The 72,089-nt window shown below is 42.1% G+C and overlaps 1 protein-coding gene and 2 long non-coding RNA genes across 4 annotated transcripts; 2 read left to right on the top strand and 1 right to left on the bottom strand.

Moving 5' to 3' along the window:
- Nucleotides 1–18,118: 18,118 nt before the first annotated feature.
- Nucleotides 18,119–20,069, bottom strand: 1700029M03Rik (RIKEN cDNA 1700029M03 gene). 2 transcript variants are annotated; one of them, NR_166148.1, is made up of 2 exons: nucleotides 19,918–20,069; nucleotides 18,119–18,456 (listed from the first exon to the last, which is right to left on the bottom strand). It is a non-coding gene; the product is annotated as an RIKEN cDNA 1700029M03 gene (long non-coding RNA). The 2 variants fall into 2 exon arrangements; NR_166149.1 differs by lacking the exon at nucleotides 18,119–18,456 and adding an exon at nucleotides 19,556–19,794.
- A 491-nt stretch (nucleotides 20,070–20,560) lies between these two features.
- Gm39692 lies at nucleotides 20,561–30,689 on the top strand. Its single transcript, XR_865701.2, has 3 exons — nucleotides 20,561–20,966; nucleotides 26,030–26,503; nucleotides 29,044–30,689. It is a non-coding gene; the product is annotated as a predicted gene, 39692 (long non-coding RNA).
- Nucleotides 30,690–45,433: 14,744 nt separating this feature from the next.
- Xcl1 (chemokine (C motif) ligand 1) lies at nucleotides 45,434–49,312 on the top strand. The gene is made up of 3 exons (NM_008510.2): nucleotides 45,434–45,526; nucleotides 47,947–48,061; nucleotides 49,003–49,312. Exons 1-3 carry the CDS (start codon nucleotides 45,466–45,468, stop codon nucleotides 49,169–49,171), a joined length of 345 nt encoding a protein of 114 aa, NP_032536.1. The 5' UTR covers nucleotides 45,434–45,465; the 3' UTR covers nucleotides 49,172–49,312.
- Nucleotides 49,313–72,089: the final 22,777 nt, after the last annotated feature.

Here is a 72,089-nt window from a genome sequence, read left to right as displayed (position 1 = left end):
AGCCTGGAGTGCTTGGGGCAAGCCCACAATCCTAAAAACGGACAATGGGCCAGCGTATACTTCTGCTAAATTTCAACAATTTTGTCATCAAATGGATGTCACTCACCTGACTGGCCTTCCTTATAATCCTCAAGGACAAGGCATTGTGGAACGTGCCCACCAAACACTCAAGTCTTATTTTATAAAACAAAAAGGGGGAGTTGAGACTCTGCCCTCAGTGCCAAGAGTAGTTGTCTCCATGGCACTCTTCACACTTAATTTTTTGAATCTCAACGAGCAAGGGCGTTCTGCAGCTGAGCGACATAGCACAGACCCTGATAGACCAAAAGAAATGGTCAAATGGAAGGATGTTTTAACTGGTCTGTGGAAAGGCCCGGATCCTATATTAATAAGATCCAGGGAAGCTGTCTGTGTTTTTCCACAGAGTGAAGACAACCCATTTTGGCTGCTGGAACGACTCACCCGCAAGATATTCATCAAGGGTGGTGTGGAAGATGCTGACCTCCTGAGGACTGTTCCTGATCCTGACAATGCTGAACTTGTCTCAGGTTCCTAGTATAATGGGCGAAAAGAGATGGGCCATTCTCTCAACTTTCCCTAAACCAATGTCATTTCACCATGATGCTATAGTTTTTCCAAAATTCTTTACTACTAATAAAACAGTGGATTTGCCATATCTACCCTATGATCCCACCCAAGCACCATTAGGAGAAAATCGCTCTTTACTAGAACAGGGTTCTTTATGTTTTCAAAGTAATGGACCAGGAAAATGTATCAACCTCTGAGCCTTGGGAATGTTTAATAAGCACCGAGGAGGCTTGGGGAGCACAACCCAAGATACTTCCAACACAGATATAACCATTACGAATCGGACCTTCTGGCAGGAGGCAATTTGGGTTAATGGTACATTTCTACCACCTAACTTTTCAAACAAAGAATGTCCCCACCAACCAAGAATAGCCCTCCATTGTAGTTTGGAAGATGAAGGGCTGATCCTGCCCTGGTCTGATTGTCAATCCTCCATCACTCGTTGGGCAGATCAGAGTAAAACCTTTTCCTTTTCTCCCAACATGATGGTTGACCTAGAGAAGGAATTTGTTATGAAAAAGGGACTTTTCATACAGGACATTAGAATGCATCCCTTTCACAAGTGGATGCTTTGTGGAGTCAATGGCAGTTGTACAGAACTCAATCCTTTGATCTTTATCTAGGGAGGAGCAGTTGGAAAGGCTTCTTTTACTGGCATCTCAAGAACTGCTCAGTATTGGGGAATGCATGCTGCCTCCCTGGACTCTTATGGATATACTAATACCAGTGTAGAAATCACTGGGTTCAATAAAACTTTGGTAAACCAGATTAATTATCCACCTACCCCAGTCTGTGTTTACCCCTCTTTCTTGTTTATCCTTTCAAATGGTTCATTTGAAGGCTGTTCTAATGATTCTTGTTGGATTTCTCAATGTTGGGATGTAACAAAGGACACCCGCGCCATGGTGGCCCGGATCCCACGTTGGATTCCTGTTCTGGTGGAAACACCCTCCACCTTATCCCTGTTTAGACAAAAAAGAGATTTTGGCATTACTGCTGCCGTGATCATAGCGATTTCAGCCAGTGCTGCTGTGGCTACAGCTGCAGGGTACGCTATGGCTAATACGGTCCAAGCAGGCACAAAATTAAATCAGCTTTCAGTCGATCTGGCTGATGCCATCAATGTTCAAACTTCTGCTAGTGCTCAGTTGAAGGGAGGGCTGATGATTTTGAATCAGCGCCTCGATCTGGTTGAGGAACAAATAAGTGTTCTATACCAGTTGGCCCAGTTGGGCTGTGAAAGAAAATTGGGTGCTCTGTGCATTACCAGTGTCCAATATGAAAATTTTACTCATGCAGCTAATCTGTCTAGACAGCTCTCCTTGTATCTTGCAGTAAATTGGTCCGAGGGGTTCGATGAGACTCTTGAGGCCCTGAGGGCAGCAGTTTTAAGGATCAACTTGACAAGAGTGGAACTGTCATTGACAGAGGGCCTTTCCTCCTGGATTTCATCTGCATTTTCTTATTTTAAGGAATGGGTGGTGGTAGTTTTATTTGCTGCTGCCATCTGCTGTGGACTTGTGTTCATGCTTTGGTTTGTAAGCTCAGAACCCAACAAAACCGTGACAAGGTCATTATTACTCAGGCACTTGCAGCCATTGAACAAGGGGCTTCCCCTGAAATTTGGCTATCCATGCTTAAGACTTAAATGGCATTTGAGTTCTCTGTTATTGCGTCCCACGGATTTGTGGATCCATTGCACTGGGATGAGAGATACTCAACGCTCATTGATCAGCACTTGCACTTTGCTGAGTTTTACTAATTCGTTTTTTGGCTGGCCTCTTTTATAGAGTTCGCCCTAGGTCATTTGGCAGTTACTGTCACACAGTACTGCAGTATCCAGAGACGGGCAACTTTCCTCATGTACAGACCAACCTAAGACACGGGACCCTGTGGCGATAGGGTTACCCTATGACAGGAAAGGCTGTGACATTGGAGGAATGACCTAAGACAGGAGCCACAGCAGATGGACATGACTGCAGAGGCCTAGACCAGCCTCAAATTTTAATAGAATAAAAAGGGGGAGATGTGGAGAGCCATGCAGTGAGCAATCGCCATTATAAGATGGCGCTGGCTTCCACTGCGCCTAACTAGTAAACAAGCCTTATGCGCAAGTGTAAGAGTAAATCCACACCCAGTCACTGCCCATTTCCGGGCGTAGTAATGGGGTGATGGGCGAGCAACTAATCAGGTGCTGTCATGCCACATCAGATGCTGAAACGTCACGCTGGGGGCTATATAAGCAGCACCATTTTCCGGGTTCGGGGTCTTCCTTATGTTGAAGCAATAAAAGCTTTGCCATAGAAGGATCCGGTTGTCCGAGTGAATTCTTGCCAGTGAGATACTAGCTCGGGCAAGATATAGACACAGCCGGAGATGCTTCCTTTAGACCACTGGAAGTCCAGTCAAGTTGACAATGAAGATTAACCATTGCACGCACCATTACAAATGTTCATGATCCTAACTGACTCAGATGGCACTGTCATTGGCTTTGAGGATTGTGGAGTCAAAGAATCTGAGCAAGTATGGGTTTCTTGTCAGTCTAGCCAAAATGACAGTCTCCATGATGGCTACCACAGTTCTTGCTTCTTCCCTAAACTGTCAAGAGGAAAAATGGTTCTAGACAGCTTTTCTAAAGTTTTGGATATGTGATGTGCCTTTTTAGTGTGCTTATAGGATACATGTGGCTCAAATGTGTGCTATGACTGCCTAATAATTTGAAGTGTTTTTTTTAAACACACAGAGAAGTCTTACACAATAGCCTAGGTTGTTCTGGAACATATTGTATAGCCCAGTGCAGTCTCAAACTGTGACAAACCTCCTGCCTTGTGGCACAACTGCTGGGATTATTAGTGTGAGTCACCTTGCCTTTTAGAGTTGAGTCACTTAAAAACAATTCTATGTAGGAACCCTTTTTAAGATTTCTGTGCTTTTAAAAAGGGTTTATGTTTTGTAATAATCTTCAGTAATGAGCTTCTGCTATTTGTAAACAGTTTATTTTCTAGATCATTCCTCAGACTCATTTGCCTTCCACTGGCCAGTGTGGTTAGGAAAAACTAAGTCTTTTCTTACTTCAGGTATGTACATGCACACACAATCACACATGTGTGTGCACATAATCCTTGTGGATCTAGCAGATTTTACTGAAGGACCAAAGGCCAGTAGAGATAAGAATAAGTGTAGCATTTACTTCAAGAAGTAAAAACAGCTTGAAACTCACTAAAATGTGTCTTTACATTATCGACTTTCGGACAGTCTGTCTTGTTTCTTGCTCTCTTTGCTTCCTGCTTACTTAATTTTTGATTCTTTTGTTGTCACTATTCATGCATTCGAGGTTTCATCTTCTTGGTTCTTAATTCCCTAAAGAAGGTTCTACTTCAAATCAGGCATTGGTTACAGATACTCAGATAATGTATACCCATGAGCCTTCAACTACAGAACCTGAATGGCATTGAACAAGGCAGTGAGACAGTCATCAGTGAGGTTTCTATTTCTCTGGTCACTCATAGCTGGAGTGGGTGACTTCTGGAGGATGTCTGGATTCCCACTGCATTGTTAGGTAACTTCTGAACTGCTTCCCTCCACTTGTATTCCCAATGGTGGAGCTCAGGAGTCCCCACCCCTTGCTATTTCTTTCTCACTTTTACTTAGGTGATATCCATACTTACCACCGATGCTCTCATCTCCCCTTTCTTGGCCTCTCGACTATCAGGGAGGGTTGAGGAAGGTATGTGATCCCCTGTCTCAGACAGGCCAGTCAATCGCCAACCAATATTTCCCTGTGTCTATTTTTTTTTCAGAGTAGTACTCCTGTGTGTGGTGTATTTTTCTGTAAGAATTTCTTATATCTTCACCTCATCAGTGAGAGTAGTTAAGAACCCACAACATTAAGCCGGGCGTGGTGGCGCACGCCTTTAATCCCAGCACTCGGGAGGCAGAGGCAGGCGGATTTCTGAGTTCGAGGCCAGCCTGGTCTACAAAGTGAGCTCCAGGACAGCCAGGGCTACACAGAGAAACCCTGTCTTGAAAAACAAACAAACAAAAAAGAACCCACAACATCTCTGTAAGCATGTATTGGCTGCTGTAAGTTATATCCCTCCCCAATAGCAAAGTTTTAATGACACATTTTATGCTCCTTTATGACCACGTGGGTTGAGAGAGTATATGTTAAATGTTCATTTTTGCTATGTGAAACTGTACAGGGTTTCTAGATTTTCATCCCCAATATCATTAGTCTTCACACTATTGGTTATTATATTAGTTACATTATTAGTTTTTAGCTTCTGCAGAGTCCAGTTCAGAACAAAGTGGAATCTTAGCTTAACCCACATCCTCCCCCAAAGAGTGTACAAGGCTCCTGAGTCACTGCAAGGGAAAGTCCACTTCTCAGACGTCGTTATGGTTACAAAAGGTGTAAATGCCACAAATCCTTTCAGAAAGCGCTGGAATCTCCGTGGTCTGTGAGTTCTCTGCAGAGCCATAAAAGAATAGGGATCCACAGCATTGCCAAGCCTGCTTGACTTCAGCAGCCCGCTGAGTCCTTGACCTCAGGCCTGCCTTGGAGTCTGCTGACGAGGAAGGAAATTTCTAAAATTGGCAATGAAATAGGAGTGGTTTGGGGAGAATTACCGTAGATTCACATATCTCACTCAGGGAAGCCACTCCAAAGCCCCATCTCTTATCAGAAGACTATGTGGGTTGGGAATAAAACTAAGGACAATGGTGGTGGTGCTGATTAGGAGTGGGGGTGGGGATGGGAGTGGGGAGACAGGGGTCAAAACTCACTGTCAAGGAGGTGCATGAGAGTATGAGATCTGGTGGTTGAAGAAAGAGAAGGAAGGAAACATGGGCAGGGGAAACGGGTGGGGGCATTGGTGGTGAGATGATCTCTGGGAGTGAGGTAACATAATGTCTGTACAGTGTGTTGAAGAGTGATGGGCAGAGGAAAAAGCTGGGCTGTGGGAATTGATGTGTGGCTGGAAAGGAGTGTCTCATAGTTAAGTTCTGAGGGAGGGGACAATGTCACAGAACAGCCACACGTGGAGATTTGGACCTGGGCCACAAACCAAAGTGACAAACTGAATGTACTACGATTTTCCTCTATATTTTATATTCCTTCATATTAAACAAAGTATTTTGGACACTATCCCAAGCTGTGATTTTTCCTTCTTATTACTTATACTTATTACTACAGTTAGCCCATTCTACATTTGTCTAACTGGTCTCACTCATCTATACTATTGTGTTCCACAAAGACAGGGATGATATCTGTTCCATTCTGTCATATCTCATGACCTGACATGGCTTAGTAGGTATTCGTTGAATGAATGTACATATAAAGTAAATATCTCCCAAGTTTAGCATGATGGCACAAGCTTTTAATCTCAGCACTCAGGAGGCAGAAGCAGGCAGATCTCTGGTCTATTGAGCTAGATCCAGGACAGCCAAGGTATACACAGTGATACCCTGCCTTGAAAAAAAAAAGTAAATGTTCCCTGATACTGACTATGGACACGGGCTGGGAGAGTTGAGGGGATGTGGCAAGGTGGTCACAGACCCTCCCTTCAAAATGAACTAGAGTGATAGTAGAACGATGTACAGAAAAGTAAGACACAATGAAGAATGTGCCCATTGAGCAACCAAGATGATCATGGAGAGATGGTGATGGTAGGCCTGGTTTGCAGCTGTCAGTGACAAGGACGATTAATAAAGCAGTTTATCACTTTAACAGGAGATTGTGTGGGGCATGCAGGTGAAGGCTATGGTTGCTTTTAATTGTGGAGTGGAAACCAAAATCAGAGATGGTCTGAGATCTTCTTCTCTCTGGAATATAGATTTGGTTGTTTTTGTTTATTTGCTTGTTTGGTTTGTTTGTTTGTTTTTAAAATAAAACCCTTTTAGAACAGATCTTGAAGAATGAGAATTCTTTCCTTTTCTTACAGACTGAGATGATATCTAGAGCCAGACACGGATGGAGGAAATAAAGAATGTTTACGGAGGAGAGGATGATGTGAATGAAGTCATAGCTGCTGAACATCCTGAGACTGGGCTCACAATTTGGAGTATTCCAGGGCCAGGGAGGATGTGGGACATCTTATTCAAGTTCTTTGCTTCATAAAAAAGGATGCTGGGGTTCTTGGGGATATAGCTACTTTGTTGGCATCCATGGAGCTGGTTAATGTTAGAGATTAGTTAGACCATGCTAATTGTCTCTGAGAACATTGAGGATGCCCATAGCCCCATGGCAAAACACTCCAGGAAGTGGTTTCTGTGAATATCAGCCATCAGGGCAACTGCCTTTGAAGGGTAGGACAATTATCTAAACTCACACTGTGTCTGATGAGCTGAGCTGGGACTTAATCCTGGGATTTTGATGACTCAAAGCTCTAGCTCTTTGTGCTTACTGTGAAGATCGTCCCAGGTCTTTCACAGAGTTTTTTGAAAGCTGTTGCTAGGAAACACAGGGTCAGGATCCCAGTACAGAAGCAGTTGAGGAGCTAGAGGGTTTCATTCTACGATTCAGAATCACAAAGCAGGGAAATGATTTTCTGTCACACTACGAACTTAACATCAGGATTTCTGTTGATCTGAGCAAAGCATTGTTAGTTTGTTTATTTATTTTAATTAAAATATTTTAAAACCTTTACAGGGGAATGCTTAAATATCACTCTGAGTGGAGACAACTCATTTAATTGTGTTTTCTTGTTTTGTTTTGGTCAGCTTTAATTGTAAACTCAGTTTGAGTTTTGAGCACACTGTGATCTTCTGAACATAGGAGCAACAATAGTATCAGCTAACACACACCCTGTGCTGTATCCATCCAGGTCTAGCCTGTGCACACATCGCTGTGTGTGTTCTTTCCAACCTTGTACAGACTATGTCCTGCTTTCATTTCCACCTTAAAGGAAGGGAACTGGAAGTAAAAAGAGCTGAGCATACTCACCAACAATTAGAAAACCAGTGAGTGATGGATCCCATGTGTGATCAAGGGTAGTCATAATCAGCTATCAGTGTAGAGCTCAGGGTAGGTCATTGGAAATATTAATGGGTCTTTAGCGTTTCCACTAAGTGGGAAAGATCTTAGTTGGCTCATATTTTAATTATTTCTCTTCTTTTATCCCAGAGATGGTAAACTGTGACCTTATTTTTAGTTCTGAGATTCTTGCTTGCTCTAGTTTAGAAACTTAGACAAGCATGGGAAATCCTGTCACTGTCTTAGACACCTGCAAAGCTTCCTGCTGCTCAGTCAGACTCAGCCTGTCTCCCAGTTGCCATCTTCCGTTAAAAGTTGCCTCCTGTCAGACTTTACATGAGTAGAGTCATTGGCTTGTGGCTTCTGTTTCCAGTGAACTGTTGGAGGGCTCCCGCACAGCTTGCTGGTGCCATTTGATAGATTTGTATTCTACCAGGGTATATACAAACACACCCATACCCCGGCACCTTCTAGTCATTTCCTCTGTCTGAGGTGTGGCCGATCAAAGTTCCAGAAGGTGAAGATAGAGAAAGGCAAATTGTCCTGAAAGCTAAATGTCAAGGAAGGAGCAAAGGCAATAGTGACAACACCGTTCAAGCCCTGGGATAAGGGCCCCCAACAGCAATCAATCTTTAGCTGCTGAAGGATTAAAGTTCTGGGATAAAAGCTCTGTCTTAGTTAAGGTTTTACTGCTGTAAACAGACACCATGACCAAGTCAACTCTCACAAGGACAACATTTAATTGGGGCTGGCTTACAGGTACATAGAAGTTCAGTCCATTACCATCAAGATGGAAGCATGGCAGTGTTCAGGAAGGCACAGTGCAGAAGGAGCGAAGAGTTCAACTTCTTCATCTGAAGGCCACTAGAAGACAGATGTCCAGGCCGCTAGGATGAGGGTCTTAAAGCCCACACCCACAGTCACACACCTATGCCAACAAGGCCACACCTCCTAATAGTGCTACTCCCTAAGCCAAACTTATTCAAACTATTCCAGGCTCCCAGCACCACCAATCACTGTCCAGCTGCTGAAGGATTTTCAGTGTCATATTAAATACCTGTGACTTCTGAATGCCAGCAGCAGTTTCCTCTGTCCTCTCTTGCTGATAATACAATGCCACAGGCTGGCTAACTTATAAATAAGAAAGGGTTACTGTGGTTTATCCAGTGATGGTTCTCTTTGCTGGCAGGGCCCCCATGTGTAATAGCCCATCGCATGGAAAGAGATCAGAACGGAGCGTGATAGACTAGCCAAAGTCTTATACATAGAGAGGAGCGGATGTTGTCAGGTTCACTCCTTAATGTAAGGGAGCACTGTGTGTGGACCTGAGTGCCAAGGGACCCCAACCTCAGCCTGGTTGTTCCTTTGCTCTGAAGTCCTTCTTTCATCTCACATTTAACTCAATCTTGCCTGTTTGCCTCCTCATCTTACCAAACAAGTGACTCTCCAGCTTCTGCCTGTTTCTCTCCTTATGTGAGGCACCCAGGAAGCCAGGGGAGAGCAGGGCAGCTAGGTCTTTCTCTTGAGCTTTCCAGATGTAATAAAGACAGAGAAGGATGCTCGGAAGCCCATTGAGTAGGGAACTCTTCCTTTGCAGTGCTGCATCTAACTACTTCTTGTCAGACCAAGGGCATGACTCTACACTGTTTCTTCTCTTTTTGGCAGATAAATCCCCCTATGTCCACAGAGTTTGTTCTTCCAGGAGTCACTACACGGGCCAGTGAAATGCCTTCTACTTTTGTCATAATGGCCTGACTAGAGGGACTGTGTATTAGTAACATTTTTATGGCTGGGATATAGACCCTCACATAACTAACGTAAGAGGGATATTACCTATTTGGCTTAGAGTTTAAAGGGTGTCAGTCCATCTTGGAAGGAAGGGCATGGCAAAGCAGAACATTTTAGAACATGATGGACCAGAAAGCAGAGAAGGGAATACAGGAAGATGCCAAGGCAGACAGTCTATGAAAGCATCTCAGTGAAACACTTCCTCTAATTAGACCCACTGCTTGCCATTTACCACATCTCAATAATGAATAGTGCTTTCATATTGTGAATTGAATGAGAGAACTTAATCCATTGATTAGGTAAGAAGCTGCATGGTCTATCACTGCAAACTATTACACCGACACACACAGACACACACACAGAGCAGACAGACAGACAGACAGACACACACACACAGAGAGAGAGAGAGAGAGAGAGAGAGAGAGAGAGAGGGAGAGAGAGATCCCCCATCAATCCCCTGCAAGTTTCTTAATTATGTCTGGTTGATAAAATCAGCCACTCAGGATGGTTTCTTCACCCTTCAGTTGTTTGACCTCTGTTGCTGTTTTGAGGTAGTGTGAGTACTTGCCTTATAAGAGTTGAGTCTGTTGGAGTGGAAAAAACAATTTAGCCTGGGTTTGCCTGAGTCTGTATTGCAGGAGTCAGGATGATTTCCACTTGGCTGAATTCTTGACTTGGCTTTCTGGGGTCACCAAGAAAATAAAAAAAACGATCAAAGGAGAAGGTTCCCCCTGTTCCACTGATGCTTCTCTCCACCAGACCTCGCTTTATGGAGCAAAGCCTCCTGTTACCCAAGCAAGCTTCTCCAAGGACCCACACTCTCCATTGTAGTTACAAAGTGAACGTTGGGGTTAGGGATTTAGCTCAGTGGTAGAGTGCTTGCCTAGCAAGCGCAAGGCCGTGGGTTCGGTCCTCAGCTCTGGAGGAAAAAAAAAGACAAAATACGTTAGGGCTAAAATGTCAAGCTCAAGGACATCAGGGCTTGCCACTGAGCCTGAGAGAGGCAGGTCATCAGGGTAGCTTTGCTCTCTCTTATGTCCTTCCTTCCTTCTTTCACATCTTTGAAAGCTGACCTCCAGTGTTCATTGGTATTCATTTTCAGGTTTAAAGATACCATCAACTTTCTTGTCTTTACTTTCTATTTCTTTTAAACAGGCTCTCACTGTGCAGCTTAGCAGGACTGGCAATCCTCTTTACAGATGTGTGCCACGTGACTTTGTCTATCGCATCTTCTCTAGCATCTCTGTAGTAGGTGATACTGTAAGGCTTCATGCACTCCATTTTGGCTGTCCACGGACCTGTCTTCCTCTTCCTACAATGCCCTCACATTGATTCCGCAAAGGCCACAGCTATTCTTGTGCTGGCCTGTGGGGTCATCCAGGATCCAGTCTGCTTTCTTCTCTGATGTCATCACCTAGCACACCATTCTTTGCCCACCTAGCCATGGTGGCCTGCTTGTCCCCTAACGCACACCGAATATGTTTCTGGTTTTTCTCGTACCTGTATATGCTATGCCCTGTCCCCTCCCCGGGATTTTTTTTTTCTCTTGTGTTTTCCTATGGTGTCACTTTATAATATCTCTGTTCAAATGTCACTTTTAAGATATTTTGATAGCCTTCTCTAAGTCCAACACGGCCACCACTACTATCCCTTGTAAGCTTCTCTGTTCCCGGATTCTCTTTTTCTTTATTTCTTAACACCACCCACCTCTGTGTTTCCTGTTTTACCCGCTTTAAGGCTTTATCTTCAACACCTAAATAGTTAGGACATCGTATAGGACATATTAGTCATTTGTTGAATGAAAGGATTATGAATTAATTACTAGCCTCATCAATTATATCAATGACATCTTTTTAAAAGAAAAATGTTGAATGTCAATCATGAACCACAAGAGATAAAAGAAAGAAAAACAATAAAGGCTTTCCCTGATAAAGAAAGATGACCAAAAAAAAAAAATCAATATGTCCCTACATGGAGGGACATTTATTTATATCACACTATGTGAGTCACCTACAGCAGAAGAAAAAATTGCCAGCTTACAGACTGAGGCGTTCCTCCCAGGGACCTGTACTCAGGAATAGCCTGGACCTGGATTTATGCTGCAGAAAATAACTTCAAGGTGAGTTGGTGTGAAGCAAAATTTTGATTTATTATGTAAAGGACAGTTAGTGCACACTCAAAGGGCAGATGTAGCTTCTCAAGAGAGGTAGACTAGTTAAAACATTATATATATATGGAGTGGTGTCACCTACTACAGAAATGTTTGAGAAGGTAGTTTAAACAAACTCATATGACACACATCTGTAAAGAGGATTGCCACAAATCTGAGGCCTGCCTAAACTGCATAATGAGAGCCTGTCTAAAAGAATTAAAAGTATATATGAATGTATATATATGTGTGTATATATACATATATATATATATATATATATATATATATATATATATGATTTTGTAGCTTTTGAAGTTAGGTTGCTGAAAGGATGTAATGTATATCTGAGTTTCAGTCATTGTATAGATAGGAAAGGAAAGCTGATAAAATTACAACACAGGCAAAAACTGGACAAAGGAATTCTTTCCATGCATAGGTCTCCCAAGGTCAAGACATGCTTTGACTCTGAACATGATTTATGAGAGTTTTGTCTGGGAGGTTTTCAGACAGTTGAGAGACCTGAGCTAGTTCCAGGGAAGTTATGAATTTCATACCTTTTGAATGTCCCCTTATTTTTTCCTATCATTCTGTCCTACCTCGCTGTGGAGACTATTATAGTCATAATATAGAGAATTTATAGTCATAAAGGTGATTTTTTGAAGGGCACTCAATAGTATAGGAAAGTGCTTACATTACAAAGCTAAATGATGAAGAGTCAGTCAGCTGCACTGCAGGATTTCAAGTCATCTGATTGATGATTCATGGCCAACAAAGCTCTTGCAAAGTTCCTGTAGAGAGATGATCCTGACTTCTAATCAACTCTGTCGAGGGTGATATAACACCTTGCTTGTCTTTATATGATAACAAGGGGGCAGTTAACGTAGTATTTGGTACAGTGGACTTTTAGGTACAGTGGGCTATGAGCTATATATAAGACTATTAAAAAAAAAACCAACTTATTGGCTCTTTGCAAATTTCATATCATGTCTTGTACCACCCTCTACCCTTGCAACTTTCCCCTTCCCACCCCGCTTCCCCCAAAAGAGAGAAAAATAAGTCATTGTGGAAGCTGTAGTGTGTCACAGTGTGTCCCTTTGGTCCCCACTTCTTTGCTTGCAAATCTTCATTGCAATGACGCGTTGGTTTGGCACATGACCTCTGGGTTCTGTTACTCTATAAACACTGGAATCTGAATGGGACACCTCTTGGGTATCCTGTTGTTGCTCATTATCATGGAGAGCCTGTAGTTTTGGATCCTATAGGACCCAGTCCCTTTGTGTACTCCAGCAGTTCAGTGATGGAGTAAAGGTTGGAGTGGGTCAATTCGAAGCCTTGGATCTGGCCTGAGAAGTATCTGGGTCTGGTTAGCCTGCTGGCTTTCCTGCTCTCCCACTCCCATGTCCTCTGGCTTACGCTCACTGGCACCGCTCAGACCCCTTGCAACCGGAACCAGCTCTACCCTACTACCCTGTCTCAAGTGTTGCAGCCAGTGAGGGACAGGACTAGTTCTCCACTCTCATGATCCCAGGGCCAGCTCTCTTGCCTGACATAGCTGGCAAAGATGAGGGAGGGAGGAGGGTATCTCTCCCTCAGCAGACAAGAGCCAGGGCCAGCTTTCCTGCAAGCCCCACGTGCAGGGATAGCTCTGCTGTGCTACTCAGGCAAGGAGCAGAGGTCGCTCTCCAGAGTGCGGCAGAAGCTGAGGGGCAGGCATAGAACTCTTCTTAATCCAATTTTGTGAGGCGTATGAACACCAATAAATTGCTTCTTTGCCTTATAAAACCATGGTGGTTACTTAAGATTCCCCTCTCATCTTTCTTCTTTCAGTGACTAGAAATAATATTCTAGGTGTGGACACTATTGGAGAGCGCCCTGGGATCCTGCATGGCATGCTATGTTGTCTTTCTCCACTGCTCAGCGATGTCATTGGTTGGAGGTTCACCTGGTGCTTCTAGGCACTTCTGATACCCTGCTCCCCCAATGTCACATTATCTAAGGTTCTCAGAAGCTAAGAGCTACCTTCATGGGCTAGTTTATATTTGTCCTTCTCTTCTCTGGGCTTCTAACTCACTAGCTTCAGCTCCTTGGGACTAAACCCCCAACCAAAGAAAAGATTTGGTGAGACTCATGGCTCTAGCTGCATATGTAGCAGAGGATGGCCTAGTTGGCCATCAAGGGGAGGAGAGGCCCTAGGTCCTGTGAGGGTTCTATGCCTCAGTGTAGGGGACTGCCATGGCCAGGAAGCAGACTGTGTGAGTTGGGGAACAGCGGGAGGGGAGAAGCGATAGGGTGTTTTTGGAGGGGAAACTCTGAAAAGGGGATAACATTTGTTATTTTGTCTTTTTTTTTTTTTTTTTCCAGAGCTGAGGACCGAACGCAGGGCCTTGCGCTTGCTAGGCAAGCGCTCTGCCACTGAGCTAAATCCTCAACCCCAGGGGATAACATTTGAAATGTAAATAAAGAAAATATCTAATTAAAAAAAAAAAAAACAGATGCTGGGCGTGGTGGCACACGCCTTTAATCCCAGCACTCGGGAGGCAGAGGCAGGCAGATTTCTGAGTTCAAGGCCAACCTGGTCTACAAAGTGAGTTCCAGGACAGCCAGGGCTATACAGAGAAACCCTGTCTCAAAAAACACAAAAACAAACAAAAACAAAAACAAAACAGAAAAAAAAAGGTGTTTTAAGCTATTTCTGGTCATGCAACCAAAGATAAATGTGGCCCTTTCCCCAATGACTCTTGGTCTTACAGAGTTTGAAAAAAAAAATCACTCCAAGCACAACAATTGCAAGGGGGTACTAGAGGAAAGAAAACAGTAATTTCTGGAACAAGAGACTGTCCCTTCTCTATCATCCAACTCCTTACTTGTTAGGCTTATTATCTCAACCCGTGTAATATCTGAGCTCATCTGTAAAACAACTCCCAACCTCCAGGCTGCAACAGGAACACACCTGCAAGGTGTAATTTCCTGTGGCTGCACAGTCTCCTTCTCTGCTTCTCGGTTAAAGCAGATCAGGTGACCATACCAGACGTCCAAAGAATGACACAAATGAAACTCTTGTGGGAAAGGCAGGAGACAGACCTGATCTTGCATGGTGACCCTTCCCTTGTGTCTCTCACTGCCTCCTGAACTCTCCCTTTCTGATGCTACTGTGCTGGCCTGGCATCAGATGCCTGTCACAGCTCCCCCTAGTCTTTTGTCACCTCGGAGGCCTGCGTAGGAAGTCAGGAGGTGCTGCAGTGAAGGGCTGTGTGGTTTCCAAGCAGGCAGCTGTGGGTGTGACCAAGTGAATGGGTACTCATGTGTCAGCTCGGCGGAATGGGGGGAAAAAGCAGTGACCTACCACTCGTGCTGTGGTGGGTTTTCCTCGCAGGCTGCCTAACCTCTTCTCATTTTATACCGTCCCAGACTTCTAAATGTCACCATGCTCTCTCCCGCCTCCCCCTCGTTCCCTTCCATTGACCTTTTAGGGCATCTTATGGGCAGGGCTTTTATTTAATGGTGTAAGATGAATGTTGCAGGATATGAACTCCCTTCATACTGGGGGTGTATACTTGAGCTCGAAACCATGTTGAATATTCGCTTAAAGGAAACCCATTCTTTATGAAGTTTTCTACCTCTTGATTTTCTGTATATAACCATGTGGGCAGTCTCCCTCATTTCTCCCGCCTTTCATGATGATATAAAGGGCGAGTCACCCAGCTGATCATTAATGGCTGAGTTCATCACCTATCAAAGACCTCTCCCATTGTATATTCAGACTCTACCTCCACCTTAATCATAAGCGTGGATGTAATGAACTGAAGAAAAATATTTCATTGGCCAAATTTTCTTTTAGAGGGGTTCCTGCATTTGTTTGGAAGAAATGCTTTGATGAATTGCCTGGATTGGAGGCTAAGACTTTAGGACATATTCAAGCAAAAAAAAAAAAAAAGTGTTCTCCCTTACTTCTAGGCCCCAAAATAAAGAATCGAATGGGAGAAGAAAGCTTATGGGAGACTGATGGAAGGCTGTGGACTAGGGGTGTAAGGTTACGGATCTTGTCATTTTAAGGGATGTGAGGAGAATTGAACCTAGGACCTTCGGCTTGTTAGACAAGTACTCTGCCACTATATTCCCCGACCTCTTTTTGTTTTCTTTTTTCCTTTTTCCTTTTAACTCTTCAGTGCAGATGCAAGGTCTACGCAGGTTGGCCTTGAACTCATTATGTGGCACAGTCAGGCCTTGAACTTGTCATCTCTCTGCTTCAGTATCCTGAGGGGTAATAGCTGGGGTTATAGGTCTGTTCCACTAGGCCAGCCTCTGATCTCTTAGAATGTTGATGGGAAATTTTTTCCTGAAGTCTGCGGAGCTGAGTGTATTGTGAGCACTGGCATGGAGTTGACACAGAATCTGTGTAAGTACAGGCAGGGACTAGAGGCAGGAGACACTACAAGAAAAAGCCTCTTAGCTCTATAGAAAGAATTTTGAAATGACAAAGCTGTGAAATTGGGTGTTAGATGGCCAAGAGGCTACTGTAGTGACTTTGAGGCCACAGCAGGAGAGTGATTTAATTTCTGGGAGAAGTTTGACATTTTCTCTGTGATAACACAAGCCTTAGGGTTTTACTGCTGTGAAGAGACACCATGATAAAGGCGTCTCTTATAAAGGATAGCATTTAATTGGGGCTGGCTTATAGGTTCAGAAGTTCAGTTCATTATCATTAAGTCAGGGAACACTGCAGTGTCCAGGCAGGCATGGCGCCGGAGGAGGAAGCTGGGAGAAGACTGCCTTCTGGACTGCTAGGAGAAGGACCTTAAAGCCCACCCCTACAGTGACATACATCCTCCAACAAGGCCACACCTCCTAAGAGTGCCACTCCCTGGGCCAAGCATATTCAAACCACTACAACATAGAACTTTACTTCATAATGCAGGGTTATGGTCTCTTTTTATCACCATTATATAGATAGGGTCCCTTGAAGGTCTATATATTAAGGGCATGATGCCAAGAGTAGCAATATTTGGAGGTAATATGGACCTTTAAGAGGCAGGAGTCTATGGAGAAGTCTTTAGGTCCCAGGAGGTGTAGTCTTTAAGGGGATAGTGGAACTCTAGCCTCTTAGTCTCCTCTGCTTCCTGGCCTGAGATAATGAGCAGTTTGCTCCAGCATCTCTTTGCCATGGCTAGTGGGGACTTAGACTAGAGGTCCAAAGTCATGAGGTCCCATTATCTTAGACTGGAACTTTTCCTAATTTCTAAGTAAAAATTTCTACTTCACAAGTAGCCTCTCCCATGCATTTTGTTACAGGGATGGAAAATTGACTACTAGATTCCTTTTATACTGAATGGATCAAACACAGCAGTATTATTTTTAAATTCTGAGTAGAGAGCACACTTAGTTTATTCTCCATGCTTTTCTTTAAGTTAAAAATGTTGCTTTTTTTTTTAAAAAAAAGGAAAAGATATGTAAAGAAATAATATAATTTCCCCATTTTCCTCCTCCCCATCCCCAACTAGAGACATGGTACTAAATAACCACTGACCAGAATGCACATCACCCAGGCTCTTTTTCTTACAAATTGTCACCAAAGTCCACAACCAGAGGAGTGGCGGATGTAGTGGGACAGTTCTGACAGGTGCCCCTGCCAGGCTGAGAACCATGTGGCTTTGTGGAAACTGCAGGAAGACCTTCAGAATGAATGCTTAGAAAAGTTCAGCCCTTTCAAGTGCCTCGTGTGATGGGGATGAGACTCAGAGTAGGGTGAGATCTGACAAAACCATCAGTGTCTAGAAACGAAAAATGCAGGCTGAGAACCAGGGCTGTGGGGTGACTCTCCTCGATTCAACCCAGCCTCACCATGTCATTTATGCTCATAATATGTAGCCTTGGGGGTGTGTGTCTGAATCAAATCAATTTCCATCAATAATTTTCTATTTGATAGCTCATTTGTCCCAAGCAGTGGTCCATTCTGCAACCATAAAAATGAAAAGAGAAACCAGCCATCTCTCTGGAGGAGTTTATGGTCTTTTAAAGGTGAACTTACTGTACTGGAGAACATTCCCTCTGGGGGTCAATTAGCCAGATCATTGTTTGCATCATGGACCACAGAGATTACAGTTTTAGGATTGGGGCAGAGGGTGCTGTATTATCCTTTAGGTTGTCAGCAGCAGGTATGTACTGCAAGCATGACGTCCTTCACTTCCTAGCATGGTCTTTGTCTAGCTGAGGTAGCTTAGAGAGCGTATGCTGCCTGAGTCAGCTTTTAAGCAGTTTCCTCAGAAAGTTTGGCTTTAGCTTGAAACAAACTCTTAGTTTTTGATTTCCCAGGGCTGTTGTGTGTCGTAGGTCAGCTCAAATGCTTGATACCTGCATCCAGGTGAGGAGAGAAATCGAAGCTGGCACTCGGTCAGAGAGTTTCTATTTCCACTCTCTGTTTACAGGACCTTGGGAGGGCACCCTTCTCCAGTTTGTCCGGAGGGGACACCACTTTACATTTTACATGAGGATGACAGAAGCTGGCAGATGGCGTTGCTGACCGAAATGCTCTCCCAAGTCAGTGCAACCCACAGGGCTTATGTTTACTGCACAGGACCTCTTGGAAAACCAAGGACCATATGTTTAGCCCAAGAGAGAAATGACTCAGAAAATATGTTTATGAAGCTTTGAAATGTTAGGACAAGGGAGGATTTTAGAAAGCACAATGTTTAGCCGTCTAATTTCACATGCCTAAAACAGGACCTTGCCACTTTAGAACTTCATGGAACATTTGAGATTATGTTGTTGGTCTTCCTTATCTTGTAGGTGAGGACGGCAGCATCTGGAGAGGTGACATCAGAGTCTGACGAGGTGAAGTCAGCATTGTAGCAGGCGTAGCTTGCCAGGAGGTTAGACTTCTAACCCTCTGTCCTTTCTGTGTTGCTGTATTGATCGCCTCACAGATGGCTAGTAATGGAGTGCATCCATACTCAGACAACTGACAGAATTGAAGTGGTATAAAATGTGTCAGGAATTACATCAACTGCATGAGGTCCCGTGTTTTCAATCTTACAGGATTTCAGAGAACGCTGCAACACGCAGCTCTTCTGCACGTATCTAATGAGCCATGCTTGACTATCTCTCTTAGTGTTGTCAGTTTGACACGGATGGAAGCACACCGCTAGCCTGATAGGATCCACGATTTTTTGTGGAGGGTGATCAGTGAGGTGGTGAGGATGCCCTGGTTGGAGGCCCGGATTTGCCCCAGGGTGACTAATTCAGGCAAGTCGCTTCATCCTGGTTCCATCCAGGTCTCTTCATAAACAAAATGGACACAGTCATGCCCACTGTATCCTCCATTACAAGGTTTTGGGGGGCAGCACATGAGTGGAGGGTTGTGGCACCAAAGGGCTCTGCAGTAAGCATATTCCCAGGCAGGTGGCTAGGGAACTGTCGGGGTGGGAGGGCAGAGAGCAGAGCGGAGGCGTGAGGGAGACTGACCAAAGGTTCGGGTGCCCTCCTAGAGATTCCTGGCACCGAGAAGCTGGGAGAAATGCAGAGGGATGGGGATGGAGGCTCCTGTCAGCTGCAGAGGCAGTGTGTGTGTCTTGAGCTTCCTATCAGCTCTCAGGACTGTAAGAATGGGACTCCCAAGCACCATGTGAGCTTAAATCTAGAGTCTCTCTCTTAGGCTCACTATTAAAAGAAATAAATATAAAATGGGAAAGCAACAGGGGCTAGATTACTCTCTCTCACACACACATACACATACATAAATACACACATACATCATATATATCATGTATGTCACACACACACACACACACACATATGTGGAGAGAGAGAGAGAGAGAGAGAGAGAGAGAGAGAGAGAGAGAGAGAGAGAGAGAGAGAAACTAGAGTAAAATCCTTAGTGTGTCCACATGTGCAAGAGCAAGCCTCTCCATGAGAGAACAAGGGAAACTGGGCTTTGTGATTTAGTCTTCTCTGGTCCTTCAGCATCTGAGCGGGGTCTTAGAGGAGATGGATGCTTAGGATGGAGAATGGATGTACGTGTTTGACTGTTTGTGTCTCACAAATCAATACCTTCTCTGTGCTGCCTTAATGTACACGCTTTCTTTAATGACAAGAGCTAAAACAATCCAGTGTTCACCTCTCCCCTTCATACTGCTTCAACAGATATTGCTGGTAGAGGAAAGGGGCGGAGCATTTCCTTTCAAAGGTCTTTGGAGATTTTCATAGAATTTATATTCATTTGGAGGAAAGTATATTCCTTACAATGTTTGTCATCCATTTTATAAATGCCTTTTGTATCCTTTGGGAGAGTTAACTATCCCTGTAATAGAAAGCAATCTGGATATATTATGGAATGGACACAAAATTGTCATGAATTTTAAGGTAAGTTGTGAGATTTCAAAGAACTGCATACTGACATTGCTCACTTTCATCAAGATCTCACCTTTGGAGGAACTCTTCTTGCCGTTGAGGTTTGTGGAGTATTGCTTTTCCATATTTCCCTGAGAGACGGCTCTCTCTTATCTGAGTAGTCAATTCTGTAAGTGTTGAAGTCAAATGAGTTGGGTTCAAACCTCAGTCAGTCATTTATTAACTGTGTAATCTTGGGCAGGTGCCTTACCCCTGTCACATCCTCGGTTGTGATGTGTGGAGGAATTGTGAGGTAATAAACACCAGCTGCTATCAGACTGCCTCACACAGGGTGAGCACTTGTTATGAGCAATCTGAAGCTATGTTTGCTATAGTGTAGCATGTGAAAATGTGTACACATGTACTGGTATCTGTAAGTGAAAGGCAGAGAGGAAATTTTTCTTTATCAGACAGCACCCTACTCTTGTGAGGCAACTGTAGTTCCAAATTATTCATTTTACTCTCTGTTCAAAATGAACAGTTTTTTTCTTTTTTAATCACAGACAGGAGAGTAGATAGACTCATCAAGAAAAGGAATTGAAGGGCACAATGAGACAAGAGGATGAAGGAGAAACTATTCAGTACTCACTGGGATGGAAATAAAGAGCTCTGCAGTGAGAATCTCAAAAGCTTTGTGACCTAACAATGAGACCTGCGGAGAAGGCAGGGCCCCTGACTTGGGAGACAAACTCAGTAACAGAAACTTGGCAGAGTTTTGACTTCTTTCGACTTGGGACAAAGGCAGAAGAAGTAGTAAAAAATAATTGAAGAGTGGTTTATTATGTCTGTGTTGCAAAGGGGCAGGAAACCACAACTTTGAAGACGTGGAGGAAATGGTTAAGGCAACACTGTGAGCAAGCAACGGTGCTAACGCTGGGGAAAGTGAGGGCAGATGAGGGCAGCTAGGACTGTAGAGTCGCCTAGAAATTAACATCCCTCCCGTTAGGAGAAGCATGCTGCGTGTGTGACTTTGAGAAGTCAGTTACACTGACATTGGAACTTTGCATGAATGTTCGGGACCAAGCCAGATACCAAACGGTAGCAGCAGAAGATGGGTAGAGAAGACTCAGTGTGGGCCCAGAGGTGAACTTCCTTTCAGTTTTGAAATCAACAATGATTTCTCTGATTGTTAAAATATGAGTGGAAGATTCTCATTACTGCGTTTTTGTGAGGCACCCCAAATGGAGTCATTCTTTAACTAAAGAGGCAGTAACTATTATGAATGCTCCCAAGATATTATCTATTATTTATTTCCATTGTTTATACAAAGAAAAAGATCGACTGTGAACCAGATTGTATGAATAGTTATGTAGAAATAATGTGATCGGAAGCATTAAGGATCAGGAACACAGAACAGTTTTCTCAGGGATGTGCATCCATGAGTTCAGATCATTGGAAAGATAATCAGTGGGTGTGGTTGATGTTAAGCTTCTTATTGGACCAGACCCAAAAATCAAAACACAGCTCTCCCTCTTGACCCCACTTTCGCCTTCAACTGCAGCCCTTTATCTCTTAAGTCTCTGCCATGGCACTTACAAGATGAGTGTGGTCTAGCATTTTCCCTCTAAAGGGTTGTCTATGCTGTCACTAAGTCTCCCGGGCCTCTCTGGACCCCCTTCACTAAGTTTTCTGCTCCCCGTAATCTAGTGTGACCTCTCCCTTGTGTCATTTATGATCTCCACCTTGCTTAAGTCAGCTGTCACTTTCACATCCCTGTTTTCTGACATCCACCATCATTTGACATAGTTACTCGCCCCAGTCCTGCATTCTCCTATCTCAGTCTCCAGGACACCACACCAGGCTGGTTTCCCCCTCACTCCTGATTACATCTCCTTTCCCTCACCATGTCCTCTTCATCTTCTAACCCAAGGACTTAGAGAATCCTGAGCTCTCTCTTTGGGATTCTCTCTCTCTCTCTCTCTTTTTTTTTTATCAATTCTCATTGCTTGTGTGTTTTGCCCAATATAATGGCTTTATATGCTGTGCATATTCTGAAGACTATGAAATGATCGTTTCTAACCCAGACATTTCCCCTGGTCTCCTGATCTATAGAGAGCTACTTGAAATTCCCATTTGGGTGTCTACTAATCATCTCAAACTTAACATGTCCTAAACTGTGTTCCTAACACCTCTGCAGAGAGAAACTCCAACATGTCCCTGTCTACCTCAGCTAGCAGCAATACTGTTCCGGGGGCTTCAAACATAGCTTGGGCAGCGTCCTTTGTTCTCCTCATCTATGTCACCGTGCCCCCCAGTTTCCCCACAAACTGTCTAAGTTTCATGTTTAAAAGAGAACTCTTGACCCTTTCTCACAAACCCCTGGTACCACTCTGGTTCAGTCCACAGTCAGCTCCCCCATGGATCACTGCAGTGCCTCCTCTGTGGTCTCCTGGGTTTAGATTGGTTTCCCTGCAACTCATGAGCTGTATAGCAGCCAGAGTGACCTGTTGAAACCTAGGTCAGATCTTCCCATTTTTCCCATGATCTGATTTCTTCCTCAGTCTCTAAGGCCCAGAAAAGTTTTGCTCTGTGCCACCTCTCTGGATTTATCTTCTACCACTCTCTGATTTCGCAGACAAGCCATTTCGGCTTTCAGTGTGCAGGGTGCCTCCTGCTCAGTGTGTGGGGTGCCTCCTGCTCAGTGTGTGGGGTGCCTCCTGCTAGCGGCTCCTAGTGCTTGCTCTTTCCTTCATCTTCCTGGATTGCCCTCCCCCTGCCTGTCTATTTGGACAGTGCTGCTATCTCTTCAGTTGTTTGTCCCTGAAAAGCCGGATTCTCCATGAGGCTTCTTCTCTTTATACATGCCTGTGCATCTGTGTGTGGCTGAGTGCATATCTATGTACATTTCTGAAGTACCCACAGAAGCCAGAAGATGGAGTCAGATCTCCCATAAGTGGAATTAGTTGTGAGCTGCCATGTGGGTTCTGGGAATTGTTTCTGAAAAAAAAAAAAAAAAAAAAAACAGAACAAAAAACCAAAAAACCAAAACCAGTCAGTGCTCTTAACCGCCACGCCATCTCTGCAGCTGATGCTTACTTTCCAAGATAGCCAATCTAAATTCTCACTTATTCCTGCCCCAATATTGTGTTCTTTCATATTCTTCATATTTTCTCCCTAATATGTAACTACTTTGTGGCATCCAGCATATTCTATATACAGGCTTGTTTCCTTGTTGCCTGTTCTGTTTCCTTCCCACCACAATGCTTGCTCACATAGGAAAGGGTTTATTTGTTTTATTTAAGTATGTAGCCATTTTGTTCCTGCTGTAGGTCTCAATTAATATTTGTAGTAATAATCAGTGGAACAAAGTTATAGATAACCAGGTACCATGTCTCAGAACTTCCTTCCACCCTGCCATTTCCAAAGATAGACATTTATAAGCATTCTACTATCTTTTTAAGTTGAATAAATATTGCCATTAATAGCTGTTGGGAAAAGTATTGGCTCAGGACCCCAAGACCAAGTTCTTGGCACAAATGAGATTTATTTGCCCCAGAGAGACAGAGGGCAGTGAATAAGAGACAAAGACAGGAGATAGAGGATGAGGGAGAAGGGGAAGAGAACAAGGTTAAGAAAGCAGGAGTATTTATCCTAGAGGGGCAAAGGACTACATCTGGATAGAGAAGCAACAGACATGGCCCATAGGAAAATGGTGGTTTATAAAGGTAAAGAGGGAAATCCCATATTAGAATGTGGTGTTTAATTTTTAACTGGGCATGTTAATTCGGTGAACCAAAGGGGACTTTTGATTGCTGGACTTGATTACTTTGAAAGCTGGACCTTGGTAGTCAACCTCAGGAAGAGGAAGTGGCCAAATAAGGAAATAGACCTTGATGTCTAGCTTTAGAGATATTATCTAATGCTGTTTAGCAAGTCAGAGGAAACTGGGGAGGAGGACAAGGCCTGCCAGAGCCATACTCAGTATACTCAAGCTTCCAGAGTCCCTTCAATAGCCATAGAACCATTGTAATCTTTAGCCTATAGCACTCTCAATTGTCATAAATAGCAGCAATAATCATAGTTGTCTATTTTAACCATTTACTAAGTGCCCATTTAAATACCCACGGGATTATTACTATCGACCTTGTGATAAATTGTTCTAACTCAAACCTTGTGACTCTGCTAGTCACAAAAATCTCTCTGGACTCTGGTCTCTTCTGATAAAGGAGAGAGCATCATACACACACACCTCTGAGTTGTTGGAACCTGTATGAACATTCAATATGTGTAACTTTTGATTCTATGACAATGATAAAATTCACTAGGAAGACTAGCTATTGTATTATTTGCCAGTTTTGAATATTTGCTGTCCATTCATCACTGCTTGGGGGATATGATAAGAGTAGCATTTCCAAAGGAAGCAACAGATGGCAGAATATGATTTTAATAAGCGTGAACAGTTTAAATTGACTCTCTATAGATGCACAGCCACAAACAGCCACAGTCATAATCTGCTTTTTATAATATCTTATTGCATACAAAGGTCTCTCTTCAGGTAGAATTTTTTTTTCTTTTGAAATCACACTGGGTGGCCAGCATTGACATTATTCTTTGAGCATTTTGTGGGGAGGCTGAGACTTGGTTGTGGTGATTTGTCTAAGATGATGCGGTGAGGTTTAAAGTGCTTCTGCACTTTATTTCTGATCCCTCAGCAGCTATCCTTTTCTGTAGCAGGGAGCTTCTAGCATGCCATTTAATCTTGTCTCTACTCTTTGTAACACTGGTGTGCCTGGCTGAGTTCAAGCTGCCTCACCTTCTAACACACTGTCTCCAGCCATTGTGAAGGTGTTCTCTGAGACTAGCTGAGATGTACAGATCACAGAGAAGTCTGAGGTCTTTTTAAAGTCTCTTACACACAGTGAGATGACCAGATGCTCAAGTTTCGTGAGTGCCCCAAGAAGCTGAACCTTCAAATAGGAATCAGTTAAGTCAGCAAGTCACCTCCAGGGTTCTGCTTCGTGCTTGATGCTCAGGGGAACCTAAACGAGCCCCGGTTTCGGTGGGGAGACTGGCAGTATTGCCAAAATTCTCCTGCCTAGGACTCTGCTTTCCCTGCAGCTGTTCACAGACTTCAGCTGTGGCTTCTAAACCCTTTGAGGTCAAAATACACATGTGTTGGTTTTATCTACCTCCCCTTTTCTCTCTCTCCCTCCCTTCCTCTCTTCCTTTCTGTTTTTTTTTTTTTTTTTTTTTTTTTTGAGTCAGGATCTTACTATGTAGCACAGATTGGTTCTGAACTCAAGATTCTTCTGCCTCAGTTTACTGAGTTCTGGGGGAGGGTGCAGTCAAGATTCTGCTATTGCTGGCTTCCTGCTCCTTCCTTTAAAAGGTGAAACATTTTGTTACCCAAGCCCTTTCCAACTGTGTTCTCTTAGATTGTCCTCCAGCATCCACACCTGTCACCTCCACATCACCCCTATGTCATTGGGTCTTTGTCTGGAGCCTTGGAATCAACTCCATTCCATTCATTCTCTGGATAATCCTGCCTCACCCGTTGAGACCAGTCTGAGTGATCAGTCCTTCGAAAATCTTTTCTTTCCCATCCAATCTTACTAGGGGAGAGGTTTCTTCTCTGTCATTCCCTCCAAACTCTTTGCTTTTGTGCAATTATTGAACAGTTCTGTTTTGATTCATCCACTGTCCTGAGGGCTATCACAGGGCTTAAAGTAGTTAAATGCTTAATAAAACATTGATTCTGAGGACTGAGTGGATTTTTTGGATGTGAGACCATGGTTGGCACAATAATTTTAATTGCATACACAGTCTGTGGCATGAAAGTTGGAACCTAGCAGCGAATATCCAGATGCTCCAGAAAGACAGGCTCAACTCTTCAATTGACCCACGAGCCCCTTGTACAGTTGGGGATGGACAGGGTGGTTTGAATGATTTGAGGGATGTCTGAACTCACTGGATGCCATGAGTATTTGCATTGTGAACTGTGAGGTGCTTTAACAACAGTTTCAAGGCCATAAAAAGCAGCTGTCCTGGTAACAACAGCTCTCAAATTAGACTTAAGGCCTACACCTCAAGAGAAAAATCATGCCGGGTTCTGGAAACCATAGATCTTGGGGAGAACCTATACTGTCACCTGACTAAGCCAGAATAGTTTCTAACTGTGTTCTAAATATTTACCCTTATACCCATAGACAAACATACCCCTCACCCCTCATCAAGGAACGCCTCTTTGTAAATGTAACAGACAGAGACTACGACAGAAAACCATACAGGGTCAAAATGCAGAAACTAAGTAATGGTGTGGTGTCAGACCCCAACTGCTACATCTGTAACACCCCTGTGCAGCTAAGCCACAAAGTACATCCCAGAAGGGAAATGTCATGGTATTTCAAGTATCAGAAGAACTGGAAGCTCCGGTAAGAAGTCTCCTAGAAATGATAGGGAAGTCTCAAAAACATGGCTGCCTAAACAATACCTGGACTGGATTACACCAATAGACACGCTAACACGGAAGAGGAGATCCCAAAGAGTCCCAAATCCGAAACAAGTAACTATAGACAGTTAGGGAATTCTGAGAGTGGAAGAAACAACCTTTCCCATGGAGGAGCGCCCCCCAACTGGTTATCTATCAGCAAGTGGTCAGCCCTGAAACCATATGCATACAGGTAAGATTATACAGACCAAGCAATTATCTCTATATATTTATGAATACATTTAGGATATTTAGGAGTATATATAAGTAAAATAAGAGGCTATAGATTTGGGGGGGAGAGAACAAAGTGTTATGTGGTTGGAAAGAGAAAAGGGTTGGAGAGAGAAAAGGAAAAGGAGAAATGATATAACTACATTAATTTCAAAAATAAAAAATAATATTTTAAAAAAGTAGCTATTAGGAAGTCATGTAAGTATCAGAGAAAAGAGTTTCTTTTTGCTATGCACTCTCCAGAGACTACATTACCTAGAAGACAAATTGAATCAGAATACTGTAGCCCACCACCGTATAATGAAGCTTCAGGGAGATTCATAATGTGACCCTTGTGTGGAAGAGTATGAAATAAAGATCAACTTTTCCACTTGGACCCCTGGTTTATCTTGAATAGAACCTCCCATGTAGGTGTCCCATCCCCAGTCCTTGAATTAAGTGACTGTGCTGGTGGTCCCACACCCAGGGGAAACATCTCATTCCCCAGAGGGTCTTGAGAGCCCCGCAGTCTACCATGGAAAGTGTAATGAGTAAGACTCAGCGAGTAGCAGAGGCTGAGAAACTCGGGGGCCAAGCAACAGGTCAGAGTTTCCCCCTTCTGCTTTTAGTCCTCCTCCACTCAAAATAGAATATATTTCCACCCTACTCCCTGTCCCCAACCTCAGCGCAAGGTGGTCTACCACAAACACTCTGAGCGACAGTAGGGGAGTCACCAACCCTCCTGTCAGACTGCCCACTAAGCTGAGGAAGTGGAAGCCTAGAAAGGCCAAAGAAAGTACTGCTTTGACCTTTTAAAATTATTAATTTACTAATTAATTGGTTTAATACATATGGGCGTTTTATCTGCGTTGTGTTCTTAATGCCCTTAGTAGATCCCTGGGACTGGGGTTACAGACAACTGTATTCCACCATGTGGTGCTGGGAATTGAACCCAGGTTCACTGGAAGAGCAGCCAGTGCTCTTAACACATCTTTTCTTTGCTTTATTCTTTGGCTGGTGAGCATGAGGAGGAAATGAAGTGGATGGGGGAAGGAGGTCTCTGAAATCAACACACTGCTGCTCATGCACCTGAACGTAATGGAGGGACAGAGGTATCAGTGATTTGAAGGAGTTGCCTGGGCTTCTTTGAGTATAGAAAGCAATTTGTGTTCTCTGCTTCTGAACCTGCCACTAACAGTTACTCAGAAATCCCGGATATAACACCAAAGGAGAGAAGGGGAGCAGATGAGATGACTCCCCGAAAAGATCCTAGGCACTTGCTAGGTAGTAAGAGGTGTTGAGAGAAATTCCTTCTCCTTCTCCTTCTCCTTTTCCTTTTCTCCTCCTCCTCCTCTTCCTCTTCCTCCTCCTCCTCCTCCTCCTCCCTCTTCCTCCTCCTCCTTTTCCTCCTCTTCCTCCTCCTCTTCCCCTTCCTCTTCCTCCTCTTCAATTTTATTGTTAAGGAATAAGAGAAATGACAGAGGTGCTGAGCTGCCTTCTGTAGATAGCCACAAACTTTGAAATATTTAACTGTTCACAGACTGCACAGTAGGAAGGAGATACATTAAGTCCCAATTAAGAGTTGAATGGGTTCCTTCTTAGAATGGGGAACAAAACACCCATGGAAGGAGTAACAGAGACAAAGTTCAGAGCAGAGACAGAAGGAAGGACCACCCAGAGACTGCCCCACCCGGGGATCCATCCCATAAACAACCACCAAACCCAGACACTATTGCATATGCCAGCAAGATTTTTGCTGACAGGACCCTGATATAGCTATCTCCTGTGAGGCTATGCCAGTGCCAGGCAAATACAGAAGTGGATGCATACAGTCATCTATTGGATGGAACACAGGGCCCCAAATAAAGGAGCTAGAGAAAGTACCCTAGGAGTTAAAGGGGTCTGCAACCCTATAGGAGGAACAATAGTATGAACTACCAGTACCCCCCAGAGCTTGTGTCTCTAGTTGCATATGTAGCAGAGGATGGCCTAGTCGGCCATCAATGGGAGGAGAAGCCCTTGGTCTTTCGAAGATTATATGCCCTAGTACAGGGGAATGCCAGGGCCAGGAAGTGGGAGTGGGTGGGTTGGGGAGCAGGACGGGGGGGGGGAGGATATAGGGGACTTTCGGAGAGGAAACTATGAAAGGGGATAGCATTTGAAATGTAAATGAAGAAAATATCTAATAAAAAATAAAAATAAAAAAATTTTAAAAATGAGTTGAATGGGATAAGGGACAGCATCTCTAAGGGGCATGAATGTGGCTATTGAGTAACATTCTCATTTGTTGCCTACAGGCAGGACAACAATTGCAGGGGCAGGTAGGGGAGGGTAGCAGAACATACCAGGTAGCAATAATAAACAGATTTGATAGTAACCAACATCTGGAGAGAAGCAGTTAGGAGTCAGAGTGTCATTCCGCTGGTGACACAGGAGAGAAGCAGAGATGTAGTCTCATTCTGAGGGCAGCAGCAGATTAGTTCAGAAATGGACATTTGATTAAGGTCTCTCTCTGTATCCCAGGAGCTTCTGAGTGGATCCAAGAGATTCAAATCCAATTTGGCTGGACCTTCAACCAGTGAAAATGGAAACTGATATACTATGTGGTCCTTCTTGGTGACCAAAGGATGCCACTGCTCTTCTGCTGCAAGAGAAAGGAAGACGAAGAAAGAAAACACGTGACTCACTGACTTGCTTCAAGCTGCTATCTGCTATTTCCCTGCCTGGTACAGATGTCCAGGGTGTCTGTGAGCTAACCTTATCCACTGGTTTAGATGCCCAGCGTGTCTGTGAGCTAACCTTACACACTCATAATAATCCTGCCTGGCTAGTTCTACAAGGTTGTCTACTATCACAACACCATCAGTTCTTAGCAAAGTATTCTCTCTCTCTCTCTCCCTCTCTCTCTCTCTCTCTCTCTTCCATTCCTTCCCTCCCTCCCTTTCTCCCTCTTTCTTTTTTCTTTCCTTCTTTCTTCTTTCTCTCTCTCTCCTCCTTCCTTCCTCTCCCTACCTCTTTCCCTCCCTTCTTGCTCAGATTTCTGTTTGCATTGTTGTGGGCCACTTATGAGACTGACATTAAGGGAGAATCTGAAAAGAGAATCTCAGAGCCCCTTTACATGTCAAAGTGTCCAGGTGCTGATTAAAACACCACCTTTGTTCTATTTCTGAATTAAAACCAATGGTATGGGATCTATTTAATAGGAGATTTTAGGAGAAAAAGGATGCTCCTTCATTCAATGTAAATATAAAATCAACTCCAATTTTAGAAATGCTAAAAATGTGATAAGTGGGTATCTTAGAATGGTGGCCATGTGTAATACACGGGAATAGATTGTTTAAGAGACAAATGGCACTTCACTTTTATTTATTTTTATTTTTATACTGTTTTCACACAGAGCTCTGTTACCCACCATATAATTATTACATCATCAGTCCAGAGATGCTCTATGAAAAGAACTCAGAATTAACTACCATACATACTTTTTCATCTTCCTTCTCATGAATCGTTTCTTACAAGGCTTTTGGGTAACAAGCTCCAACAAAACAAAAGAGATAAATTAAGAAACAGGAAGAAGTGGCCCCCAAGAAATAATTTAACTCTAGACAGCAGTAATGGAAGTCTTAAAATAACCTGGGAAAAGGGCTCTCAGAACAAGAGTGTCTCAGTATATGGAGGGCAAAAAGTCCTTGTGCACAGAGATAAGCAATGGAAAAGTCAGGAAAGCTAACTTCTGAAGCATTCTACAAAGGAAAGAGATATTTAACCTGTTGCCCTCCTGAAATTTTGGGAATAGGTATATTTTATGACCTGGGATTTTTTGCTGTCAGATGAACTAGGCTCCACCCATAGCTTCCAGAATGTATGTTTTACTTATGCTAGATCGTTTCCCTATAAATATTGAGCATAACTTCCATGCTATAAAACTCATCCTTATATGGATAATGTTACTTGTCCTATACACTAGACTAAGTGACTTCTGTGTTATCTTAGGGCCAGGCCAATCTCGACATCCACAGACATTATGTTTACCTCAGTCACTCACTCTCCCTAGACCTTGAATCTTGGGCACTAGCTCAGAGTCAACAGTACCCACCTTTGTGCACACAGATCAACAATGGAAAAGCCAGCAAATTTCAGCACAAACATGTCTTAAGCTCTGCTATACTCACTGAGTTCATTGCTATCAGAAAACTCTTTTTCTCCAAAATTGTGCTGTGCTTAAATATTGCTAAAGCAATCATCTGGTGTCAGACTCTAGAAGTCCTGGCTCAGCACCAGTAACGAAATCCAGCTGAACTGATTCTATACCTATGCACACAGGCACTAAATGGACTCAGTGGATCTTTTTTTTAAAAAGAGAGAACACTTGAAGTTTAGAGACAAAAGTGGTAGGGGGTTAGTGGAGGATCAGAGGGGGCGTGGAAATAGGGATGGATTTGATCAAGATACTTTATATGCTTGGTGAAATTCTTCACACTTGATCTTAGCCAAAAAGCCGAGAAGCTTGGTGAAATTCTTAATGAAAAAAATTAGAATTTTAGGCTTAATAAAAATCTTAAACTACAAAAAAGAGATCACTCCAAGTTGTCAAGCATGGGAGTCATATCTGTCATCCTAGAATCTGGAAGGCTGTGGAGGGATGGTTGCAAGTTCAAGGACAGCTTGAGTTACATAGTGAGAGGCTGTCTCAAGATGAAAAAAGAAACCCAAAACAAAACTGCAATATAACAAAATGAAAATGAAAATAAAACCCAGACAAAAAATGTGATAGTTACTCATTACTTTACTCTTTCCACCAATAATGCCTATACTCATAATAACATAAGCGTGTTCAAATCAATCTTTAGTTCTCTGTTAAAAAGATAAAATGCATGAGAAAAAATTACAGAAAAAATATTGAATCAAGTCAATAGATAGCTTAAATTCATTAAACAACAATATAAATATAAGAGTCTGAAAGAAAAGGAGAGATGATTATAATTATAGAATAAATAGCTAGAAGAGTTGAATGCAGTACTTTCTTTGGAGCTGAGAAGCAGTGTGATAATTAATCTCAATTTTCAACTTGATGAGATCTAGAGTTAGCGGGGCCATCTGTGTCTCTGGGCTTACCTGTGAGAGACTACCAGACTTAGGTTAATTAAGATGGGAAGACCTGTCTACTGTGGGTGGTAGCATTCCCTTAGCTCCTCGGCTGTATAGAAAGCATAAAGTGGGCTATACACAAGCATTAGCTGTTTTCTCTTTTTGACTATAGATGTGGTGGTCAGCTGCTTCCTCAAACTGCTACCCCTATGATGCCCCTCTGTGATGGACTGTACCCCGAAACTACCTTCCAAAACAAAGACGTTTCTCCTCAAAAAACTTTTGTCAGGATATTTTATCACAGCAACCTAAAAGTGTAACTAAGGAACTAGATGAATCAAACAGTCCTATTTTCATTATAGATTCTTGCTTTAGAGAGCTATTTGACATTTTGAAAACCATGTTCATGCCCTATAATGAAAATCTTTGAAGTATATAGTTAGGTTGATGTGACATTTTTTAGCAACTCTAATCTATTTATGCTAATCAGAGCTCATTTTTCTAAAGACTCACAAATAACTTATTTACTAATCTTTCCTAGGAGCTGGATCAAACTGAATACCATGATATTCTGGAACCTACCATACATTTAAAAATAGAAATAATATTCAATGCTTTTCATCTCCTTTCTATGATTTTTAGCTCATATTAGATTCATATAGCAACAATAACAGCACAACAGAGGGGCAAGTGTTCTTGAGGCATCTCAAAGGCCCACATATATAAGAAAGAAGAAATAAGATGGTCAAGTTTCACTGGTCTAGTGGATCCATATTTACAAACTGGCACAAATTCAAATTTTCAGTTACTAGACCCAAACATAATGCCTAGAGCAGCGTCATTGGGTCTTAGATGTATTATGGAAATCAAGGCTGTTTCACATCTTGTCAGGGAGGGATTGGGTTTTACTTAGAACTTCTTCCATAGGAGGAGATTTGCCAGGAGTTATGAGGAGCACAGGACAGGAAGAACAGTCATGGCCTGGAACTGATTTGCTCAAGTATGGAAGGGCAACAGCTTGGCAAATGTTCTCTTCAAAGGGGAAGAAAGAATTGAAGATGGGAAGAAGAGAGGAAGGAGTTGTGGATAATTAAAAAAAAAGTCTATTGAATAATTCACTGCATTGCCAGAAGTTCTGGAGAACTAGCCTAAGAAAGCAAGCAGCCATCACTGAACACTGGTCCAGCAACACTGAATGCCACTGGCCCTCGGCAACAGCTATCTATCTTGATGGTGGCACTACATCTTGAAAGTGGGCACGGTAACCATGAACAGTCTCTGACTTTCCCAACCACACTTCCATTCCCAGTAGGTTTAGTATTTTAAAAAGAAGCAGCCACTTGATGAAGTCTGCCTTGAATCCAGAGAGTTGGGAGGGAAATGATGAGCTGATTTTTTGTTGTTGTTGTTTTTTAGCTTTCTTTATAGAGATGCATGGTCAAGTCTTTGTGCTTTGATGTTATTCAGAAACTGAAAACTAGAAGAAAGGAAGACTAGGCAATCAGGGAGAGCTGCTATTTTTGATCAGTCATTTAAGAAGAGCAGTGTGTTGTCTCTCCTTTACTGAATGAAGTTGGTGATTTTTCTCACATGGCATGATTCATAGAAAGTACTCATTCAAGAAATTTCTTTCCCAGATACATTATAATTTTGCATAAAATTAATACTATGAAGGGATGGCTTGGTAGATAAGGATGGTTGCTTCTAAGCTTGACAACCTTAGTTTGATTCCTGGGGTCCACGTTTGAAGGAGAGATCTTACTCCTGTAAGTTGTCCTCTGACCTAAACACACATGTGGGGGGGGGGCATGTGCCTCCATAAATAAAATGTAATGAAAATTATGAGATAACATGAACCAATGGAGATTGAGACCTGAAGACACACCAAGAACAATTTTAAGTATTTTATATGTGAAGTATTTTACCTCATTTAATTCTTGTGGTAGCACCAGATGATATTTAGCAATATTACTTGTATTTTACACAGACAGAGAAACTGAGGCACAGAGATTTTAAGGCATCAGGTGACTCACAGAAAGGCCACACAGTTATAAAATTATCAAACCAGATATGAACATCACGGTCTTGTTCTGGAACCTGAGCTCTTAACTGCTGTGGTAGGTCACCTCTTAGAGATAGGGATTTCATAAATAAGCAACATAAATAAGCAACATAAGTACTAAATAATTAATAAATTACAGTGTAAACCGGGCATTCTGGGGTTTTTATGATTCAATAGACTTCTTGGTTTTAACTGTTTGTTACTTTCTATGTCATATATCTAGGAAGTAGATAAATCAGGTTCTAGATTGTTCGCTGTCACTTTCCTTCATTCACCCTAAACTGACTTAGTGAAGTGAGTAAACAATGGTTAACCCCTTCCCAGCACTGGGAGATTAGACTCCATCCTGAGGTGACCATTGCTTTTGTCCAACCCTTCTCTTCTTCCACCCTATCCCTCTAGCTCTCCGGAATATTTTCTTCTTCCTTCCTTCCTTCCTTCCTTCCTTCCTTCCTTCCTTCCTTCCTCCCTCCCTTCCTTTCTTTTTTTTTTTCCTTTTACAAGATTTATTTATTTATCTCATGTATGTGAATACACTGCCACTCTCTTCAGACACACCAGAAGAGGGTATTGGATCCCATTACAGATGGTTGTGAGCCACCATGTTATTGATGGTAATTGAACTCAGGACCTTTGGAAGAGCAGTCAGTGGTCTTAACTGCTGAGCCATCTCTCCAGCCCATATTTTCATCATGTTTATGTTCTGTGACTGTGTGTCGAAGCTGTCTCCTTGGGCATAACACCTGCCTGTGGAAATTTCCCATAGCAGAACTTCAGCGCATGTGCAGCTGAAAAATAAATTGGGCAGCGTACAGGATAGCAGCAAGAGTCCTTTCTCACCTGGGTCCCTGGAATGGAGAATATTTGTAGCTTTCTGTGGTGATTCTGTATATACTGTTCTTTACACATGAATTCTTGGCAGTAAAAGGTTAAAAAAAATGCCTACTATTTTTGTGTTGTTGTTGTTGTTGAAGATTTAAGTTGTAGGATTTTTTAAAATTATTTTTAATATTTTTTACAGTCCAGTTGTTATTCCCCTCCTAGTCCATGTAAGGATTTTATTACAAAAATAAATTGTATTTCCCTACCTTACTGATTCTTAGCTAAATGAAAATATATTCTTGAATATTTTCCCCTTTTAAAAATTTTCTGCCTCAAGAGTAAGCCTTTGTATATGAATAGGTTGTTTTAACTTCTACCTGTATAGCCTGGCATCAGAACTCACAAAAACCAATGGAGGCAACAGGCACATGATGACAAGCAACCTGCCCTTATTGATCACTGATGGGAGAGACAGCAAGAGGCAGCTGGAGAAAGTTTGGCACACGTGACTAAGTTCAGCCTCTGCGGAAGGTCTGACGGAGGTCTGAGCTGAAGAGCCAATGGTTTAGAAAGTATTCATCACCACCAGTGATGACATTTCACTGAAGCTTTGGTTACTCTCAATAAACCACACAGACACACTGTGGATTCCACTAATGTGATTTGGTTAACTCTCAAGACAGTGTGTATCAGTGTATCAGCAAGACTTTGTAACAGAGGCTGCATGTGTGTGTGTGTGGTGGTGGTGGGGGGGAGAAACATACAGAGACACACAGAGAGAAACAGACACAGACAGGCAGACACAGAGAAACAGAAATAGAGACAGAGAGACAGAACCAGGAAGTCAGAGAATTGAAAATGATACACAGAAGTGGTATGAGCTGCCTCTATGCTGTCAGCGGGGTCAGCGCCATTCTCTCGGGATGAACCAGGCTTCAGCAACACTCACAGTGCTCACAGTATGGTCACTTCTACCATGGTTTTATGCTGCTTTATAAAAAACAACCTCAGGGCTGGTGAGATGGCTCAGCAGGTCAAAGTACTTGCTGTGAAGCCCAGTGATGTAAGTTCAAGTGTCAGGATCCATAAGGTGGGAGAAGAGAACCAATGTGTGCAGGTTGTCCTCTGACCTTCATGTGTGTGCAATTGCATGTTCCCTGTCCCAAAATAGATAGACGATAGAATAGATAGATAGATGATTGATAGATAGATAGATAGATAGATAGATAGATAGATAGATAAGATAGAAGATGGTGGCCAATACTTTGAATATTTAAAAAGCTGCTCATACAGTGTCATTTACAATTGGCAGGGAGTAGCTAGGCTGGATAGCCCAAGCTGCACTGCAGATCAGCATTTGACTTATTTTGAGGTTTCTCCCAGCCACATGCATTGAAGTATGGGGACAATGAGACAAAGGGGAGTTTAAGAGGTTTTCTTTCTTTTTTAAATTTAATTCAGTTTAATATTTTTGTAGAGATCAAGTCTAAGACTTTGTGCATGCCGAACAAGCAGTCTTCTAGGGAGCTTACCCTGTCTCGGACCCTGAAGGGGCTGTGGTAAATAAACAGATGATCCGTGTTCATTGAGCTTTTACTTCGCTCCTTTCAAGAGCTGGTTCTGTCTTCTGTGGCTGGGAAGGCAAAACAGAGGCTTTCGTCTTCTTGTCTCCTGGAGATATGTTTGGTGGCAGTGGTTGGTTTCCTGATTTGCACTGAGCCCTGCTGATGGATGTGCCCGGATAGACCTCTGCATCAGGATATTGCCCATAACTCTGCTCTGTTTACCCATTTATTAAGGACAGTGAATTATCTGGATAACGTCAAGGTCTATGGATGCTCGTATGCTCTTTTCCCATCTCCCCTTATAGCCGGTTATGCTTGGAAAATATGTGTGTAAATTATCAGCAAGTTAAACCACACAGCATGAATGATGGTGGTGGTGCGCCTGCATCAGTTCTTAGGAGAAAATGACAGGAAAATCGGTTCACTTGCATTTACTCAGTCAATCTTTACTGTATTCCTACACATGAAGAATGTGAGGATTTGTAATGAACAATGTCTTGTTTCTCATAGTCTTCAAACTTATACATAGAGAGAACAAAAAACATATACCAAACTCAGGATAAAACTGTCAGGCATGATGGTAAAATCTGCAAACGACAACCAAGCAGGTGAGCAACCTTAGGAATGGCACAGGGACTACAGTTGCCTGAGGCCCTGGGAGGGTGGGCTTCGGACTGGATTATCTGGGGTTCCCATTCAGATTCATTCCAATATCATGTACCCTTTAAGTTAATGTATGCACTCTCAGAATCCTAGGCTCTATGTAACAAGTTACTGGTCTGGGGGCAACTAAGAAAACATCTGCCATTAGTATTTAATACCTTTATTATATTCTAGTGAAAAAATACTGAAATTTTTATACAAATATAGAGGAAGGTCATTTAATTAATCTGAAAGTTGGGTAATTCACGATATTTCATGGCCTCATAATTCTACTGTCGAAAAATCCTGTCTTTGTGACTGATCCTTTCACTGGGAAGATGGAAATGTCCCCAAGCTTGGAGTCAAAAGTGTCCAGTGAATGACATGCAAGTCCTCCTGGTATTTCAGATATGAGAAGGAAATCATGTTTGGGGAGTTAGAAAATCACAGTGCTGGCTGAGATCAAACTGTCAACCATGATTATTCAATAAAATAAAACCATAACCTCCAATGACAGCCACACATCAGTCCCTTGCCGCTGATGTTTCAGTTTCAAGTCTAATGGCTTCAGTGTCTGTCTTTTGGTTTTAATCCCTGTTGTTTATTGAGCCCACCCTAGCATCTTGCACACTCTGTTCCTAACTGTGATGGCTGTGGAGTTGGACGGTTTTGATTCTCTTCTGGCTACCAATTTTGGTGGCTGAGCCAGAAGGATGCAGACCTCTGTTTTCACAACTTAGGAGTCATGAGACTGCACAGCTTCTCAATCAAAGAAGGGTATGGAGCACACTGTGGCATTAACCAATAATGCCAGCTTCAGGTCCTGCCTGGTGTGCTTTGTCACAGACAGACTGAATCTGTTTGATACCCAGATTAGGAAATCTAGAAATGCCTTTAGTAATGGTCCACAGTAGATTTTGTGTCTATGGCATTTTCTATGTTAGACAATGAAAATTTAGAGGCTGGCTAAGTTGTTAAGCACGCAGGCTGCATTTTCGAAGGACCCTTTCCAAGCAGCTGTATGTGGTGGCTACAGACTGTGTAACTCCAGGTCCAGGGGAGGCTTATACATCTGGCTTCTATGAGCATCTGTACACATGTATATAGACACAGACATATACATGTTATGAATAATAAATAAGGAAATCTAAAAGAAACTCTGCTTGTCTGCTTAATATTAATTTCTTGACACATGGTTTGTTGGCTTAACAAGATAGAGGCAAGCTGCCTTTCTTCCTCCAAACCTAATTTCCCCCAGAGACAGTTACATTGATTATATTTGTCAGCATTTCTGTCTGGACTCTCTAGTGACCTGTGAACAACAGACAATATAACCAATGATGCTTTAGGCAGTTTCTGGGTGGTGGTAGACACAGTGTTTCCTCTGTTCTCCGGAACTTGATGGTTCCTGGGGCTGATAATTCTTGCCTATACAAGGCAGAACATTGTTTGGATATCTTTATAACCATGAGGCACTCCAGAAACTTGTGTGGTATTTTGGGGGCCGTGTATCTTTCTATTAAGAAATCAAGCTGAATGGGAACCCATCCAATGAGCTAGTGTCTTGCATGTTAATATCACAAATATTTGATAATTTCAAGCAAATGAATGGGAATAAATATACAGATAAGTGAGAGCTAATAAAAGGCTTGAAATGTGAGTCTTGGCTCTCACTTGAATCTCCCCATCACCCTCCCAGCCCAGCCACAAACTTTCAGAGATCTCAGCTGTGAATGCCCTCTCGGTTTTTCTTACCACCTTCCTTCTTTCTATACATTTCACAGAGTTGAAATCTTGTTAAAAGTAGCTGGATATAATAATAAATACAAATCAGCAGAAGTTAGAAAACTTTTTCTTTTTTAGTAAGGAACTAGATGTCCAAAATAGTTTTGGCTTCAAGGACCATGCGATTACTCAACACTACCATTGTAATCTATGGGCATCCAGAGCAGATATGTAATCAACTGTGTACTACTTGGTTCTAATGAAATCCGCTTTACAAAAAAACATTAGGAGGAGGCTGCTACTGTGCTATGTTCGTCCTATGAGCTCACTGCAGTTAGCATCTGTTGGTTACAGGCATGTCTAACATAGTGACATAACAATGTCACTGCAATTCTATAATTTAAACAAATCCAAATTAGTCAATATAATTTTACATGGTTGACCATCAGTGATTTTTTTTTCCTATAAAACTTTCCATTTCTTTGGAGAAACATTACTTCTCTTTTCACAACATCAGAGGTACAATTAAAAGGAAGGAAATCAGACCGTAAAGTCAGTTTAGCTCACTTACTCTTGACAGTTTCTGGAACAAGCAGCTCCTCTGGTAACAGAGTAAGATTAGGAAATTTGCTAAACCCTGAGAAACACAAGAAAGGCAATTAGATGTCACCTGGTACTGTAAAGTCATAACATCATCATCATCACCATCACCATCACCATCACCATCACCACCACCACCATCACTACCACCACCACCACCACCACCACCACCACCACCACCACCACCACCACTGCCATCATGGGAAACAGTAGCAAAAGTAGGATTTGTTCTCAGTCTGTAGAATTCTACAGATACATATGCAATCCAACCGACTTCTGATGCATATCAAGTTCTTGCCTCCACCTGTGTTGCAATCACCACCTAGTTCTCTCAAGTTTCTCTTGCTCCAGGGCAGGCCGTAGTCTGGACATCAATCACTACCGTGTTTAGTGATCCACTCATGATGTGAAATTTAAGTGTGACTTTAGGAGACAGAGTCCATGCTACTGATAAGTGTTATGAATGTGTTTCTAGTTGATGTCTCCCATGAGTGGCTGTTGTAGTCGATAGACTTTGAGAAATGCTAGGCTGGCCATAGTTTGCTATAGGACTTCCGGGTCTTTAATGTATAGTTCTATGCATCATACATTCACAATACAAAAACACTCCAAATTATTCCATGATGTTGACAAACTCAGTTTGTAACATAAAGATGGGATTACTACATCACTGAAACCCCAGAGGTTGAAGGATTCCTTAACGTCCATTTGTGGTAGAACTTTACCAGTAGCCATCGCCTAGACTTTCTCGTTTTCCTCCATTTTTAGTGAGCTATCTTCATGATTAGTCACCTTCTTAATGAGAGAGTGAGTGTAGAGAAACTTTGAGTAAACAAAGTGCTCTGTGCCCCAGAGATTTGAGGACCTCTTTCCTCCAGATGTCAGAGATTTCTCTTTAATAAAAATTCCTGCTCTAGATCTTAGGCAAGACACAGGGGAAATGTGTCCATGTGCTTAAGGCTGATCTTTTCAGTTAAAACATTCATTGAATTTTGTTGGCAATGTATGAGTTTCCCACTGCAAACAGGGTATATGCATAGGACCTTAACTTTTTATGAATTCCTAGCATACTGTCAATTGAAATTTAATAGAAACATAGTTGTGATGAAAGCACTTACCTAAAGAAATAAAGAGAAATGGATAAACAGTAAGGAAAAGAGTTCATAAGATATTCACAAACGATTATTAACTTTACAGTTGGGACAGCTAAGATCGACCAGCAATGAGGAATTATCTATTATCTATTACATATTTGTTTGCAGTGACTAAATCGATTTATTGAAATCCTGTATTGGTAAGGATTAGAGAATCAGATCCTTTTATATCTAATTACAGCAGGGGTGTGAATTAAACACTATTATACTTAAACATAAAGCCCGAGTTTCATATGATAATGTCAGAATATATAAATTGATTTTATTTTTTGAAGGGATAATAATAAAATAAAATAAGGTAAAACAAGTTTAACACATTGGACTAGGACAAGACAAACAAACAGAAGGAAAGTAACCCAAGAGAAAAGCACAAGGATTAGAGAATTCACACATTCAGGAACCCCAGAGAAATGCTAAGCTAGAAGCCATAATATTATGCAGAAGACATGATGTAGACCTGCACAGGCCCTGTGCATGCCTCCTCAGTCTCCGTGAATTCACATGAGCTTTGATCATGTTGATTTAGAAGGCCTTGTTTTCTTGGGGTCCTCTCTCCTGTTTGGCTCTTACACTCTTTCTGTCTTCTGTTCTATGGGGTTCCCTGAGCCCTGAGGGGAGAGGGCTTTCATATCACAGATTTGTCTCTATAGATCAGTAGAGAAGCCTTGAGCATTGACAGCCGTCTTCCGGGCAATGTTACTTTTACAACATTTAACCTTTCCACAGCAGCCTATCTCAGATTAAAGGGAGACTTAAGCAAATTTCCAGGAGGAATACTAAGGAGATCTTTCATGATAAGCACAGAAAGCTTTCAAACTCATGCATTCTAATTGATGTGTGGTTGTGGGTTAAGAAGGAACAATGGGAAGACCCTTCAAAAGGGCCTGCCTGCACTGTGTCCAAGGTAACCTGAGAATACAGTATGACTTAGTAGCTTGGCACCGGAGTCTGGCAATCGTGGGGTCGAATCTTCCCTCCTCTACCTCCTTTAGCTTGGCAAGAGCAAGTGGGTGACTTAACCTTTCAACTGCTACAAGCTACAGCTTCTCATCTATAAAATGTAGAGAAGAATTCAACTTAATGCATCATATTTCTTGAAGAATGAAACTGGCTAATACCCTTTAGGGTTTACCAAAAAGTTCCACACACTGTATGGCCCTTACATATGATATAAGAAATCTAGAGTCATTGAATGCTGTAAGAGAGCGTAGGATGGTTCATGTATACACTGGGCAGACTTACCTAAGAGAAAGGAAGATCTCTCTACAGTGATCAAGGCGTTACAACTCCGTAATGGGGTTTTGACCAGTAGTACTTAAAAACAAAACAAAACAAAAAACCCAAAACAACTTTTCTAGGGGATGGGAGGATAGCTCAGAGTACTAGTGGCCCTTTCAAAGGTCCTGAGTTGATTCCCAGTACCCAGGTTTGGTCGTTCATACCATTTGTAATTCCAGCTTCAGGGAATCTGATACATGGCCTCTGCAGTCAGTTACACACACACACACACACACACACACACACACACACACACATGCCAATTTCTATAGAGTCTAACCTTTCTTCATAGTAATCATACTACATTTATCAGAAAGGACATAACCTAATTTTTTTTAGGGGTGAAACTAGCTATGACTTAAGAGCTAAGACACAGGAATATGCTTCAAAGAAAATAATTACCTCACTCATCTTCCTTTCATTTTCCTTTAAAAAAATAAGATTTAAGTACACAATTAGATTCTTTGTTAATTAAGTAGCTAATTGTTAGTCATAATAGGCAAATTTGGCAGGAATGTCAGACTTTATTTACTCTTTGTTCTGGACACAAATCTTGATTGCATTTCCCAGTTATCTCCATACCTACATTATCTATCTCTCCCTTCTGTCCTTATTTAAAGATGGCACCAGGTAAGAGCTTCTCACTAATGAAATTCAACCAAACAATACACATCACTTCCTGGTGGTTAAGATATTGTGTTTCTATGCTGTCTTGTCCTTCAGGCAGCAAGAGATGCCATTACTTAAGAGTAGAAGCAGCCTAGTGTCCTGAGCCACTTTTTGTGGGAGAGCCTCCAAAGCAGACAACTGATTAGGGGTATTTGCATTTATTTTTGTTTCAGGCTAATCCAAATTATACAAATCTATGCACATCATCAACAGTGGCCTATGTGTGACCTTATTTATTACATTCAATGAATTATATTGCACAATGTACCACTGATTAATGTATTTTCAATTAGAGCACTTGAAGACTCAAAGATATTTTGGTGTGTTTCAAGTTTGGAACTAGAAGCAGAGTTTCTGTACCTTGCAACACATGAATATTTTTTGGCTTTGTAAAACAATGGTGAATTTATCTTCAACTAGTATATCAGTTTCTTTTCTTCCCAGTGTGTTATAGAAATGTGTATCAATTTCTGACACTGTAAGTGATCTGACACTTTGTATCTTTGGCATCATAGTATCAGTATCAGATTTACCAATTTTTATCACTTGCCTAAGAAAATATGGAGGTTCCACAGTCACCTTGATTTCCGTTTTCGTAACTGTTACCGATAAGATGCTTCTTAATTTTGATGCTCGCTTGCCATAGGTGACTCTTGTCTTACTTGTTTCTCCATTGCCCTGTAGCAGAGAATCTGCCACATGATTTGGCCAACACAAAGTGAAAGATCACTAAGAACTTCCATCTTGATACGTTAAGGAAAAGGTCAGCCATCAGTGACATTGTCTATATTTATTAAAAACATGTAAAGCCACAGAACAATCTTTGTACTTTGTTACCATTTTTATATGCTTTTTAATTTGTGTTTTAAAATTAGAAACATAGTTACATGCATTCATCATAGGCAACATGGTTTTGAAGTCTATTTCCCTTCTTATGGACCGACCGCATCGGTTAACTAAGATATGTATTAGGTATTACCTCACATGGTTACTTTTAAACTAGAACATTTTATATTCCCTCTTATTAAAGAATGAATAATATTGTTACTGTACTCATAGCATTGTACAACAGATTGCCTGCAATTATTTCTTCTGTCAACTGACAGTGAGTGTCCTGTGACAAGTGCCACCCCAGTCCCTCTCAGCACTTGTTGACCATCTACTCTCTCTTTCTATAGGAGCAGGTATTTTTTTTTAATTTAATATGTGAGTGAGGTTATAGAAAATTTGTCTTTCAGTGCCTGGCTCATGTCACTTACCATAATACACTATAGTTTCATTGATCACGTTTTCAAGATCAAGCCATGCCTTGATGGACTCCATGTTGCAGTTATTGCTGATAGTGCCAAAAGAAATGCTGAAGTACAAATCCTCCCACAATCCTGTTTTTCATTCTTTTGAGAGAGGTGGGATTGCAGGATCACATGGCAGTTTTATTTTTTAGGTTTCCTGAGCCCTGCCACCCCATTCTCCATATTAGTTATATAGTAGTTTGCTTATTTGTTTATTTATTTATTTATTTATTTATTTATTTATTTATTTTTGTGAGACAGGATTTCTTTCTGTAGCCCTGGCTGTCCTAGAACTCTCTCTGTAGACCAAGCTGAACTCATACTCAGAGATCAACCTGCCTCCAGATGCTAGAATTAAAGGTGTTTGCCACACCACTCGGCTAAGTAGTTTTAAGTTTTCTGAGGGCTCCATACAGTTCTCTATAAGGGTTATACTAACCAGCATTCCTATTAACAGTGCCCAAGACTTTCTCGAGCGAGTCTAAGATGCCATATTTGTATTTTAGAATCGGGACAGCATAACAGCACACTCATTAGTCCATATGAGGCAGGAACAGCCATTTGAATAGCAAATGTGTTCAGGGTTTAAGTGGTACAGTTGTAGAAAGAGCTTAAAATACATTCTGAGAGTGCAGATGAAGTCTGCTTGGCTTGACTGGCATTAATCAAAAACTTCTTAGAGATTAATTTATGATCCTCATGGAAATATAAATTTATTTTATATCTCTAATATTAATGAAAAATCTTATAGAATACAGAGTATCAGTAAGCATATTTTATTGACAACTATATAAACTAAGAAACAAAACTAAAATGGAATATCAGAAAGGTTGGTATAATCGATATACTTAATCTCTGTTGGAGACATTGCAAATGAAAACTATATTTTGGGAAGATTATATAAAGGTAGCAAGAGCTACAAGTACAGCAGTATGCTTTCTCCCACTATCCATCTTCCAAATTATTAATGGAATCAGGCCAGATTATACTATTGAAAAAAATAGCCTTAGAGCTGTATCTGTGTTGTAGTAGCAGAGGAGGCTATTTAATGCATGAAAGCTTGCTCAAAGTACAAGAGCAAAGACAGAAGAAACAGGAGCAGCTATTTAACTTTTTAGTTTGCTGAAACAGCAATTGTCATGATCATGATTGTGTACACGAACACCCTTAGAAGGGAGACTTCTGGAGCTTTTATTCTATTTACTTACTTGTATGTATGTGAGTCTACCTGCACCTGTAGTCAGGTGCTCATGGAGATCAGAGGAGGCTATCAGATCCCCTGGAGCAGGGCTGATAAGTGACTGTGAAGGGCACAGATGCGGGTGCTGGGGATAGAAGTCTTTTTTTTCTTTCTAAGATAAGATTGTAGAACAGCAATAAGCTTAACCAGACCAGTGTATGTCTGTTTCCCCCAACCAGCAAGCATGCATAGAGATATGCTGTTGCTCCTCCTCCTGTTGAAGAAATGGGTGCAACCTGAGCAAAGCTAAGGAAGAAGGAGATGAAGAAGGAGAAGCCAGAACAGCAGCAAGCTCTTTGCTTTCCTGTGGAGTCAGGCAGGGCCACGGGGGGCTGATTTGTGGTTGTCGACGCCTTCAGTCCCAGGCAGCAGGTGGGATGGACCACCGTGACCACACCACCTCATTTCCTTTGCCCAGTTATCACACTGAGCCATGACACGGACTGGCTTCAGGATGGAAGATCCGACCTTAGCTTCACAACTGTATAAAAAAAAAAAAAGACAACTACACTTCATCTCATGCTCACATTTAGTTTCAATGACACATTAACCACACAGGGAGAAGAAAAGGCCACAAGGTCTCATGTTGGTGTGAACAAGGCAAAGGAACTTGTGTTTAAATTTAAAAAAAAAAAAGAGAGAGAGAGACAGAAAATATCATCATCATTGCAAAGACTTTCCGTGATTCCACACCCACCCCGAAAGCCCCTCGCAACCCAGGAAGTGTGCTGACCATTGAGGGTAATAAAAGGGGCTCCTGGGGAGTCTGCTCCACATTCTTCTTGCACAGCCCAGCAAGACCTCAGCCATGAGACTTCTCCTCCTGACTTTCCTGGGAGTCTGCTGCCTCACCCCATGGGTTGTGGAAGGTAAGCTGAGCAGATATTAATGGGATAAAGAAGAGGTGGGCTCATATGCTAGGTTTGACTTGGGTTTTGATTAGAATAACTGCTTTCTCCAGGTAAGCCTCAAACTTCATATACAGAATGGGAAGTGCTAATTTCAACTCAGATAGTTTGGACTCATGTTTATTTATTTAAAGTTGAATATTCTGTCTATATATCTCAACACTGTGAGCTGAAATTAAAATGGAATAATCTGATTTTTTTTTACTGATGATTACTTAAGCACATTAAATATCCTTAGAATGATATTTTTATTAATTCTGGCAATGCTTGCAAATGAGTCTTGCTTTTGTTTACTTAAAATTGATTTGATAAATTATCAGACTCTTAGAGTTTCTTCACAGTGGGGAATGTGCTCAAAGGCATATGTTCAGAAGCAAATCAATGCTTTCTACTTGCAAAAGACAAGAAAAAGGTGACCAGAAGTTCATAACTTCATATCAAGAGAACCAATATTATTCTCAACTAAATGGAGGAGTCTGCCAATATTGTTGAGAATATTATAACTTATGATAGAGTTCTTGAGTTTGTAAGACAGCCTTTGATACTGAGAGTAACAGATAATTCACAGTGACAAATGAGCCTGGAAGATATTCCCAGGTAAGATGCAAAAGCACTGAGCTCATTGTTCGGCTGATGTTTCCTAAAAGGTCACCTTTTCCTACTGGCTGGAGTTGACTTACAGATCTATTTGTATTCTGTTCTGCACACTTAGACTATAATATTATAATTTTATCAGAGATTCTACATGGGCATAAAGGGAGTAAAGGAAACAGGCTGGAAATCCTTGACATTGGGTGAAAGCAGGAATATTGACAAAGAAAAAAACCTTCAAGGATATTCTGTTAGGTTACATGCTGCTAAAGGAATGGCATTTTGAGTTGACAGGTGTCCTGTCCGGCTGGACTCAGGATAGGGCAGGCCTGGAGGTGGTCTGTGAGAGCTGGAGGAAAGGTGGTCTTGCTCTCAGTTTTGCAAATTTTCTACTCAAAGGAGGTTTGGAAAGCTTTGGTGGTTTTTAGTGTATGCCAAATGGGACAAAAGTAATTTTTGCTTTGACTTAATTCTGCAAATGTTTTAATAGACCACCTAACATTGCTGAGAAACAGCAAGTTTCTAGGTATAGAAGACAATAGGGCTCTGCCAGCCTTGGGTAGCCACGTGCACTTGACACGTAGAAATACCGTTCTTAATAGTGATGGAAAGCTGAAAGAGACCAGAATTCCTTTTTCTATTGAGTCCAGAGTAGTTCAGCATAGGATATTGGCTGGGTAAAGAATGTTCAGGTTGGCGTTGAGAATGAAGGAGAGGAGCCGTAAGAAAAGCGGCGCAAGCAAACAGTCTCTAGTTGCTCATCATGGACAAATGGCTTCCTGTGGTGGCAACAGCAGAGTTCATCCTTGATCGTTATCAATGATGACTTGAGATCCTTCTGCAGCTGTGAAGCACATAGCAGTAGCTCCATCTAGGGAGAGCATTAACATGTCAATACTTTGCTTATTTGGATTTTAACCAATTCCTAAGTCTCATGGGCTCTCCTACGATATCTTTCCTTGTGCAATGGAAGGTGGAGTTATGAACTTAATTGGCCTCCTTGGTCCATCCCTCTGAGAAGAAATCCCGAGGAAACCCTTCCATACTGCGTTTCATATCTGACTTATAAAATGGGGACACATCTATTTGTTCAGTCAGATGTGAACTGTACTCTGCCTTGAATGTTATCTTCCCCAGTTCACTTGGTACCACGTTAATCTTTTACCTAATTCACAGCACAGTTAGTAACTGAAATGATTTGTGCTCTCTACTTTCCTGGCTCCCTCACTGTAGCGTGTACCCCATAAAACAGGGCCAGTGCCCATCTGAATCAGTGCCTTTGACATTTGGAACACAAAAGGACACCCTAAGTAAGTGGCTGTTGAGTGTGTCCCTGGGAAGCCTGCTGTCATAATTGTCTTAATGAAAATATACAAAGACCAACACCAACTTGTTACTGTTTATTTGTTTTTGACACAATGTTTCATTTTCACAGTCCGGCCAGGTCCCAAACTCACTATGTAGACCAGGCTGGCCCAGAACTCTTAGAGAGCCGCCTGCCTCTGACCCCCAGTGTTGGGATTAAAGCCAAGTACCCCCATGCCTGTCCACCTTGTTACATTTACTGTGAAACTCCTCAAACAACACTACTGATCTAACTTTTAAAACTAGCCAGCCATTTACCATAATCTATAATGCACAAGTGACTCGGGGTGCCAATATGAATTATTTCCCCAAAGAAGCAAGTGGCGGTATACTTTGATCATGTGTTAAAGTGATTTGATAAATGGTTCAGACCCTGCCACTTGTTGAGTTTAAGTTTTACTTGTGTTTTCTTTTGCTTTTCCTAGGTGTGGGGACTGAAGTCCTAGAAGAGAGTAGCTGTGTGAACTTACAAACCCAGCGGCTGCCAGTTCAAAAAATCAAGACCTATATCATCTGGGAGGGGGCCATGAGAGCTGTAATGTGAGTGTCCACTCAAAGCTATAGCTTCTACTTCAAAAATACAGTAGGAAGAAGTGCGGCTCTCCTCTAGAAAAATGGGTCAGCGTGGAGGAAATCTTAGCTTAGTCAGTAGCTCGTCCTCTTTATCTTGTCTTCTTACTGTCCCATCTAATGACAATTATTTTTTTTAAGATTTATTTATTGTTATATGTAAGTAGACTGTAGCTGTCTTCAGACACATGGGAAGAGGGTGTCAGATCTCATTATGGATGGTTGTGAGCCACCATATAGTTGCTGGGATTTGAACTCAGGATCTTTGGAAGAACAGTCATCTCTCTTGAGCCATCTCTCCAGCCCCCTAATGACAATTATTGAAAAAAAAGAAAAGAATAGGACCCCCTTTTCTTCTTTTGCTCAGTTTATGAGTCTGCATACAACACAGATGAACATTGTATCCATTTCTGATGGCCACCCCAGGCTAGGACTTACCCAAATAGCCACACAAATGTAGGATACTTAATATGTAGAGTGCCACACCTTATATGTGGCTGTACCTCATAGGAACACACTCAGAATTCGCTTACGTGTTACCCCTGTCCTCCAGAATCCTGTCTGCAGAAGGAAAAATCTCTCTCCAATGCACACTTACCGAGTTTCACTCTTAGAAATGCACATAAGTCATCTCCAATTCTCCCCCAGAGCTGAGTTGTTCTAAATGGGAGAAGGAAGCAAGGCTGGAACATGGAACTAGATGGTCCTAAGAGTTCAGTTTCCCTCCAGTATTTGAATTACAGTTACCAAGCTCTGGCTGTCACCTGAAGATCTGTCTTCCTTCCTAAAGCAGACAGCAGAATGAAGGTGCTCATGGATGGTTCTGAAAGATGGCTTCTTCTGCCAAATTTATGCACAAATCCTCTTTCATCGGACAATATGGCTAACATTATGTTTTCTTTACACTATAGTTTTGTCACCAAACGAGGACTAAAAATTTGTGCTGATCCAGAAGCCAAATGGGTGAAAGCAGCGATCAAGACTGTGGATGGCAGGGCCAGTACCAGAAAGAACATGGCTGAAACTGTTCCCACAGGAGCCCAGAGGTCCACCAGCACAGCGATAACCCTGACTGGGTAACAGCCTCCAGGACAATGTTTCCTCACTCGTTAAGCAGCTCATCTCAGTTCCCAAACCCATTGCACAAATACTTATTTTTATTTTTAACGACATTCACATTCATTTCAAATGTTATAAGTAATAAATATTTATTATTGATGATGGCCCTATATTTGATTTATTATATAAAGGGAAAGGTTTTCTTTATCATTTGTTTTATTTCTCTCTCATTGATCTCTCTGTCTCCTCTCTCTCTCCTTGTCTCTCTCTGTATGTCTGTCTCTGTCTCTGTCTCTCTCTCTCTCTGTCTCTCTCTCTCGGACCTCAGATCTCCACAATGAAAAACATTTGGATCAGTGTTTGCTAGAGTCGGAAGCTGCCTCCATCGTTCTTAAGTTCAGCTTGTAACAGTCTCCAAAAACAAGTTACAGGGTTTTGCTGTGCCAGTGACAACGCTCGATCTATTTCAGTTTCCTAGTAGAGTATTATTTATAAAAGTGTTGAGAAATCATCCAGCTGTCCCCAGTTCCCACTCTGAGGGATAACAGCTCAGAAAGAGGCTCTGCTCAGGCTTGACTTCAGGCAGAATCTCTTACCTCTTGGTAGGCTGTTCACGTAAAAGTCAATGCTTTGTGAATTAGGCAATAACCTCCGGTTACCATTGTCTAAACTCCACGTTGCTACCTATGGGCTCCTAATACTCCCAAACATTGTCACATGGAACCTCTCTCAATGATCTGGCTCCATTTTATGGTTCTAGTATCCAAGAAGCTGATGAAGAACAAGAACTGGCCTTATCCTTGTAGTTGAGTTGAAGAATTCTGGAGGAGACATTGAGCGATAAATGCTAAGAACCTTTAGACAGAGTAGACCAGAGATCCAGAGTAGAAACAACTAGAATGTTACCTCCCAGCAAAAGGTCTGGTCATCTATTCTTTTCGCTTGTCATTCATCCACTGTGATTTTCAAAGATGTGTTCAAAGAGACAAGAGCTTAACACGCAACAACACCTTCCTTAGGAGATAGAAAACTAACAAGGTCACAGAAGATGGACAGAGTGATTTCTTTGTTTTTAAAAATAGTTTATTAATTCATTTTTAATCTATGTGTGTATGTGCCTTTGTGAGGTTATGTGGGCCACATGTATACAGATGTCTAGGAAGACAAGAGAGCATCAGACCCCCTAGAAGTGAAGTTACAGTGATGCCTGATGCTGGTAAATGAACCCGGACCCCCTGGAAAACCAGCAAGTGCCTTACAACTGCCCCATCTCTTGATCCCCGATTTTCTGCTTTAATTATATATTATGCCTTCCGAATGACTCCTAGTCCCTAGAGAATCATAATAGTAACGAGATTAACAACTGAAATAAATATTGTTTGATTTCTCAGTTTTAAAGAATTTTGCTTACCAGATATTTTGGCTTTAATAAGTAATGAAGGATACTTTCTTGCTTAACTAATGATGGTTCACTTAATCACATGATAAATCTGAGTTAAAGACAAAACAACACACATAAAAAAGATTCATTAGCTTTCCTGAAGGTCTTTGATCATTGCTAGGCAGAATTCAGACGGAACAGTTGGAAATGAGGCTCTGTGTTTGAAGTTCTGCATTCTCTTCAGAAGTCAGTTCTCCCGGGACCTTACTATACAAGAGGGCATAATGACCAGATGACTTAAGTAGACACAGTATTCTTATTTATTCTTATGTTATCCCCTTCCTTACTTCATAATTAATTTATTAAATTACCACTTACTAAGGGGCTTATATGTCCCAGAGCTGAACATCTAGCAGCGAGCAGAAAAAGTCCCTCTTCATTTTGATAGAACTGGGGCCTTCTTTCCCCTACTCCTCAAGCCTTTGCATCCCCAGGCCTTTGCAGATCATAGCAGTGCAGAGGTAAAACCAGACATCTGTCTCTGGTCCCACAACTAAAGGAAGCTTGTAGTGTGATAACAAAAACATATCCAGAGCAAGAGTCTTGGGTGCACTGGAGCAAATTTGTTAAGATCTTAGCATATAGGGAAGGTCAGAATAGCTTTTATCCTGGAAATAACACAAGACCAGAGGGATGAGACAGTTGTCGGGTTCCAGTACATTCCTGGCAAGACAAACAAATAGCACGCATGAAAGACTGATGGGGAGAAAGATCTTGATGTGCTAGGGAGGTTGAGACATTTGCTATACCCAAGAAACAAAATGGAGGCTACACAGCAATCCACAGGGGCAAAGGGAAGTCAGAGAGACAGTGAACACCCAGGAAGGCCCTGTCTCCGAGACCACTTCATTTAAAGTCTATGGTGGTGGTGGTGGTGGGGATTCTACTGGTTGATTGGTGGAAAGCAGATTATCAAGAGCAAGACAAGAGCTAAGAAGACAAAAGCAGGTGACTCTGGACTTAGAGACCTTTGAACTTGACCTGGTGGGCTCAGCTGTGCTCTATGCCAAGTGCCCAAGTGAACAACTCCTCTCCAGTTTCCTCTGCTGCTGAGAACCAGGACCAGGGCACAAGAAAATCATACTTATGGGGTTTATCTTAGGGTTTGCATTATTTGCTGGCTAGGCTAAGATCAGAACTGTAGACAAAAACGGGAGCTAATTTCCTACATGAAGTAGCAATTAAGAATGAGAAAGAATACATGCCACATTAGTGCACTTTTAGAGAATCCTAACACAGCCTACTTTGATTTATTAAGTTCCAGAGTGTTTATTGAGCTCCTGCAGAGTGTGTGGGAATAGGATCTACTCAGCTGTCACAAAGGACTGTGACAGTCACCAAAGTCATTCTTAGTTGGGTATCTCAGACAACCAAACTCAAGACTTCTCTCATCTGATGGTATTTGTCCAGATTAGGTTCCCCCAAGGGCCTAATGAGTTCCTGGGCTTATCTCTATTATTGCTTACATTTCCCTGAAATATCATTCTATTTGATTTGTCTTAGGAGTTGAAGTTGGGGCTGTGTACTTGATATCCACCTAATATATAGTATAATATCTGATCATGCTAGGTTTCCAGTAAGTTTTTATGAATACAAACTTTTATGAATATAAACTCACATGCACGCGCGCGCACACACACACACACACACGTCTAATACATGCTCAATGCTTAATGGTTGAAAACCCACAAAGGAGGAAAGAGCTGAATCTTGGGATATGACTCCGATTTTATTACTGAGAAAATGACATAGGTAAGGTGTTTGATGAGTGCACCAAAATACACTCTTGGAAAGTTGATTTTTTTTTTAAAGGTTCTGTACAGAAGAGATGACATAAGAATTGTGCCTTTAAGCCAGAAAGTGAACTTGCCAGGAATAAATGATGGGGTGGGTATCTTTGCCAGAAGAACGGCAGTAAAGAAATTGAGGGAAACTGCTTCTGGGTGAGAGGGGTAGAGAGTGCAGAGAGGAAGGGTAGGTTGAGGTCAGATTTGAAAGGTCCTGAGGGATGGGGTGGGGGCGGGGGTGGGAACGGGGGGGGGCACAGGGGCAGGGGGAAAGGGGCTCAGAAGACAACATGATGCATCCAAGTTTAGAATAGTTGCTTAGAGCAGTAGTTCTCAACCTATGGGTCGCGACCCCAACGCCCCTTTCACAGGAGTCACCTAAGACCATCAGAAAACACAGATATTTACAATTTGATTCATAACAGTAGCAACATTTGCAGGCATGAAGGCTTTTTTTTCCCCCTTAATATCTTCTGGTTGCAGGGTCACTGCAAGATAAAGGGTCTCAGCATTAGGAGTTGTGAACTACTGACTTAGAAGAAGGTAGGAAATGGTTGAGAACAATGGGAACTGATAGTGCATTGGTCTGCACTGGAGTCAGGGAGAGGTTAGGGATATGTGCAAGGCAGCGATGGTCTGGCTACCTACTGAGGCCCTTTTGAGGTTTGCAGCTCGGGTGAGTGGTTAAGAAGCAGCACAGTTGATTGGTAAGATTTTGGTCTAATAATTTCTGCTATGAGTTCTGGTGAGCCCCTTGGAAACTATAATCACCAGGAAGAGGGAGACAAGAAAGGAGAGTGCTGTGGAGAAAAGCACTGTGTATTGTAGTGACAATTTTGGGATTTTGATTTCTTTAAAAACCACCGAAGTATTATGAGACTGCTTTCATTTTAATCCCAGATGTAGGGATTCGGGGCTGCCTTGGACTGTCCGGAGCTGACTGTGATTTGCCTTGTGCTCTAGCAGAGGTGTGGTTTTGCCAGCTGCAGAGAGTTTCTGTGATAGCATGACAAGTGGAATTCTGGGGACTTTTCAGAGGGTGTTTAAATGGTATGGCCCCAGGAGGTGGTGGTTCTTGGTCATTTAGGGAGGTTGGTTGCAGTTTGTTAGTAGCTGTGGTTAAAGAAGAAACAAAAGGAAAGGAATCAGATTCAGGGATTTTCCTAATTCCTCCCTCCCCTCTATCCTTGTTTCTTTCGTATCTAGTGTTAGGGAGTAAAATGTGTGTGTGTGTGGGGGGGGGAGGTAGATAAAGGATGGGAAAAAGAAGAACCCATAAAGTAGGCGAAGTCCAGCTACACTGTATCAGCTTGATATGCACGCAATCCAGACAAAGCCCAAGCTACATTTTTTTTTTAATTTCCCTATGACAGGCAATCCTTTTTTAGATGAACGGGCAAAAAAAAAAAAAAAAAAAAAAAAAAAAAAAAAAAAGAAAAAGAAAAAGAAAAAGAAAAAAAAAAAGACTGAATATCTGTGAAACTCTTGATGCTCTTTGGGGGTTGGGAGACAGGGACATACAAATGAAAAATGTATCCACTGGTGAGTCACCGGCACTATTTTAGAAGGGATTTGTCACACAGCAGTGGGAGGCAGACAGGAGCCAAGAGATGAATCTGTAATGAGAGAAAAGACAAATGAGGTGAAGGCAAAGGCTTGGGATGGGCATCTGGGACACAGGCGGGTGGGGGGATTGTAGGGAGGATGATGATGGGAAGGAGGGACCCCAGGACTTGAATCCCTCCCTTTGGTGGGAGCTAGTATACATTAGAATGGAGACTGGGAGACCTGAGGGTGAAAGGCAGGAGATGTGTCTTGATTTCCTGGCAAACCATGTTGCTCAGCATAATTACTGAGACTGAATAATCACCCTTCTCTTTGACTCTGATCTGCCCTCCATGGGCTCATTATGGAAGACTTGGTGCCAGCTGGTAGGTTTTGGGGATGTGATTGAATACATAGGGTTCTGACCTAACGAATGGATTAACTCCTTGATGAACTCATCCTATTCTGACATTGGGAAGTGTTTAAAACTAGAAAGATGCATCTTGTGGCCTGACCCTCGTTTCTGCTTCCTTCTGGATCACCACAATGTGATCGGCTCTGTCACACACTCTAATCCCATAATAACTGTCCTACCTCAGATGCCAGGTAATGGAGCCGATGAGCCATGTACTGCGACCATGAAACAAAAATGCTCTTCTTTCTTTAAGTTATTTCAAATAGTTGGTCTTCAGGATTAAAAAGAATAAAAGTAGCATATTCCTGAAGTTTGGGGCGTTGCTCAGGAAGTTTGTTTTTTTGTCAAGATGGCGAAGAGAAGTTTCACATTGTAACATGAAGAAATAAAGATCCCACGGCCAGAGTGAGGTGATAGTCTCACTAAATGTGGTGGGAAGGAAGAGTGGAGCCCTCTCTCTGAATAGATTGAATGGAGGGTGTGGGTAAAGGAGAGGTGAAAGGAGAACTGGACAAATTATATCAGACTTCTCTCGACTTCCAGGCCTATTGTGTAGCAAATGTTTTATCCTGCCCTGAATTGTAGATGTTACTGGAAGTTCTTGGTTTAGGAATCTATACTTACAACAAGGCCTTCCCGTGGTCTCTGCTCAATTCTGTTGTTACATTAGAGATACAAAAAGGACTGCTGGTATGGCCTCCAATGAGTCCTTTAGATAGTAGCTGTGTATGGACACAGATCTAAGAGCAGAAAAGGCAAAGGACACTGATAACCATATAGTAAGTGGAGTGGAGTAAGGGTGATTGTACATTTTTTAAAAGACTCTGACAGAGATGCTGCTCTCTAGTTTGGGAAGATTCATGTTGCAATGAAGGGCAACTTCATACAAGACCTATAGTGTTGGGCTTTGAGGTATATATCAGTGTACTTGTCAGGATTGCTGTTGCTACAGTGAAAAAGCATGACAAAAAGAAAGGGTTTATTTCCATGTTGTAGTATATCACTGAAGGAAGCTAGACAGGAACACAAACAGGGCAGGATCCTAGAGGCAGGAGCTGATGCAGAGGCCTTTGATGGATGCTGCTTACTGGCTTGCTCCTCATGGCTTGCTCAGCCTGTTTTCATATAGAACTCAGATCTAGCAGTCCAGGGATGACACCACCCACCATGGGCTGGGCCCTCCTCCATCAATCACTACTTAAGGCAATGCCCTACAGGCTTGCTTACAGATAGATCTTATGGAGGCATTTTCTTAATTGAGAGTCCTTCATCTCATATGACTTTAGCTTGTGTCAAGTTAACATAAAACCAGCCAGCACAATTACTAAATGGACAGAAAGGAGAAAGTGTTTGTTTATACATTGGTGCCATTAACTTGACATCTGGAGCCAATAAATTCCCTGATGTTGTTACTTAACTTATGGGATCAGAAAGTTGATTATTAGTATAATGTCACAATTATCTGAATTATTTTTGTGGTTCTTCTTACTATTCTTCTTTGATAGCCGGGCGTGGTGGCGCAAGCCTTTAATCCCAGCACTTGGGAGGCAGAGGCAGTCAAATTTCTGAGTTCGAGGCCAGCCTGATCTACAGAGTGAGTTCCAGGACAGCCAGGACTATACAGAGAAACCCTGTCTTGAAAAAACAAAACAAAACAAAAACAAAAAAACAAAAGCAAAAACAAAAAAGACAAAAAACCTATTCTTCTTTGACTGATATTTCCCTAAGTTACTAGCATTTTATAATGCTCACACTTTATGTCATGTGTGTTTGGAAGAAGCTGTGTTGAGTCTCAAGGAATCAGAATTAATCAAAAATTGATGGTTAGCAGCAGATGTTTCTCATAGCTGCAATTCAGAGCAGCAATCCTTTCATATTTGCCAGTAAAGCTGTGCTTATTTGTATACTGTATGCTTGCATTTGTATCAAAAATGAATATATTGTTCTGTTTTGAAACTGAAATGGCCCCCAAAGCTCGCTTTGGGTTGCTAAAGGGAGTGATAAGATCCTGGTCTCTCATGGAGCTGTGCTCAGAGATGAAACCTTTCAGAGGGAGAATCGTCCTGAGAGCTCTGATCACATTAGTAGCTTAGTTCACAATAAATAATCAAACTGGAAGGTGATTGAAACATGGTAGGTAGGAGCTAGATGGAAGGAGTAAGTAATTGCATTTGAAGGGTGTATTTGATCCCGGTCTTTTCTTCTGCCTTTCTTGGCTTCTTGTTGCTGTGAGATAGACAGCTTTGTTCCACCGAGCACTCCTTACCTTGACATTTTGCCATATCGCAACCCAGAAAAGGAGGCCCAGTAGCCATGGGCCCAGTAGCCTCTGAAGCTATGGGGCAAACGAAACTCTCTTCTTTATGTTGATTTTCTCAGATTCTGTGTCATAGTGACGGGAAACTGACCAGTAGAACTACAAAGGCCCAGGTTTTCTGTGATAGATTGGCATCGGCTGACACAGGAGGCGGTGGATGTCAAAGTCTCGAGCAATCTGCATGCTGTGGCTGATCAGAAACCAGTTGCACAGGGCTACTTAGGTCATACAGTTTATCTATTTCTGACACATGTATGCTTTCTAACATGCATACGGTATTTTTCCAAAGAGTCAAAAAAGATTGTTGCTTAACTCACTTTGCTCAAGACTGGAATTCATCAAGGTTTAGGGTAGTTAGAAATGTAGAGAGCTCATTTTGAGTCGTATTTACTTTGAAAAAAATAATACCATGACATTAGCATGCTATTAATCATAGTCTCCTGTGTGTTCAGATAAACCATTGAATTATGGGTAAAGATGAAGGATTAAACAGCCTTTTTCTTTTTACTCGATGAAGTGTTTCTCCATTTGTCTTGTCAGTACAGATCAAGGTCAGCAAACAAAAGAAAATTGCACACAACTGAAAAGGTCCCAGCACACCACACAGGTACATTATCTTGATGTCCTGAAAGTAAGAAATACCGAGTGTGCTTGTCTACCCGTGTCTGTTGGATGTAGATTAATCCACTGAAGTTTCATGGCAAAAGGCAGGAGAGATGAGGCAGGAAGAGCAGAGATGGTAATGCTTGCAGATAAAGTCAAAAGGACGTGAGCAGCTTGTCCTGAGCTACACAGTGAAGATAAAGACTCAGTCGTGATGTCTGTTTGGGCATGCGTGCTGCACCATGCAGGCCAGGTCAGGAGGCAGCTCTTGGGACTCAACATCTCTTGCCACCTTTACAGCACTGTGGGACACTGAACTCAAGTCATTAAGTTTGCACGCCACAAGAACCTTTTCCCACAGCCATCTTGCTGGTCCATAGTTTCCCCATTATGCTGCATTAAGTATTTACTGTAGTTTGAAGATTTATGTATTTTTATGTGTAGCAGTATTTTGCCTGAATATAGGTAATGCAGACTACCCATGTGTCTGGTGCTCATCGAGTCCAGAGGTGGGCACTGGATCTTCTGGAAATGGGCGTACTGCCATTTGAGTTTTGGAAACCAAACTCAGGCCTTCGGTGAGAACAGCAAGCACTAGTAACTGCTGAGCTGTCTCTCTACCTCTACATTCATCATGTTTATACGCAGAAAAGATGTAAATGGGAGTTTTCCACCACATACCTATATTGAGTCCCCCCTGTTTACAAAGCAGAATGCCAGGTGCCTCGGACCTCAGAGATAGTCAGTAAACCGTTCTCACTGACTTGGGACCTCCTCCTCTGTCTTTCTCAGAAACTGTGGTGGGATAGGTTTTGCTCACCTTCAGAAGAACTGCAGCAGCTCTTACATTGTATTTTCTCTTGAGACACCAGAAAAGCATCTGTGTTTGAAGCTTTGAGGATCTAAGACCCAGAAGTTCATGTACAATGATGGGGAAGTAAATCTTTCTTTTTTTTTTTCCTTTTATTAGGTATTTAGCTCATTTACATTTCCAATGCTATACCAAAAGTCCCCCATACCCACCCACCCCCACTCCCCTACCCACCCACTCCCCCTTTTTGGCCCTGGCGTTCCCCTGTACTGGGGCATACAAAGTTTGCGTGTCCAATGGGCCTCTCTTTCCAGTGATGGCCGACTAGGCCATCTTTTGATACATATGCAGCTAGAGTCAAGAGCTCCGGGGTACTGGTTAGTTCATAATGTTGTTCCACCTATAGGGTTGCAGATCCCTTTAGCTCCTTGGGTTCTTTCTCTAGCTCCTCCATTGGGAGCCCTGTGATCCATCCATTAGCTGACTGTGAGCATCCACTTCTGTGTTTGCTAGGCCCCGGCACAGTCTCACATGAGATAGCTACATCTGGGTCCTTTCGATAAAATCTTGCTAGGGTATGCAATGGTGTCAGCGTTTGGATGCTGATTATGGGGTGGATCCCTGGATATGGCAGTCTCTACATGGTCCATGCTTTCATCTCAGCTCCAAACTTTGTCTCTGTAACTCCTTCCATGGGTGTTTTGTTCCCAATTCTAAGGAGGGGCATAGTGTCCACACTTCAGTCTTCATTCTTCTTGAGTTTCATGTGTTTAGCAAATTGTATCTTATATCTTGGGAATCCTAGGTTTGGGGCTAATATCCACTTATCAGTGAGTACATATTGTGTGAGTTCCTTTGTGAATGTGTTACCTCACTCAGGATGATGCCCTCCAGGTCCATCCATTTGCCTAGGAATTTCATGAATTCATTCTTTTTAATAGCTGAGTAGTACTCCATTGTGTAGATGTACCACATTTTCTGTATCCATTCCTCTGTTGAGGGGCATCTGGGTTCTTTCCAGCTTCTGGCTATTATAAATAAGGCTGCTATGAAGATAGTGGAGCATGTGTCCTTCTTACCAGTTGGGGCATCTTCTGGATATATGCCCAGGAGAGGTATTGCGGGATCCTCCGGTAGTACTATGTCCAATTTTCTGAGGAACCGCCAGACTGATTTCCAGAGTGGTTGTAGAAGCCTGCACTCCCACCAACAATGGAGGAGTGTTCCTCTTTCTCCACATCCACGCCAGCATCTGCTGTCACCTGAATTTTTGATCTTAGCCATTCTGACTGGTGTGAGGTGGAATCTCAGGGTTGTTTTGATTTGCATTTCCCTGATGATTAAGGATGTTGAACATTTTTTCAGGTGCTTCTCTGCCATTCGGTATTCCTCAGGTGAGAATTCTTTGTTCAGTTCTGAGCCCCATTTTTTAATGGGGTTGTTCGATTTTCTGAAGTCCACCTTCTTGAGTTCTTTATATATGTTGGATATTAGTCCCCTATCTGATTTAGGATAGGTAAAGATCCTTTCCCAATCTGTTGGTGGTCTTTTTGTCTTATTGACGGTGTCTTTTGCCTTGCAGAAACTTTGGAGTTTCATTAGGTCCCATTTGTCAATTCTCGATCTTACAGCACATGCCATTGCTGTTCTGTTCAGGAATTTTTCCCCTGTGCCCATATCTTCAAGGCTTTTCCCCACTTTCTCCTCTATAAGTTTCAGTGTCTCTGGTTTTATGTGAAGTTCCTTGATCCACTTAGATTTGACCTTAGTACAAGGAGATAAGTATGGATCGATTCGCATTCTTCTACATGATAACAACCAGTTGTGCCAGCACCAATTGTTGAAAATGCTGTCTTTCTTCCACTGGATGGTTTTAGCTCCCTTGTCGAAGATGAAGTGACCATGGGTGTGTGGGTTCATTTCTGGGTCTTCAATTCTATTCCATTGGTCTACTTGTCTGTTTCTATACCAGTACCATGCAGTTTTTATCACAATTGCTCTGTAGTACAGCTTTAGGTCAGGCATGGTGATTCCACCAGAGGTTCTTTTATCCTTGAGAAGACTTTTTGCTATCCTAGGTTTTTTGTTATTCCAGATGAATTTGCAGATTGCTCTTTCTAATTCGTTGAAGAATTGAGTTGAAATTTTGATGGGGATTGCATTGAATCTGTAGATTGCTTTTGGCAAGATAGCCATTTTTACAATGTTGATCCTGCCAATCCATGAGCATGGGAGATCTTTCCATCTTCTGAGATCTTCTTTAATTTCTTTCTTCAGAGATTTGAAGTTTTTATCATACAGATCTTTCACCTCCTTAGTTAGAGTTACGCCAAGATATTTTATACTATTTGTGACTATTGAGAAGGATGTTGTTTCCCTAATTTCTTTCTCAGCCTGTTTATTCTTTGTATAGAGAAAGGCCATTGACTTGTTTGAGTTTATTTTATATCCAGCTACTTCACCGAAGCTGTTTATCAGGTTTAGGAGTTCTCTGGTAGAATTTTTAGGGTCACTTATATATACTATCATATCATCTGCAAAAAGTGATATTTTGACTTCCTCTTTTCCAATTTGTATCCCCTTGATCTCCTTTTGTTGTCGAATTGCTCTGGCTAATACTTCAAGTACTATGTTGAAAAGGTAGGGAGAAAGTGGGCAGCCTTGTCTAGTCCCTGATTTTAGTGGGATTGCTTCCAGCTTTTCTCCATTTACTTTGATGTTGGCTACTGGTTTGTTGTAGATTGCTTTTATCATGTTTAGGTATGGGCCTTGAATTCCTGATCTTTCCAACACTTTTATCATGAATGGGTGTTGAATCTTGTCAAATGCTTTTTCTGCATCTAACGAGATGATCATGTGGTTTTTGTCTTTGAGTTTGTTTATATAATGGATTACATTGATGGATTTTCGTATATTAAACCATCCCTGCATTCCTGGAATAAAACCTACTTGGTCAGGATGGATGATTGCTTTAATGTGTTCTTGGATTCGGTTAGCAAGAATTTTATTGAGGATTTTTGCATCGATATTCATAAGAGAAATTGGTCTGAAGTTCTCTATCTTTGTTGAGTCTTTCTGTGGTTTAGGTATCAGAGTAATAGTTGCTTCATAAAATGAGTTGGGTAGAGTACCTTCTACTTCTATTTTGTGAAATAGTTTGTGCAGAACTGGAATTAGATCTTCTTTGAAGGTCTGATAGAACTCTGCACTAAATCCATCTGGTCCTGGGCTTTTTTTGGCTGGGAGACTATTAATAACTGCTTCTATTTCTTTAGGTGATATGGGACTGTTTAGATGGTCAACTTGATCCTGACTCAACTTTGGTACCTGGTACCTGTCCAGAAATTTGTCCATTTCGTCCAGGTTTTCCAGTTTTGTTGAGTATAACCTTTTGTAGAAGGATCTGATGGTGTTTTGGATTTCTTCAGGATCTGTTGTTATGTCTCCCTTTTCATTTCTGATTTTGTTAATTAGGATTTTGTCCCTGTGCCCTTTAGTAAGTCTAGCTAACGGTTTATCTATCTTGTTGATTTTCTCAAAGAACCAACTCCTCGTTTGGTTAATTCTTTGAATAGTTCTTCTTGTTTCCACTTGGTTGATTTCACCCCTGAGTTTGATTATTTCCTGCCGTCTACTCCTCTTGGGTGAATTTGCTTCCTTTTTTTCTAGAGCTTTTAGATGTGTTGTCAAGCTGCTAATATGTGCTCTCTCCCGTTTCTTCTTGGAGGCACTCAGAGCTATGAGTTTCCCTCTTAGAAATGCTTTCATTGTGTCCCAAAGGTTTGGGTACATTGTGGCTTCATTTTCATTAAACTCTAAAAAGTCTTTAATTTCTTTCTTTATTCCTTCCTTGACCAAGGTATCATTGAGAAGAGTGTTGTTCAGTTTCCACGTGAATGTTGGCTTTCCATTATTTATGTTGTTATTGAAGATCAGTCTTAGGCCATGGTGGTCTGATAGGATTCATGGGACAATTTCAATATTTTTGTATCTGTTGAGGCCTGTTTTGTGACCAATTATATGGTCAATTTTGGAGAAGGTCCCGTGAGGTGCTGAGAAGAAGGTATATCCTTTTGTTTTAGGAGAAAATGTTCTGTAGATATCTGTCAGGTCCATTTGTTTCATAACTTCTGTTAGTTTCACTGTGTCCCTGTTTAGTTTCTGTTTCCACGATCTGTCCATTGATGAAAGTGGTGTGTTGAAGTCTCCCACTATTATTGTGTGAGGTGCAATGTGTGCTTTGAGCTTTACTAAAATGTCTTTAATGAATGTGGCTGCCCTTGCATTTGGAGCGTAGATATTCAGAATTGAGAGTTCCTCTTGGAGGATTTTACCTTTGATGAGTATGAAGTGTCCCTCCTTGTCTTTTTTGATAACTTTGGGTTGGAAGTCGATTTTATCTGATATTAGAATGGCTACTCCAGCTTGTTTCTTCAGACAATTTGCTTGGAAAATTGTTTTCCAGCCTTTCACTCTGAGGTAGTGTCTGTCTTTTTCCCTGAGATGGGTTTCCTGTAAGCAGCAGAATGTTGGGTCCTGTTTGTGTAGCCAGTCTGTTAGTCTATGTCTTTTTATTGGGGAATTGAGTCCATTGATATTAAGAGATATTAAGGAAAAGTAATTGTTGCTTCCTTTTATTTTTGTTGTTAGAGTTGGCATTCTGTTCTTGTGGCTGTCTTCTTTTTGGTTTGTTGAGGGATTACTTTCTTGCTTGTTCTAGGGCGTGATTTCTGTCCTTGTATTGCTTCTTTTCTGTTATTATCCTTTGAAGGGCTGGATTCGTGGAAAGATAATGTGTGAATTTGGTTTTGTCGTGGAATACTTTGGTTTCTCCATCTATGGTAATTGAGAGTTTGGCCGGGTATAGTAGCCTGGGCTGGAATTTGTGTTCTCTTAGTGTCTGTATAACATCTGTCCAGGCTCTTCTGGCTTTCATAGTCTCTGGTGAAACGTCTGGTGTAATTCTGATAGGCCTTCCTTTATATGTTACTTGACCTTTCTCCCTTACTGCTTTCAATATTCTATCTTTATTTAGTGCATTTGTTGTTCTGATTATTATGTGTCGGGAGGAATTTCTTTTCTGGTCCAGTCTATTTGGAGTTCTGTAGGCTTCTTTTATGATCATGGGCATCTCTTTCTTTATGTTTGGGAAGTTTTCTTCAATTATTTTGTTGAAGATATTAGCTGGTCCTTTAAGTTGAAAATCTTCATTCTCATCAATTCCTATTATCCGTAGGTTTGGTCTTCTCATTGTGTCCTGGATTTCCTGGATGTTTTGAGTTAGGATCCTTTTGCATTTTGTATTTTCTTTGACTGTTGTGTCGATGTTCTCTATGGAATCTTCTGCACCTGAGATTCTCTCTTCCATTTCTTGTATTCTGTTGCTGATGCTCGCATCTATGGTTCCAGATCTCTTTCCTAGGGTTTCTATCTCCAGCGTTGCCTCGCTTTGGGTTTTCTTTACTGTGTCTACTTCCCTTTTTAGTTCTAGTATGGTTTTGTTCATTTCCATTACATGTTTGGATGTGTTTTCCTGTTTTTCTTTAAGGACTTCTACCTGTTTGGCTGTGTTTTCCTGCTTTTCTTTAAGGGCCTGTAACTCTTTAGCAGTGCTCTTCTGTAATTCTTTAAGTGACTTATGAAAGTCCTTCTTGATGTCCTCTATCATCATCATGAAAAATGTTTTTAAATCTGGGTCTAGATTTTCGGTTGTGTTGGGGTGCCCAGGACTAGGTGGGGTGGGAGTGCTGCGTTCTGATGATGGTGAGTGGTCTTGATTTCTGTTAGTAGGATTCTTACGTTTGCCTTTCGCCATCTGGTAATCTCTGAAGCTAGCTGTTATAGTTGTCTCTGTTAAGAGCTTGTACTTCAGGTGACTCTGTTAGCCTCTATAAGCAGACCTGGGAGGGTAGCACTCTCCTTGGTTTCAGTGGGTAGAGTATTCTCTGCAGGAAAGCTCTCTTCTTGCAGGGAAGGTACCCAGATATCTGGTGTTCGAACCGGACTCCTGGCAGAAGTTGTGTTCCACTCACTAGAGGTCTTAGGATCCCTTGTGGAATCCTGTGTGGGCCCTTGGGGGTGTCAGGCAACCCTGCTGGCAAGGAAGCCCGGGGCTTGAGTGGAGCGGAAGGGGCTTTTGCCCCGAGTCAGGCCCGGGTGGCCTGCTTCCCTATGTACCGCAGTCTCAGGTTCCGTGCGATTGGATTGGGGCCGGTGCTGTGTTCCACTCACCAGAGGTCTTAGGATCCCGTGGGGAATCCTGTGTGGGCCCTTGCGGGTGTCAGGCAACCCCGCTGGCAAGGAAGCCTGGGGCTCGAGTGGAGCGGAAGGGGCTTTTGCCCCGAGTCAGGCCCGGGTGGTCTGCTTCCCTATCGAAGTAAATCTTTCTTAGACAGCAGAGCCAGGGCTGTGGGGAGAGCAGAGCTGACCCAGGGTGCACGAGGCTGCAGTGAGTTCTGATAACAGCTGCTGTCAAGGCTGACTTCTTACTCTCTGTCAGAACGTAGTTTCTTTTGTTCTCTTATTGGAGAAAGAGTGCATGATGTCAACCTTAGCCTTAAATAGCAGGGAGACTCTGAGAGGTATCCCGGGAGAGGAACCCTTGAGATGCCTCATGAATATTCTGCAAAGAGCTAAACTATTTTATAAAGATGGTTGTAGGTTAAGAACAGGAAAATGATCTCTTTTGGCAGAGAATACAGTAACACTGAAGTATATAATCATCTTTATCAGCTATGATTATGGATATATATATCCTCATGTTAGATTTATGCCAAGCTCCTACTTAGGGCTGGGGTTGGCTGGTTGAAGGATGCTCACGTTTGGCCCAGTGGTAACTATAGTGATGACTTTCAGCTTCAGCTCCATTATCTTATCCTTCATTTTCTAGAACCCAGGTGAGGAGATAAAGAAAAATGATTTTTCCTATGTATCTATGGAATTAGTAGATCATGGAGGTCACCTTCTGTAGAGGACTGGCTTTGTAGATTCAAGACTTGGTACAAGGACAGCCTTCCCATAGAAACCTACCTGTGGCTTCCTAAGTTTTGGGGAGGTGGACCATGCATGCTCTCATTATTATGGGAGGTGTCCTTTCTTTTTTTTCTTTTTCTCCATGGTTGGGATGTCTTAGGATCACTGTGTCTGTGGAATATCTATATATTGCAGCTATTGAAAATATGAAGGGACTGGGAAGGCAGCTTACCGTGCAGACAAGAAGATCTGAGTTAGAGCTCAGAGCCCATCGCAAAAAGCCACTGATGGGGAATGGTCTTGGAGTCCCAGCACAGAAGAGAAACAGGCAGGAGGATCTATGAGGCTTGCTGGCTAGACAACTTAGCATACTCAGTTAGCACCAGGCTAATAGGAGAACCTGTCTCAGTAAAGATGTGTCATTCCTGTGGAATTCCCTCTGACCTTCACATATATGCATACACACACGCACACACGCGCACACGCACACACATGCACACGCACAAACACATGAATAACATATAAGTAGGAAGACACTAAAGAACAAAGTACCTTGACATGTAATGAGTGCAGGACTAAATTATAACTTTTTATTACATTTTATGTTTATAGATTTAAGCAAAGATGTAATAGTAAAAGGGTAGTTCTCCACACAGCCCACAGAGTCAACTAAGCAGGGCTCATAGGGGCTCACAGATACTGAAGCAGCAAGTGGGTCTGCACTGGGTCTGCACTAGGTCTTCTGCATACATGTTGTGGGGGTTTAGCTTGGTGTTTTTATGGGAGTCCGAACAGTGGGAGTGGGGGCTGTGGCTCTTTTGCCTGCTCTTGGGACCATTTTCCTCCTACTGGATTGTCTCATCCAGCCTTGCATCTTGGGCTGGGTCGGTATCACTGGAAGACCTGCTCTTCTCTAAAGGGAAATGGAAGAGTGGATCTGGGGGTGAGAAGAGGTGGGGAGGGAACTGGGAGGAATGGAAGGAGGAAAGGTGGGAGATGGGAGGGAGGGAGGGAGGGAGGGAGGGAGGGAGGGAGGGAGGGAGGAGAGGCTTGGTTGGGATGTGTTATATGAGAATTGAAAAAAAAAAGAAAAGTGTGGTTCTCTTCTGCTTACACAAATAAATCACACAGATTGCTACAGAGATATGTAATGTATTAGCTTGTGAAGGAATAAAAAATTGCGGAAAACTAGGACCATCCATCTTCTTATTCCTACCCATAGGATCTTGAAGTTAAATTGGACTTGTGAGTGTGGAATTTATGTCAGGTTAAAGGATGATAGGCCTGGCTTCTGGAAAGGGATGGATGAGAAGAAGCTAAGCCATTATAGCTCCTTTATGTTCTACACAGATCCTGAAAGCATGCAATGAATCAAGGAATTCAGAATCAGGAAAACGATTAACTGTGACTTAATGGGCACGGAGCAACAGAACTTCGGTTAGTTAAGGAAAGTGTTTCGCTGTTTTTCCTTGGCTGTTGTCTTGGTGTGGTGCTCATAGCACTTGATGGAGTGATGTAACTTGTGGAATCCACCAGCCCCAGCCTCTAAGCCTAGTCTGGATCATCACTGGCTACTAAAACCACTATTTTTTTTTTTTTTTTTTTTTTTTGGTTTTTCAAGACAGGGTTTCTCTGTATAGCCTGGGCTGTCCTGGAACTCACTCTGTAGACCAAGCTGGCCTCGAACTCAGAAATCCGCTTGCCTCTGCCTCCCAAGTTCTGGGATTAAAGGCGTGCACCACCATACCCGGCTTAAAACCACTATTAATAAACAACTTTATCTCTCTGGGCCCCATTGTCTTCTATAGATAAAATGACCTAACCTCCATATTGCATCAAATGAGGTATGGGTTGGGACAAAATCAGTAACAGGTAAGACCTTTGTTCTCATGGGACTTCCTTTCTACATGGGTAGTGGGAAACACACATACACATACACACACATAAACACACATACACACAGAGACAGAGACACACATATACACACAAACACACACAGAGACACTCACATATAGATACACACAGACACTCATGTATAGACACACACAGAGATACAGACACATACATACACACCTATAGATGCACACACACAGACACTCACATATAGACACACACAGACACAAACATACATGCATACATACACAGATACATATAGACACACACACACAGACACACACACACTTCTCAATAAAAATGTTTCAGAAGGTGACAAATGCTATATAGAAAATGAGAGAGTGGTGGAGATGGATAGAGATCTATGGGGCTGGAAGCAAGGTGCAGAATTCCGTTTTAAGTAGAGCAGAATCAGAATTGCATTCTCTGGGGGGGTAAGCAGGATAGTAGACGGCAGTGAGAGTGATCATAAAGACTTTTCTAGAAGCCAATCGTTGTCTCAGACACCTGTAAGTCTACTACTCAGGAAGGTGAGGCAGGATTAGGAAATATAGTGAGTTTCAGGCTAACCTGGGCTACAGAATAAGACTTTGCCTCAAAAAGTAATTTTCCAAAGGGAAAAGGGGTAGTTAATGAAAAAACAAACAAACAAACAAAAACCACAACAAAAACTTCCTAGGCAGAGTCTATAAGGGTCCAATTAGGGCCTTCATGGGCAGAGCATTCATGGCCTTGCTGGCCACAGGGAGACTTTGAAGTTCATTGGCAGTGGAACAAGAGACCATCACAAAGGTTTTATATTTTCAATGAATGCTGCTAATTCTGCACCTGGCTTCCCACTCCCATACATCTCTCTCTTACCCCCTGCTCTCTCACTTGTCTATACAGTATTCATCATCTGAAACATTTTTATTGAAAGATAAAAATGTGTGTCTGTATGTGTGCTTGTGTGTGTATATGTGTGTATCTGTGTCTGCCTGTGTATACCTGTGTATCTGTGTATGTATTTCTCTGTGTGTGTATGTGTGTCTATGTGTCTGCGTCTCTCTCTCTCTCTCTCTCTCTCTCTCTCTCTCTCTCTCTCTGTATGTGTGTATGTGTGTATGTGTGTGTTGTGTGTGTAGAGGCTGGTGAAAGCAGCGATTCCAGTTGGACTGTTAAAATAACCTACATAAGAAATGATTATGGGTGGAGTGGCTAGCAATAGACAGACCCAGAAATGATCATATTTTTAACTATTTTTGTTCATAGTTTAAAATATATTTAACTAAAATATGATTTGTAGACCATAAGATTCATCCATTTTAAATGTAGAATAGTGTGTTCAGCAAGTTTATAAGGTTAGCAGTAAGCATCACAATTGTTTTGGAACATTTTCATCATGCCCAGAGACCTTTCATTCCAGTATGCATCTAATTCCTGTCTCAGCTTCCTGTCCCAGACAGGCACTGACCTCCACATTTGCCTTTTCTGGGTGTTACATAGAGATGCCTGTTGAGTCTTGCCTTTTCACTTAGCATTACATCTTCAAGGCTCATCCAAGTTGTAGCCTATTATATACGTTTGCTTGTGTCTGAGTAGTATTCAATTGCATGGATGTACTGAATTTATTTAGCCATTCACCAATCGATCAGCATTTGGGCTCTCTTACTCTGTGTGTAGTAGGACCTTTTCATGGCCATCAGTAGAGGTCTCAAAACTTGAGTATTCTTGCTATGACTTGGCATTTGCCTCACTTCAAATCCTCTAGAAGATTTATTTATCAGTGATTTATGTTTTTAATGATACTCGGTGTCTCTCTGAACATGTGAAACCTGCATGCGCGCGCGCGCGCGCGCACACACACACACACACACACACACACACACACACACACACACTCACACTCACATACTTACAAATGGGATCATTCAAAGTACTCACAAAGTGACTTACAAGTTAACATTTCTCCCTCAGGATTCTCTTTCTGCGACTTTGAACTTCCTTTCGTCTGTAATATCACATGGCAGAAGAGGGATGAAAAGCCATGGATAACTAATCTCTTTTCTGATGCTGCCTTCTCTGGCACCTCTGGCAGACTCAAGTGTTTAGTTTTAATACTGCTTCAGTAGATGGAGGGTGACTCTTGATCCCACCCACGAATGCAGCACCTGGGACTGTGCAAAGGCCTTTCCCCAAGGTGTCTGTAGCTCTCCAGGGACCCTCCACAGCACCGTGGAAAGACCAGCATGTAGCCTTAGTTCTGCAGCAACTCAGCTGTCCTGTGGCCAGTTCAAACAATGATTCCATTTGCTCCATGCAAGCTCTGGTCTGAGGGCTGCTTCTTCCTGCTAGCCCTGTCATCTCCTGGTATACTCTAATGGTGATGTGCCCGGGCCTGCCATGTCTTGGGGCATGGAAATAAGAATATCCATGTCTCTTGGATATACTTAAGTCCTGAAATGTTCAAGTGAGGCCTACTGGACAGTATGCTCATATATAGCCTAGACTAATAACTTTTCTCACTGCTGTGACCAAATGCCTGACAGAAATGATTAAAATGAGGACGGTTTGCTTTGGTTCATGGCTCAGTCTGTGGGCACTTAGCTTCATGCACTTGGGCAGAGCATCAAGGTGGCAGAAGCATGTGGCAGAGGTGATCTTTACTATTTTGAGGATGGCAGCAGACAGAATAAAGGAAATATAGGTAGAGGACAATTTGAGATACAGTTACAAGGAAATTGTGCTAGTGGCCCATGGTCTTCTGCAAGATCCCACCTCCTAGCTTCTGCTACCTCTTAGTATGCCATTATCATAGGACTCCTTCAAGGGGTTAATCCACTGACCAGACAGAGGCCTCATTATCTAGTTGTCTCTAGAAATGGCATCACTAATTCCAGAGCCTTCACTAACACCTTAGGAACTTTTTAACCAATCAAGCCAACAATCAAAATTAGCCCCTTTCCTACTAGATGTGTAACAGGGCTGTAGAGTCAATACAAGTACCAAGTGTCAGCTATCATAAGACATGTGGAAGCCACAAGTCCCTTTCCACTCTGAGACTCTGCTGTAGAGTCTTTGAGTCCTTTGCTTCAGTTTCAGATTCTATATGATGACTGCTATCTCTTGCTGTGAGCTGGCTTCAGTGCCAATGTCACAAACTCCAAAGCAAATGAGTAAAGGCAGCCTATTAGCAAGTTCTGTGTCTCTGTGCAGTGCCACTGAGGGACACTGTGAGTTTGATGGCACTGTCCCAAATAATTGGGGGAACACGTGAGAATGCCACCTCCACAAAATACATTTGCCAGATATACCATTTTGCCTCTGTGACATAAGAGCAGATAGCATTTGACCCAAGTATAAACCCACAAACCAACACAAATGCTCACAATACTTGCATGAGAACCTTCACAGGGAATGGGTAGAGACTAGGGAAATTTCATTTGATTGAACTGGGGTAAGTTATTCAGTCTGATATAAACCACAAATTCCTTATACTATTAGTTCTTATTGATCACATGTCTTGGTAGTTCTATATATCCCAACATGCTATAGTACTTAAAAATGTGTGTGTGCAAGCACATGCATGTGCATGTGGAGGTCAGAGGTCAACACTGAATGCTTTCTTGTCACTCTATTTTTGAGCCAGGTTCTCACACTGAATTTGAGGCCACCATTTAAGTAGACTGTTTGGCTACCCCTTGGGATGTCCCCATCTCTGTCACCTGGAACATGCTGCTACCTTAGACTCTGTGTAAGTCTTGAAACTTCCAACTCAGGCCCTGCTGCTTGTGCAATGAGCGCTTTTCTTCATGGCGCCACCTTTCCAGCCCATGAAGTTATGTTTTAAAACACATTTTCGCCCTTATAGATACCTACAGATTTCTTTCTTTTCTTAAAGCACAAAAGTTAAAAATATCATTGTAATAGCAAACCTAGAGAGCATGAAAGCAGCAAGAAAAAACAAAGAAAGAAAGAAAGAAAAAACCCAAAAAACAAAAACCCTACCACCCTACTATGTATAGATATAACCCTTACTACTATTTCTGTATTGCCATCCTACTATGGCTTTGGGGTTTCTTAAAAATAGAATTAGGATCGTACTATGATAGTGCCCCCTTATCCAACGAGAGATGTTCCAAGACAGCTTACTAGTAAATGCCCAAATCTCAGATGGTTCTGAATGCTGTACACAGCCATTACCATCATGGCTGATAACCATGCTTCCTAAGTGCCCCATGGGTGAGTAGTGTATACGGTGTGAATTCACAGGACAAAACATAACTCATGACTCAGGCAGGATTCAGCAGTATGAGTTCTAGCAAGATACTCAGAATGATATGCAACTTAAAACTTGTGAATTCTTTATTTTCAGAACTTTTCCATTTAGTATTTTAAATTATGGTTTGCAGAAAGTAATTGAACCTGCAGAAAGAAAAAAGGAACTACTGTATTTTTTTAATATATTCTAAAAATAGTAAATTATAACCACATATTTCCTTAAGGTCTTATCATTGTTTTGATTGAAGGATTGCAAGATTCTATTATAGGTAACACAGAGCAGCTACAATCAGTTTTCTTCTCTTTTCAAGAACCCTGGAAATCTCCTTCAGAGACTGACTCCTGCCTAGTGCACAGCCTTACCTACAGCCACGAGGGAGGAAAAAAAAATCAACAAAACAATAAAACAAAAGTGTGACTTGAAGTCTTTCAATTTCTGTCCTTCTGCAATGCAATGAAAGCTCTTTGCCATCACTCCTTGTGAGTGAGTGGCCTGTTGCCATGATTGGTAGGTTCCCGTTGACCCTGGGATGTTGGGAAAGGGAACAAATCACAAACATCACTCAATAATTCTGATTTTACTGAGATTTCTATCTCTATCCAGAGAAGTCTACAACATGATTCATGGCTAACCTGAACTGGGGCGTCCAACTCCTATTTCAAGACAGTTGAGAAAGGGACTTATGGGGACACCATCTACCTGTTTTCCAGGTTGATGTTCACAGAGTGTTTTTGAGAGCAGGAAGTTGGCTGCTCTTCATTCCACTGGCAGCCCTTTGCCTTCCATGTGTCAGAATCCCTTCCTGCAAGCAAGTAACTAACCAGCTGTATTTTGGCAAGAGATTTAGGCACAATATTCTGCTGCAATAAGAAACCATTAATGAAGATTTTCTTG

Source organism: Mus musculus, chromosome 1, assembly GCF_000001635.26.
Source record: "Mus musculus strain C57BL/6J chromosome 1, GRCm38.p6 C57BL/6J".
Taxonomy (NCBI): Eukaryota; Metazoa; Chordata; class Mammalia; order Rodentia; family Muridae; genus Mus; species Mus musculus.
The sequence above is the reverse complement of the archived record's forward strand: the minus strand, read 5'-3'. Positions and strand labels throughout refer to the sequence as shown.

Excerpts from the sequence above, each read along its gene's own strand:
- Xcl1 (NM_008510.2), top strand. The coding sequence starts at position 45,466 with ATGAGACTTCTCCTCCTGACTTTCCTGGGAGTCTGCTGCCTCACCCCA. Across the intron at positions 45,527-47,946 it reads CACCCCATGGGTTGTGGAAG|GTGTGGGGACTGAAGTCCTA; the intron begins GTAAGCTGAGCA and ends TGCTTTTCCTAG. Across the intron at positions 48,062-49,002 it reads GGGGCCATGAGAGCTGTAAT|TTTTGTCACCAAACGAGGAC; the intron begins GTGAGTGTCCAC and ends TTTACACTATAG.